Below are 72089 nucleotides of genomic sequence, written 5' to 3'. Positions count from 1 at the left end.
AAATGTAACGGATAGAAATTATTTCAAACATCTTTTCTGACCACAACCATATGTAAATAGAAATCAACCACAGGAAAAAAATGAGAAAAAAAAAATGATTACATGGAGACTAAACAACGTGATACTAAAAACCAATGGGTCAAAATGAAATGAAAGAGAAAATCAGAAAATACCTGGAGTTTATATATATAAACTTGGACCCCAAGCCCATTTCTACCACTACAATCTTTTTTTAGATACTTTTCTCATGTAGGTCATTACAGAGTATTTGAGTAGAGTTCCCTGTGCTATACAGTAGTCCTTGTTGGTTATCTATTTTAAATATAGTAGAGTGTATATGTCAATCCCAAAGCACTAATTTATCCCTCCCCCCCTTATCCCCTGGTAACCATAAGTTTGTTTTCTACATCTGTGACTCTACTTCTGTTTTATAAATAAGTTCATTTATACCCTTTTTTTTAGATTCCACATATAAGCAATATGGCATGATATTTGTCTTTCCGTGTCTGACTTACCTCACTCAGTATGACAGTCTCTACGTCCATCCATGTTGCTGCAAATGGCATTATCTTGTTCTTTTTTATGGCTGAGTAATATTCCATTGTATATATGCACCACATCTTCTTTATCCATTCCTTTGTTGATGGCCATTAAATAAAATGTTTCAAATAATGTACGGATCCACTTAAGCAAAGGCTGTGGAGAAAGGTATAAAAATAAATACAAAATTTTCTCATAATTACACAATACATAAATAACTTTTTTATGCTAACTCCTTATTATGCTTCTTTTTACTTCCTTTTATGAATTTATTTTTTATTTTAATATAAATGGCATCATACTGTACACAGTTTTGTATTCTAAATATTTCCCTTTAAATAAAAGTATCTTTTCATTATAAGTAGGATTTTAAAACAAGAATTTTGTAAGGTACATACTATGTCATTATATAGATGTAACCTGTTTATTCAAACATTTCTTAATGTTGGATTTAGGGTATTTTTTATTTCACTATTATGACTTTTTGTAGTGATAACTTCTGTAGTACATGAATTATTGACTTAATTTTGTTCATTGCTTTAGTATAAAAATTTTTTAATGTGATGGAATTCAAAAGATGTGAACATCCTTCAGTCTCTTGACTCAGATTACTATTTTGTTTTCCAGACCGGTTGCTACAAATTACACTACCAACAGCAATGTATAACCAATGTGAAATATCCATTAATTTATATAAATTATTATTACTATGATTAATTATCACATTTATGAAATGTGATCTTTAGGGTATGATTTTTATTTTGGGTATTTGTAGTTCTTTTGATTACAAAGCAGACAAAATTGTATGTGTATGTGTGTTGGCTCCTTTTATTTTCTGCTCTGTAAATTTTTCATTCTTTACCTAGTTTTCTTCTATGGTTGTTTATTTTTTTCCATTCTATTTTCAAAGAATATTGAAAAATTTGAGAACATGAAAAAAAATTTTGAGAACATGTTTCAAAAAGTCACATGAAACATGTATGTAAAACATAATGATAACCAATTAACATAATAATATGTATAAGAAAAATATTTTGAATTATTCACTATTTGTGTTATAGAATTACTAATTATCTAGACTTCAACACAAAAAATACCTGAGGTACGTAGATTAATTCTATAATCTGGGAATAATTATAGATTAATTTCATTAAATTTTCTGTCACTTCACAAATTTCTTGTGTTGCCATTTAACATGCCACTATCCAAAATACCCTTAAGTTTTCCTTTCATTGGGAGATTCCCCCCCCCCCCCCACAGGCAGAAATGAGTTTATTGCATTAGAAAAAATACCAAAGAAAAATAGCAAACACCTCCGTGCTAGACACAATTATTAGTTTGACTTCAAGGGCGAAAAGGAATCTCAAAGGTACAAATTTTATTTCTGGGAGGGGGTCGCGGTCTCATCCCTCCCCTTCCTTCTCTGTCCCTTTAAACCAATGGACCTCTATGGAGGTGTCCACCTATGGGATACAATCACGCACATCTTCCTTCTCGCTCCGCTTGCCTGCGCACGCCCGTGTGGAGCTAGCGGGTCACAGCGAGCAGGCTCCTGAGGCTCTGGGATAGACAGAGAACCGTGAGGATGGGGTTGGGGGCGGTTCCTAGCCTGAGACCAGGTTTTCAGTTAGTGGGGCTGGATGGTGGGGCTAGGGTGGGAGAGGGAGGGCTTGCCTTCCTGCAGAGCTGAGAAGACAGCTTATTGATCCCTCCTTCTCCCCCCACAAACCCTAAGGCACAGGCATTGGCACAAATGGCTGTTGCACATGAAGGGTGGCTTTCAATGGACCAAGTGACTCAAAGTCTCTCAGGGGAGCTACTCAGGCTAACTTCGTGGTACAGCCCTGGGTCTGGAGGTGACTAGTGGAAGGAGAGAAATCAGCTGAGCCTGGATGTGGGAGGAGAGAGAAGAGAAGGAGCTTGTGATGCACTGTCCAAAATACCCTGGAGTTTTCCTTTCATTGGGAGATTTTGCATATCTTTTTATTTTCTGTAATATTTTCTATTCAGGATAAATTTTTTTTTTTTAATTTTTACTTTTTGTCTCACCACACAGCACATGGGATCTTAGCTCCAACAGGGATCGAACCCACGCCCCCTGCAGTGGAAGCATGGAGTCTTAACCACTGCACTGCTAGGGAAGTCCTTATTCAGGACAAATTTTAGAGAGAATCATAGTAACATTCCATTTTTTATTATAGGTTTAGGTATCTTTTTTCTCTTTTCTCTCTCTTCAATATAAACTGTAGAATTGTTCAACTATTTGGAAAACTATTATCTGGTGAATAATAGACAATTTTTGGAAAGAGTTTTTATCTTTAGTTTTGTTATTGTTGTAGAGGTAAAAGGTTTTTCTGCTAATGTACCTGAAAAGTATTGAAAATGAGCTAGCATTTATTAGTCCATTATAATTTTAATAGCAATGTAACTTTATTTTTCATTTTTGCAAACCTCAGAATTTTTTTATATCTTCAAATTGAAGAAGGACCAGGTTGCAATTAAGAGGCAAGTCCAACTGATGTTTAACTGTATTTCAAGAAACAGTAAAACTGCAATAATTTACCTATCTATCTAATCTTTCTATCTATAATTCTTATGTGTTAAGGTTATTTGGGTAAAATTATGTTCATTTTCTAAACTTGAACTAAAACAAATAATAAATACCAAGTCCAGAGAGGTAGGACTGGTTAGGAGATGATGCAATTGAAATTCTCAAGCACCAAGTGGCTTTTAATCCCTCTGAACTGCATGCTGAACCTCTGCCTCATTCTAAGTCTGGTTATACTCATAATTGTATTACGGTTATAACAGTTCTAGGTATCACAGCCTGCACAGCAATAGCCAAAGGAAAAAAGAGACCAATTTTTTTCTCTCTCTCTATTTTTTTAAAGTAAGGGATTCTTTCCTAGAAGCCACCCTTCAGACTACCTTTATGTCTCATTGGTAAAAATTGTCTCATTCTAAATTTTAAACCAAATCACTGGCAAGATGAAATGGATGCTCATGATTGACTTAGGCTAATATCTGGAACAGAATAAATGTTGGAGAATCAATCAATATGAAAACTGAAGTACTTTAATCTATTTAGATGTGAGAAAAGACTATAATTTTTCCTAGATAGGTAAGCAAAGTTCCCAGCTCCATTATTGAATGATCCTTCCTTTTAGCCTCTGAATTGTATGACAAATTTATACCTTTTTAGAACAACTACATGTACCATTTAGTTAATTATAGAATATAGTTTATACATATCATGTATTATTCTAGATATACTAAGTAGTTAAAAGAAGAAGTTGAATCAGAAAGCAAAAATACAAAAATCTTACTACAATATGGTGTATTTTACTCACTAAAGATCAACTTTACTGATCATCATTTATCTCCATCTTGGTTTTGCTTTTGTATTATACTAACATAGAATTTTAGACTCAAAAATTAAACTTGAGATGGTCTCTTCTAACCTCTCATTATTTGTATGAGGAAATTGGAATAGTTATTTTCTTAAGGTAGTAGAATTAATTTGTGGCATGACAAGGATTATAACTGTCCCCTCGATTCAAGTTCAAAGTTCTTTTAGAGAATCTTGAACTCACTTGTTTTATGGGATTCTAAACGTTAAAAGATTATGAGTCTTAGACTATTCATACCTTCCTAAAGTAGCTTGAACCTTTACTGTTCCCCTGAAGTTTCAGGGCAGATTTGGCTCCACATTCTTGGAATATCCATCCATACCTTGCTGGAGAGAACATATTTGTCTCTGTCCTAACCTCTGCTGAGTGAAATGAGAAAGAAAAATCTTGTATTTATTCAGAATCTTTTTCTTCTTTAAATTTATTTATTTATTTTCATGGAGAAGACAGAGGTTATTTTATATTATTGTGGAAGTGTAGATGAGGGATTATATTTTTGATGATACATATATATGTACATATATATGTGGATTTTGACTAAAGACTGTCACTTATTAGTTGTTTGATCTTGGGAACCTTATTTACATTATTTGAGGCTCAATTTCTCTCATTCATAAATTGAAAAATAATCACTGTGTAGGGTTGTTATTAGAATCACAAATAATCTCTTTCCTTGAATCTCATGGTTACCGCGTTTTTCTCAAAATCTAAGGTACAAGTCACAAACTCCAGTGACAAGAAGGTTAAAGGGACAAGATAAATGAATGATAGGATCTGATATAATACAATATGGCAGTTTGGGGAATTGGCCAAATTAGAGTGTGTGTGTGTGTTTGTGTGTGTGTTCTTCTCAAAAAGGGTTATTGTATTTGCTGTCCCAATATGTTTGCCATTTGAGTCTAATACAGGTACTAAGTGATGAGACATATTTTTTTTCAAGAGAAGATATTAATCTGGATTTTTGTATGAGTGTAAAATATATCAATTTCTAAAATTAGGCAACTAATTGAATTGTTTTTTAAACAGTCTGAAAGCTTAAATAACATATTCATAAGTTATCATGGACCATTACTTAACCATGTAGAAATTGTGTTCTAAAAGTACCAGAAAGAGAAATTTTAAAAATCATTTTTTCTCATATTTCCAAAGAAATGGTTATTTTATTTTTCCAGATCATCTTGGTTATTATTCATTTAGCACTCTCTATTAATTCATGATGAATATGTTGCCATTTTTCAGTTGACTTAATTATGCCTTATGAAACATAGTAAAGGATTCTTAGTGTGTTCTTTGCTTATAGCCTTCAAAAATGAGTGAGAAGAGAGTGTCATACATGAACCAGAAATTCCCCTATTCAAAGAAGGATAAAAGGTATTCAGCTGACAAAAAGAGAGGTAAATACTTTTTTTCTGTATATTTAGTTGTTTACTGAAAACAATGTCAAGTAAGAAAAAATGAAATCGTAACAATCGTGTCCATATATTTGTTACCTCTTATGTCTGGCTTTTGATATATTAAGGGGTGTATTTAAATGCAATATTCAATGAAATTTATGATCAACTAAATAGTGATATTAATCTGAAACTTTTGAATAATTTCGATTTTGCTCTAATTCTGAAGGCTTTGCTCATTATATATTTTGCCTTTTGATTTTGTACAGAATTTCCATAGCATATTGTTGCAGGAATCCTGGGATTAATATGTTTTTTCCTCCTGCTGGCAACCAGAGGCTCAGGATATATATGTGAGTATCAGGTACACATATTGATTATGAAAGCAATGAGCCAGGATTAAAAATGAGATACTATAACTGCTGAACTGTTGTTTAACTTTGTAAACTATAAAGTTCTGTAGAAATGTTAGATTCATGATGGTATTGACCATGATATTGATGATGATGTTATTATTTTGTTATCATACAGTTCTTATGCCACACAAAATAGCTGAGATTACACAAAAATTTTACTAAATAAAGTGTCCTTTACATATCTATTTGAAATTATTTTTCACGTAAATTGTGATTTGCCATATGGCCCAAGAACTGGAGAATTTTATTTAACTATTACACTCCTTATCTTACTGCAATACTTCATTACAAAGAAGAATAAATTTGATATCTTTTTTATATGATTAAAATTTAAACCATGGAAGCAACCTAAGTGTCCATCGACAGATGAATGGATAAAGAAGATGTGGGGGGTTTCCCTGGTGGCGCAGTGGTTGAGAATCTGCCTGCCAATGCAGGGGACACGGGTTCGAGCCCTGGTCTGGGAAGATCTCACATGCCGTGGAGCAACTAGGCCCATGAGCCACAGTTACTGAGCCTGCGCGTCTGGAGCCTGTGCTACGCAACAAGAGAGGCCGCGATAGTGAGAGGCCCGCGCACCGCGATGAAGAGTGGCCCCCACTTGCCGCAACTAGAGAAAGCCCTCGCACAGAAATGAAGACCCAACACAGCCTTAAATAAATAAATAAATAAATCCCATTAAAAAAAAAAAAAGAAAATGTGGCACATATATACAATGGAATATTACTCAGCCATAAAAAGAAATGAAATTGAGTTATTTGTAGTAAGGTGGATGGACCTAGAGTCCGTCATACAGAGTGAAGTAAGTCAGAAAGAGAAAAACAAATACCGTATGCTAACACATATATATGGAATCTAAAAAAAAAAAAAAAGGTCATGAAGAACCTAAGTGCAGGACGGGAATAAAGACGCAGACCTACTAGAGAATGGACTTGAGGACACGGGGAGGGGGAGGGGTGAGATGTGACAGGGTGAGAGAGTGTCATGGACATATATACACTAGCAAACGTAAAATAGATTGCTAGTGGGAAGCAGCCGCATAGCACAGGGAGATCAGCTCGGTGCTTTGTGACGACCTAGAGGGGTGGGATAGGGAGGATGGGAGGGAGGGAGATGCAAGAGGGAAGAGATATGGGAACATATGTATATGTATAACTGATTCACTTTGCTATAAAGCAGAAACTAACACACAATTGTAAAGCAATTATACTCCAATAAAGATGTTTAAAAAAAACAAACAAACAAAAAAGTGTTTGCTAACTCTATTTAATAAATTAATATTAATATGAGCTCTCATAGGGAGAATACTCACTCCCAAGGAATCTGTGAGTGGTGAATTTTCCTCACTTCGAATATATTTAAAAGTTGAAAATTTAACTAAAGTATTGTGAGTGCAGTAAAAAAAAATAAAATAAAATAAAAAACTTTAGAAATAATTTATAAAATTTTATAAAGGCAACAGAATATTTTGTACTTTTTAAATTAATTAGGATTCAGTAACAACATGTATTAGGAAAACAGCTGCTATATATTAAACTCACAGACGTAACTTTTCCCAGATGAACAGTTACGAGCACAAACATAATTTCCTTCAATATATGGACAACCATGGTTCTCCATTTGCAAGAATCTGTAAAAAAAATTGTAAAGCAAGGTGTGATATCTGCAAATGCCAATTTTATCTCAAGCTTAAAATTAGAAAGAACAAACAAAATGAGAAACAATAAAAGAACAAACTACACAAATCAAAACAAGAATTAAACCCTGAAGATTGACAGTCTTTAATTACAAAATATTAAGTTTAACACAAAATACTGAACAGTATCTAATCCTATCCTGTTTATTTAAGTAGAATTATAAGCCAATATGATAGAAGATTATGGATATATCAGCTTGCCTAAAACTATGCATAAATTTCTCCTAAGAGTCCAGTAAAGTTAAAAAAGTAAAGGCCCTAAAGGTGAGATTATTTAGAAAGAACTGGAAATTTTCCCCCAGTTAAATCCCACAGACTGATCCTCAAAATCCATAATGATTTCCTTTTTCTTGGTTGCTCTTTCTGTGCCCTACACACATAACACACACACACATACACACACATACACACGAATTGCCATATACTCTCAGAAAAGTTCAGTTATCAAAACACTATAAGTTCAAGCTTTCAATTACTGTGGTGCCATCTTCCCTTAACCAGGATTTACTGGTTTCATTGATTTTGAGACCTATCCATCCTTTCATTTCAAGCATGGATAAAATTTCCAATTTGGAAAAGAAATCATAAACCAGAAATGTGTGCATATTATAATCCACTCCTTTCTGGCTCAAATGTTATTGGTTAAAGTTCTCCCAAGGGCTTGCACACATCCACTTAGTATTAATAAGATTTTTTCTCAAGATATCTCATTTGTTAAAGTGGTTTTCTTCTAGCATTAAGTGTTCAAAAAGTGGAGTTTCTCCCTAAGAAAATTGAGTCAAAGTAAGAAAATACCATACACTTTTGAGAACCTTCAGTTTTCCCAAATTATGGTGTCAATCACTAATGCTTTGAAACCAGATATAGTTATAGTATAACAAAAAAACCGGAAGTGTCTGCCCTACCAGCTCTTCCTTGATGTCGATCTTTAGAAGGTGGGAATTCAGCTCGGTACAGGGAGCGTGGCTCTCCGCCCAGGTTTTGGGTTGATTGGAAAGATGATAAGAGCTATTTCCAAATCCAATCCAGTGGGTTGAACAAAGATCACAGGAACATTCTAGAAAATATAAACATATTTAATGTGTACTCTGTACTATGAATAACTACTACTAACACAATTGCTATATCTTTGTGTTTGTTTTACAGATGGATATTAGATAGAAAGCAAAACTTAAGCAATTTTTGTAACATTTCTGGGCAAGTTTTACACAAACCATAGTGAACAATAATTAATGTTTAGCTCATGTTTTGAACTTTTCTACTTAAAATTTGTTATAAAATTTTACCCACAAGGAAAATGCATTCCAGATAATATTATACAATTGTTTGATGTGATTACAATTATATATGCATATTTAAAAGGCTAAAAAATATATAATCATATGAACACAAAAAGCAATTAATGAACTATTGCACTTTTGTCAGAAATTTTTATTATTAATTATTTTAAATATATGGAATAAAATTCAGTAACTAATTTCAAAAAAACTTATACTTCAACTGTTTAATAAGCATATGCAATTTGCATATTTTAATAATCTTTTTTATAATCATCAAAAACATACAGTTAGGGAGGGGGATCAAGGCAGTGGAGTAAGAGAATGTGGAACTCATCTCCCCCCACAAACACATCAAAAATACATCTACATGTGGAACAATTCTCATGGAAAACTAACTGGAAACTAGCAGAACTACACAACCAAAGTTGCAAGAAACCTATAACCGGGTAGGATAGGAAAAAAAGACATTGGCTCGGGACCTGCACCCCTGGGAGGGATCTGAAAAAAAAAAAAGGACTCTCAACCTGAGGAGCGAGCAGGGTGAGTCACAATCTGGGCATCCTAGTCCTGGGTCCTGCACAAAGGAGACAAGCCCTCTTGCCTGCTGGGAAAACTGCTGGGACAGACAGAAGGGTTGGAGAAGCCTAGATGCTACTCGTAAGGAGTGTTCACATGTTGGTTTGCCAACAGTCAGGTGGAGAGAGCCTTGCCCTGGTGGCCGCCTCATCACCACACTTCTCAATCCGAAGGGGCAAACACCCCGGCCCTGCTCACTCCACACCACAGCGTGGTGTGATATCTGGGCCAACCCAGATATCTGTCTGGCTATGCAGAGACAGACCAAGAGGCCAGGGGAGTGATCTGGGTGGGGGAGTGGCTGTCATGGTCAGTGCACACAGAGGGTAATGGATGGGGCGGGCGGTGATCATTGTCAGCACACCTGCAGGGCAGCACGGCAGGAGTGCGCAGCAGCTTAATGCTGAATCTCAGGCAGACAGGTACTGGGAGAGGACTTGATCTAGCTACACAGGCACAGCCTGGAGGGGTCTGAGGTGTGTTTCGGGTGGGGCAGCGGCAGCCCTTGTCAGCACGCACAGGAGTATGCAGAGGTTTCTCTCCCAATGAGATCCCCCCAGCTGCACCCACTCCATAGTGCAGCTTAGAGCTTGACTTGGGGCAGACAAGTCCTGGGAGAAGAATGCCACAGAGGCAGCCCAGATCTCTGGCAGCAGCACAGCCAACTCACTTCCTGCAGTCACAATGCCCCGACCCCTAGCCCCAGCCTACTCTACACTACAGCCCTGCATAGATCTGGGATGAACACAACGGAGGAAGGGATGCCAGCCTGTGCTGCTTCTGAGCAGAGATGTGGACACCTGCATGGGTGGTGCATAGGTCTTCAGTGAGTATGCGGGCCGCACTTGCTTCAGCAATCACCCCCTCTGGGGCAGGGCACACATGCTCTCAAGGGCAATGGAGCCTGGTCAAGCCTGACCCTCAGGGTTTTTACCACAACAGCTGGGGAGCAGATCCAGCACCTGGCAGGGGAATGATGGCCACTGAACAGAGAGGAGGTCCCTCCTCACACCCTGCACGAGCATTTGATCCTCCAATGCCAATGACCGTCTCTATCAAGGTGATCGTGGCTAGCACACCCTGAGGAAAGAAGTGGCTGGCAGCCCTCACACCAAAGACACTGAATACACACAGCCTCCACGGGAATGCTCCCACATAAAAAACACGCCTTCAAGACCACAATAGACAACTGTTTCCCCTAAATTCATAGAGTCAGAGAAATTTAAGTGAAATGTAAGGGCAGAGGAACTACTCCCAACTAAAAGAACAGGAGAAGTCCCCTGAAAGAACAAAAACAAAAGAGAGCTCACCAGCCTACCAGACCCCAAGTTCAAGAAGATGGTAATAAAAACGCCAACTGAATTAAGAAAGATTGTCAATAGAAATGCAGATCACTGTAACAAGGAACTAGAAACTACAAAGAAGAGCCAATCAAAGATAGATAACTCAATAACTGGATAAAAAGCAATCTCGAAGCAATGAATAGCCAACTAAATGACACAGAAGAATGAATAAGTGATCTAGAAGATAGAAAAATGGAAATCACCCAATCAGAACAGCAGACAGAAAGACAAGTAAAGAAAAACAAAAGCAACGTATGAGATCTATGGGACAATATAAAGCATGCCAACGTACACATAATAGGGGTTCCAGAAGGAGAAGAGAGAGAGAAGGGGATGAAAAGTGTATTTGAAGAAATTATGGCTGAAAACTTCCCAAACCTAAAGAAGGAAACAGATATCCAGGTACAGGAAGCACACAGGGTCTCAGCCATAAAAAGAAGGAAATCTTGCCATTTGCAACAAAATGGATGGACCTTGAGGGCATTCTACTAAGTGAAATAAGTCAGACAAATGCAGTATGACTTTACTTATATGGAATCTGAATAAAAAGTCATAGAAACAGAACACAGATTTGTGGTTGTCAGAGGTGAGGTGTGGTGGTGAGGGAAGTAGGTGAAACTGGTCGAAATGTACAAACTTCCAGTTGTAAAATAAATAAATTCTGGGGAGGTAAAGTGTGGTGACTATAGGTAATAATACCATGTTGTATATTTGAAAGTTGCTAAGAGAGTAGATCTTAAAAGTCCTCATCAGGACTTCCCTGGTGGTGCAGTGGTTAAGAATCCACCTGCCAATGCAGGGGACACGGGTTCGAGCCCTGGCCCGGGAAGATCGCACATGCCGCGGAGCAACTAAGCCCGTGCACCACAGCTGCTGAGCCTGCACTCTAGAGCCCGTGCGCCACAACTACTGAAGCCCGAATGCCTAGAGCCCGTGCTCTGCAACAAGAAAAGCCACCACATTGAGAAGTCCACGCACCGCAACAAACAGTAGCCCCTGCTTGCCGCACCTAGAGAAAGCCTGCGCGCAGCAACAAAGATCCAACACAGCCAAAAATAAATAAATAAAATTTTAAAATAAAGTAGTCCTCTTATTAAAAAAAAAAAGTCCTCATCAAAAGAAAAAAAAATTGTAACAATATATAGTGATGGATTTTAACTAGACTTATTTTGATGATCATTTCAGAATATATACAAATGTCAAATCATTATATTGTACCCCTGAAACTAATATAATGTTGCATGTCAATTATAGCTCAAAAAATTCTCTTTGAGGTAAATAGTGAAGAGTATAACAGAGAAGGCATATGTTCGCTTTTGCTCATCACAATTTCACCAACAGTGTATGAGTCTTCCTTTAATCTGCTCATTTTTCTAACTTTTTAAAATTTTCATATTTTAAAAAATCTATACTAATCTTTGAAATTTGAAATAATGTACCATTATTTAATTACAATTTTTTCTAATTGCCCGTGAAAGTGAGCATCTTTTCATATATTAATTATACTTTAAATTTCTTCTTTAAGATTTTCTCTCATTCATATCTTTGCTTCCGCCCTCAGCCTACAAATTGTTATTTTTTTCTCTTTTTCTTTCTTTCTCCCATTAATTATTCAACTGCATGGGTTCCTTTTACAATCATTCAAAAACAATTTAGTGTGCAGAACAGAAACATACTTCTGAGCAATTTGCTGTGACATTTTGCTGCTCATTATGAAATAATAACCAGAATCATAACATATTATTTTTTTACTTCGGTTTTTATTTTCCCACTCTTTACGCACCCTCAGTGACCTGATTTTTTCTCTCCCAAATAAAACTTTATTACTTTATTCCTTGCCTGAGGCTCTGTTTTTTAAAACATCCAGGAAAAGACTAAGTTTGTGTTTGGTCCTTTTGTACTTTCCATATCAGTTTTTGTGTCTTTAATTCCACTTTTCATGGCTTTACATATTTGAAAGACATCTAATTTTCATTCTGTATCTGATACTTCAATTACCTGGATGTATTAGCATCTAATTTCTTTGTTATCTCAGCTAAGTACTGTTATGACTTTTTCCCCATGCAATTTGGTATTTTAAATTAATTTTTATATATGACAATCATCTGGACCTGAGCTAGTGTCCTTTTCTTAGATGGATGATCTGCATGTACTTTCTCTGTGATGATTTGGGGTCCTACCAACCCAGGATCACACAGGGAATGTAACCTTAAATTCTAAGTGAGTCTGCCTAAGAAATTACAGAAAGGTCTTTATAGTCAACTAGAACTTGGGCTAATATAGAAAAAACTGTTTTAATATCCTCAAGCTTTACACGAGAAACTAATTTTTAACTCTTTTGCTCAAGCTAAGTGAAAGCCTCATTCTCTATCTCTCTTGTAGCGGTTCAATCCAGACTGTACAGTTATTAAAATTGGAAATAACCCCAGATAGTGGTAACTTCAGAGTCAGAATACTTCTCTCATTTCAAGCTTTCTCTCCATTTTTGGCCCTTGATGATTTCCTCTGTTTTATCAGAAACCTAGATGTAAAACTAAAATTTAAATTTAAAAAAATTGTACCCATCTAGACATCTGGATCTAATGAGGAGAAAAACGGAAGCTGAGCTTCACTAATACATGAACTTAGATGCCTGAGCTGTTAAGCACCATCCCTTAGGTAGAAATTAGAGCAGCAACTCTGGTTCCCTGCCGCCTGACGACAGTAACCTTGAACCTCTTCCTTCCTACGAGAAAAGTAGAGCTGGAGTTGCATCTCTTGACTTTTTTATTTTTTTTAACATCTTTATTGGAGTATAATTGCTTTACAATGGTGTGTTAGTTTCTGATTTATAACAAAGTGAATCAGTTCTACATATACATATGTTCCCATATCTCTTCCGTCTTGCATCTCCCTCCCTCTCACCCTTCCTATCCCACCCCTCTATGTGGTCACAGAGCACCGAGCTGATCTCTCTGTGCTATGCGGCTGCTTCCCACTAGCTAGCTATTTTACATTTGGTAGCTAGAAATTCAACTAAAGTAGTAGTAAAGGAATAAGAAGTAAAAATAAAAAAGAAAGAGGACTACGGAAAGACTAAGAAAACATTAGTAGAAAACAAAGCTATGTGAGCATTTACCTCTGAGGAATAGGACTAAAGAGAGGAAGAAGAGTTAGCTTCATTGCTTTTAATTATGTCTTCCTGTGCTATTTTTAAATCCACTTGGTTGAGTTATAATTTACACACAATAAATTACACTGTTTTGAAGTACACACTTTGATGAGTTTTGATGAATGAATATACCTTTGTAACTTCCTCCCCATTTAAAATTTAGAATATTTCCATCACCTCAAAAGTTAACTCATGTCACTTCCCAACTAATGCCCCACACCTGCTTCACCCAAGCAACCACAAATCTGATTTACATCACTGTAAATTATTTTTTACTTTTGTATGCAATTCGTATAAACACAATCCTTCAATATCAACTCGTTTGCATCTGACGTCACTCAACATAATGTTTTTGAGTTTTATTCAGGTTGTGTGTATAGGGATTTCATTCCTTTTCATTGCTGAGTAGTCCATCATATGACTAACCCACAATTTGTAATCCATTCATCTGGTGATTTACTTTTGGTTTGCTTATAATTTTTAGTTTTATAAATAAAGTGTCTATAAACATTTTTGCACATGTCTTATGTGGACATATCTCTTCATGTCTCTTTTTTAAATGTCTAAGAGTGAAATTGTTGGGGATTTGCACCAGCACAGTTAACTCCATGCCCTTGTTACTGTCAGTCCTTTCAAATTTTAACCATTTTGGATGGTTGTGTAGTGGTAACTCATTGGGGTCATAATTTGCATTTCCTTAATTATTTACTGTTTGATTGCTTTTTATTTTCAGATTAGGTGAATGGAAGAAAAACAAAAACAGAAGCAATATGAACAGCTAATATTTGGCATTAATATTTTTTTTTCTGAGAGACATCAAGAAGTTTCGAAAAGCAATCACTAATTTAAATAAAAAATTAACAGCTGCTGGGTTTCATCTCCTGTTTATTGCATCTACTGAGATTTTCCCTTTTTTATTCAAAGAATTTATTTTTAATAAGACTTTCAATTAGTTCTTTCCATATTTTTACTCCATTATTTTCACTTCCTTTCCTTTTCTTTCTTTTTTTTTTTTTTCATTTGCTTATAGGGAATGCTCATCAGGAATACTCATGAGGAATGCCTTTAGTCTCAATGACAAAGGAACCCTACACTTTTGGTTTTTGTGTGTGGAAGAGATATTTTTCTTGGCAAATGCATCCGTGTTGAGAATCTTACACTGTTCATGAAAAAGCAAAGATTTCTCTGAAAGGACGACAGAGGGGAACCATCCCGACTTACTGAAAAAACAGACTCAATTAGGAAAGTTTTCTCTTTCCCTATCCCCCTCTTCCCCCCCCCCCCACCGTGCTCCACCCCTGCTGTTTTATAAGTGCTGAATTTACTGATAGGGATTTGAATAAACCCGCAATAGGTGAAAAAAAGAGAATTGAAAACAAAAACAGCTTTCTATATTATGGCTATTGTATCTGGATGTATAAAAAAAATTAATGTAAAATTTATATGCTTGTAATTTCTTAAATGTTAGAGGAATCACATCCATCAGAGAAAGCTAGAAAGAAAAAAGTGTTAATGAGACACAACTCCCTTGCTTTCCATTTGTTTTCTTTTTGCCTTTTTGACCCCCTTCACACATTTCTCTCGTCCCCCACCTTAATATAGTTTAAATCCCATTTTTCTCCTAATAGTAATCAAGTCACAAACAATAATTATCTTTTATAGATAATTCTTTGGGTCTTTTCACATTCTCCTATGTCTTCTTTCTTATTTTGCCCAATATTAATATTTCCTTGATAAAACATTGAACATACCATAACATAGCATTTTTCTATCATGATTCACAAAGTTTTGTGGAGGTCAGGATGACAAACCCTTTAGTCCCAATAATCAATATTAGAAGTGGATTGAACAGAGAGAATACTCACCACCATTTTTAGAAGATAGAGTGGGAACAGGTGATATTTTTCGGTTTTGTTCTTCTCTGCTAGAAAATACTGTGGCAAAAATTATGGTAGTAATTAGTTCTGTATAGGATAAAATAATTAAGACAACGTAAAAATCAGTCTTGAAAGCAAATCATTGAAATGTATTATGTTACTGATTTTTAAAAAAACAGATTATTTTCTTAATTACTTACAGTTTGCAAGCAAGGCACCCACTGTTGTCATCAAGACCACACACAAGATCCCTAGACTCCGAGTCACCACTTGCCATGCTGTAGATCGGTGGTGTAACACTAAAGAAAACAGAAACAATGATGAAGTTTCGTCATTTCCCAGAAGTCATTAAATGTAAAATTTAAGACCACTGTGTTTCACCCTTAGAGGGCAACCGTTCATTTTCTAATTCTTTAATGAGTTCATCCTGAATAAAACTATTTCTCAACCACATTGAGAACCCTAGTTCTTTGATACCCAAATTTCCTCCCTATTAGCTTCTTCTTGACTTCAGTTCTTTCTTATCCTAATTGAGGCCCAGGGTATGTCACCTGAACCATCTTCACCAGCGTATTTGAGCATCCTTTGCCTAGTATTCTACAAATTATTAACTCTGAGCACTCCGAAAATATACTCTCTGCTAGTAAACTTAGAAATGAAATATACCTAGAGAAAATAACGTTGTCATGCAAAAAATATATTAATTTCTAAATTCCATGTAAACATTAATATTCATTTATTAGCCAATGAATCAGTCAATGTATTAGTCAAGGGGGAAATAACAAAATGCATTTTTTAAATTTTTGTTGAGATAAGAAATAATTATAAATTTTTCAAAGAAATATGAGTATGTTCACCAAGTTTTAACCTAGACACATGAGGATAGGAAATGCCTTTATCAAAAAAAGACATTGTACTAAAAGTTGGAGGAAAGTAAGAGTTAGTTATTTCTTGAAATAATAGAGGCATGGGGGAGGTCTTCCACTTGGAGAGACAGCATCTATAAATGTTCTGAGGTGACCAGAAGCTTGGTGCATTCGTGGAACCGAAATTATAGTCTGACTGGAACTCAGAGAGCAAAAGAGGGAGTGGAGGTAGAGAGATAGCCTGTAGGACTATAGGATTTTCTTTTTAACTTTAAGAACAATAGGAAATCTTTGCAGGAACTTGTTTTAAAAAGTCATGATCATTTTGCTTGAAACATAAGGAAAGGATTGAAAAGTGCATAGAGTGGAAGATGAGAGACTTTTGGGGAGTCTGTCTCAGTAATCTTGGTGAAAACAAGTAAACCTCAACCCAAGAGAGAAGCAGGTTGGTTTGAACACATGGTGCTTCATGATTACTTGAATGTGTTACAGATGAAAGAGTGTGAGTAGTCAAACTTGCAAGTTTTGAGATTAAACAATGCGGTGGATAAATATCAACATGTCCAATCTTCTTAGTTTTGGTCAACTTCTGCCCAAAGTCCCTTTGATTACAAAAAAAAAAAAAAAAAATTCAAGCCTCTCTAAGACTCTAATTCAAACACCAAGAAACTTCTCTTATTTTACCAAGGAAGTTGAGGCCATGAATTTCCTTAACTTGCCCACCCCAGTTCCTGTATATATATATATGAATATTCATATATTCATACCATATTGTCATTGTCTTCTTTTCATTTCAGAGGATGAGCAATTTCTCTATGGTTCAAGTCAAAATCTATCATATGTCCTGTTTACTCCATGCCACCCATTCTCCTTTAGAACATTTATTTTCTAAGAGGAAGTTTCTCTTTTTTGCCAGTTTCTTTATCATCTCTTTCTATAAATTTTGTCAGATTAGTCTATGCATGGGCTCAAATCTCTCCAAATCTAATATAATCCCTTGTTACTGGTTCAGGTCTTTCACTTTTTTATCACCATTTCTCTTATGTTGCTGGGTTTTTTTTTTCAGTGAAAATTGTAAAAATGCTTTCTGGACTCATTTTATTCCTATACTAAATTTCTTTCAACCCCTTAACTCTTAGTTGTAGCTTCTATGCTTTTCTTCATAATCAAACAAAAACCCCAATTACTAAATCTAAGGAAATAATTTTCCACTTTACCTTACTAGACATAGTTTATTTTCTCCTTCTCTCTGGACATGCATTTCGTATGTACCTTTCTTGAGTCTTCCTCTACTCAAGCCTTATATGTTGCTTTTCTCTATGATAGACTTTTCACCCACATCATCTCTATTTGCAACCTTACCTACTAAGTCTTTCCCACCCATTTCCATCCTCTTCTGGAAGATCCAGCCTTTTAAAACTTATTTCATTATGGACGTTGTCCTCTGAAGTGATCAAGAGACAATTCAAATGCCATATATGATCCGACTTTTACTGGATTAAACATTATTTTTCTTAATGGTGGGTAAGATGACTAACTACTTCGTCACTTAAGCTAGGAACCTTGTTATCTTATTCTACTCATTTCTCACCTTACCTCCAATATTCAGTTAATCATGAAGTCTTATAAGCTCTACCTCCAAAATATTTTTTTTCTCTATAATCTGTCTTTCCCCTAACAAATTCTGTTAGTTCCTTGAAGCTAAGTGGTTATTGCTTCTTCATCTTTGTAGGTAGCCTAAGTCCAGAGCAGGCCCACAGAACAAATTCAAAAATAGTTGTGGGACTGAGTTATATTGAACTGAATTGAAGATTATTATCAAGAATTATTTTTAAATAATTTTAAAATAACACGAAAAAAGCAGTAGAATTTACACAGTAGTTCTTACAAGTAATGCAATTCTGTAGGAATTTGAATCAATGCTATTTTAGAGGAAATGAACATAGTGAAGGACTATTTAAGAGACAAACAATTCCATGGTAATATCCTAAAATAATTAAGGAGAGTGTTGAAGATAGATAATTAGTTTAATGAGGCAATTTTATAATGGTTTTGAGAGAAGTAATCTTCTAAACCCAAGAATCAAGATCTAGCAAATAACAAAATATATATAATATTGTACCTTTTCTTTTTTTTCCTAAAAGACCGTTTTCTGTGCTGTAGGTGAGAAGACCTTAGAAACTTCAGTTCCATGTAGTTTACTTGCTGTTCACTTGATTCGACATTTCTCTGGTTTGTCTTGGGTATTTTTTGCTTCTGTTGAGATATGGAAAATTTTGGTGTTGTGTAGGTTACCTCTTGCTTGTTTACAATACCCTTGTTTTGCTTACTCTTAAACATTTTTTTTTGGAAAGACTTAGATTGCTTCAGCTCAATCTTGGTATCTTTCTGTGTCTCTCTTTAATATCTATGCAATAGAGAAATGTGAGGAAAAGAGTTACGTGGTGATTGTATCAGCTCAGACAGTGAAAATTGCCTTCATTCTGATGTACAAGTAAACATTTAGGTATAACATTAAAAGGGTAGGGGTCTGGGCAACATGGCGGAAGAGTGAGACGCGGAGATCACCTTCCTTCCCACAGATACAGTAGAAATACATCTACACGTGGAACTGCTCCTACAGAACACCCACTGAACGCTGGCAGAAAACGTCAGACCTCCAAAAAGGCAAGAAACTCCCCACGTACTTGGGTAGGGCAAAAGAAAAAAGAAACAACAGAGACAAAAGAATAGGGATGGGACCTGCACCAGTGGGAGGGAGCTGTGAAGGAGGAAAGGTTTCCACACACTAGGAGCCCCTTCACGGGTGGAGACTGCGGGTGGTGGAGGGGGGAAGCTTCGGAGCCAGGGAGGAGAGCGCAGCCACAGGGGTGCGGAGGGCAAAGCGGAGAGATTCCCGCACGGAGGCTCGGCGCCGAGCAGCACTCTCCAGCCCGAGAGGCTTGTCTGCTCCCCCGCCGGGGCGGGCGGGGCTGGGTGCTGAGGCTTCGGTTGGATCGCAGGGAGAAGACTGGGGTTGGCGGCGTGAACACAGCCTGAAGGGGTTAGTGTGCCACAGCTAGGCGGGAGGGAGTCCGGGAAAAGGTCTGCAGCTGCTGAACAGGCAAGAGACTTTTTCTTGCCTCTTTGTTTCACGGCGTGCAAGGAGAGGGGATTCAGAGCGCTGCCTAAACGAACTCCAGAGACGGGCGCGAGCCGCGGCTAACAGCGCGGACCCCAGAGACGGGCATGAGACGCTAAGGCTGCTGCTGCCGCCACCAAGAAGCCTGTGAGCGAGCACAGGTCACTCTCCACACCGCCCCTCCTGGGAGCCAGTGCAGCTCGCCACTGCCAGGCTCCCGTGATCCAGGGACAACTTCCCCGGGAGAACGCACGGCGCGCCTCAGGCTGGTGCAACGTCACGACGCCTCTGCCGCCGCAGGCGCGCCCCGCCTCCTCCGTACCGCTCCCTCCCCCGGCCTGAGTGAGCCAGAGCCGCCGAAGCAGCTGCTCCTTTAACCCCGTTCTGTCTGGGCGGGGAACAGACGCCCTCAGGCGACCTACACGCAGAGGCGGGTTCAAATCCAAAGCTGAACCCCGGGAGCTGTGCGAACAAAGAAGAGAAAGGGAAATCTCTCCCAGCAGCCTCAGAAGCAGCGGATTAAAGCTCCACAAACAACTTGATGTACCTGCATCTGTTGAATACCTGAATAGACAACGAATCATCCCAATTCAGGAGGTGGACTTTGGGAGGAGGATATATTAATTTTTCCCCTTTTCCTTTTTTTGTGAGTGTATATGTGTATGCTTCTGGGTGAGATTTTGTCTGTATAGCTTTGCTTTCACCATTAGTGCTAGGGTTAGGTTCATCCGTTTTTGTTTTTGTTTTTTTTCTTTTTACTTAAAAAAATTTTTTTCCTAATAAATGTTTTCTTAATAATTTTTTCCTTATTTTCTATTTTTAGAAATTAAAAAAAATTTTAATAAGTTTTTTCATATTTTTTATTTTAAAAAATTAAAAATTTTTCTCTTAATAAATTTTTTCTTAATAATTTTCTTCTTATTTTTTATTATAAAAAATTAATAAATCTATTTCTAAAATTAAAAAGAAAAATTTCTTAATAAATTTATTCTTAATAATTTTTTTCTTATTTTTTATTAAAATAGCTTTATTTTATTTTTTTTTATCCTCTTTCTTTCTTTCTTTCTATTTTTTTCTCCCTTTTATTCTGAGCCGTGTGGATGAAAGGCTCTTGGTGCTCCAGCCAGGCATCAGGGCTGTGCTTCTGAGGTGGGAGAGCCAACTTCAGGACACTGGTCCACAAGAGACCTCCCAGCTCCACGTAATACCAAACGGCGAAGATCTCTCAGAGATCTCCATCTCAACATCAAGACCCAGCTTCACTCAACGACCAGCAAGCTACAGTGCTGGACACCCTATGCCAAACAACTAACAAGACAGGAACACAGCCCCTTCCATTAGCAGAGAGGCTGCCTAAAACCATAATAAGGCCACAGACACCCCAAAACACACCACCAGACGTGGACGTGCCCACCAGAAAGACAAGATCCAGCCTCATCCACCAGAACACAGGCACTAGTTCCCTCCACCAGGAAGCCTACACAACCCACTGAACGAACCTTAGGCACTGGGGACAGATACCAAAAACAACCGGAACTACGAACCTGCAGCCTGTGAAAAGGAGACCCCAAACACAGTAAGATAAGCAAAATGAGATGACAGAAAAACACACAGCAGATGAAGAAGCAGGGTCAAAACACACCAGACCTAACAAATGAAGAGGAAATAGGCAGTCTACCTGGAAAAGAATTCAGAATAATGATAGTAAAGATGATCCAAAATCTTGGAAATAGAATAGACAAAATGCAAGAAACATTTAACAAGGACGTAGAAGAACTAAAGAGGAACCAAGCAACGATGAAAAACACAATAAATGAAATTAAAAATACTCTAGATGGGATCAATAGCAGAATAACTGAGGCAGAAGAACGGATAAGTGACCTGGAAGATAAAATGGTGGAAATAACTACTGCAGAGCAGGATAAAGAAAAAAGAATGAAAAGAACTGAGGACAGTCTCAGAGACCTCTGGGACAACATTAAACGCACCAACATTCGAATTATAGGGGTCCCAGAAGAAGAAGAGAAAAAGAAAGGGACTGAGAAAATATTTGAAGAGATTATAGTTGAAAACTTCCCTAATATGGGAAAGGAAAGAGTCAGTCAAGTCCAGGAAATGCAGAGAGTCCCATACAGGATAAATCCAAGTAGAAACACGCCAAGACACATATTAATCAAACTATCAAAAATTAAATATAAAGAAAACATATTAAAAGCAGCAAGGGAAAAACAACAAATAACACACAAGGGAATTCCCATAAGGTTAACAGCTGATCTTTTGGCAGAAACTCTGCAAGCCAGAAGGGAGTGGCAGGATATACTTAAAGTGATGAAGGAGAAAAACCTACAACCAAGATTAATCTACCCAGCAAGGATCTCATTCAGATTTGATGGAGAAATTAAAACCTTTACAGACAAGCAAAAGCTGAGAGAGTTCAGCACCACCAAACCAGCTTTACAACAAATGCTAAAGGAACTTCTCTAGGCAAGAAACACAAGAGAAGGAAAACACCTACAATAACAAACCCAAAATATTTAAGAAAATGGGAATAGGAACATACATATCGATAATTACCTTGAATGTAAACGGATTAAATGCTCCTACCAAAAGACACAGACTGGCTGAATGGATACAAAAACAAGACCCATATATATGCTGTCTACCAGAGACCCACTTCAGACCTAGAGACACATACAGACTGAAAGTGAGGGGATGGAAAAAGATATTCCATGCAAATGGAAATCAAAAGAAAGCTGGAGTAGCAATTCTCATATCAGACAAAATAGACTTTAAAATAAAGACTATTACAAGGGACAAAGAAGGACACTATATAATGATCAAGGGATCGATCCAAGAGGAAGGTATAACAATTGTAAATATTTATGCACCCAACATAGGAGCACCTCAATACATAAGGCAAATACTAACAGCCATAAAAGGGGAAATCGACAGCAACACAATCATAGTAGGGGACTTTAACACCCCACTTTCACCAATGGACAGATCATCCAAAATGAAAATAAATAAGGAAACACAAGCTTTAAATGATACATTAAACAAGGTGGACTTAATTGATATTTATAGGACATTCCACCCAAAAACAACAGAATACACATTTTTCTCAAGTGCTCATGGAACATTCTCCAGGATAGATCATATCTTGGGTCACAAATCAAGCCTTGGTAAATTTAAGAAAATTGAAATCATATCAAGTATCTTTTCTGACCACAATGCTATGAGACTAGATATCAATTACAGGAAAAGATCTGTAAAAAATACAAACACACGGAGGCTACACAATACACTACTTAATAACGAAGTGATCACTGAAGAAATCAAAGGGGAAATCAAAAAATACCTAGAAACAAATGACAATGGAGACACGACGACCCAAAACCTATGGGATGCAGCAAAAGCAGTTCTAAGAGGGAAGTTTATATCATTACAAACCTACATCAAGAAACAGGAAACATCTCGAATAAACAACCTAACCTTGCACCTAAAGCAATTAGAGAAAGAAGAGCAAAAAAACCCCATAGCTAGCAGAAGGAAAGAAATCATAAAGATCAGATCAGAAATAAATGAAAAAGAAATGAAGGAAACAATAGCAAAAATCAATGAAACTAAAAGCTGGTTCTTCGAGAAGATAAACAAAATTGATAAACCATTAGCCAGACTCATCAAGAGAAAAAGGGAGAAGACTGAAATCAATAGAATTAGAAATGAAAAAGGAGAAGTAACCACTGACACTGCAGAAATACAAACGATCATGAGAGATTACTACAAGCAACTCTATGCCAATAAAATGGACAACCTGGAAGAAATGGACAGATTCTTAGAAATGCACAACCTGCCGAGACTGAACCAGGAAGAAATAGAAAATATGAACAGACCAATCACAAGCACTGAAATTGAAACTGTGATTAAAAACCTTCCAACAAACAAAAGCCCAGGACCAGATGGCTTCACAGGCGAATTCTATCAAACATTTAGAGAAGAGCTAACACCTGTCCTTCTCAAACTCTTCCAAAATATAGCAGTGGGAGGAAGACTCCCCAACTCATTCTACAAGGCCACCATCACCCTGATACCAAAACCAGACAAAGATGTCACAAAGAAAGAAAACTACAGGCCAGTATCACTGATGAACATAGATGCAAAAATCCTCAACAAAATACTAGCAAACAGAATCCAACAGCACATTAAAAGGATCATACACCATGATCAAGTGGGGTTTATTCCAGGAATGCAAGGATTCTTCAATATACGCAAATCAATCAACGTGATACATCATATTAACAAATTGAAGGAGTAAAACCATATGATCATCTCGATAGATGCAGAGAAAGCTTTCGACAAAATTCAACACCCATTTATGATAAAAGCCCTGCAGAAAGTAGGCATAGAGGGAACTTTCCTCAACATCATAAAGGCCATATATGACAAACCCACAGCCAACATTGTCCTCAATGGTGAAAAACTGAAACCATTTCCACTAAGATCAGGAGCAAGACAAGGTTGCCCACTCTCACCACTATTATTCAACATAGTTTTGGAAGTGTTAGCCACAGCAATCAGAGAAGACAAAGAAATAAAAGGAATCCAAATTGGAAAAGAAGAAGTAAAGCTGTCACTGTTTGCAGATGACATGATACTATACATAGAGAATCCTAAAGATGCTACCAGAAAACTACTAGAGCTAATCAATGAATTTGGTAAAGTAGCAGGATACAAAATTAATGCACAGAAATCTCTTGCATTCCTATATACTAATGATGAAAAATCTGAAAGTGAAATTAAGAAAACACTTCCGTTTACCATTGCAACAAAAAGAATAAAATATCTAGGAATAAACCTACCTAAGGAGACAAAAGACCTGTATGCAGAAAATTATAGGACACTGATGAAAGAAATTAAAGATCATACAAATAGATGGAGAGATATACCATGTTCTTGGATAGGAAGAATCAACATTGTGAAAATGACTCTACTACCCAAAGCAATCTACAGATTCAGTGCAATCCCTATCAAACTACCACTGGCATTTTTCACAGAACTAGAACAAAAAATTTCACAATTTGTATGGAGACACAAAAGACCCCGAATAGCCAAAGCAATCTTGAGAACGAAAAATGGAGCTGGAGGAATCAGGCTCCCTGACTTCAGACTATATTACAAAGCTACAGTAATCAAGACAGTTTGGTACTGGCACAAAAACAGAAATATAGAACAATGGAACAGGATAGAAAGCCCAGAGATAAACCCACACACATATGGTCACCTTATCTTCGATATAGGAGACAAGTATATACAGTGGAGAAAAGACAGCCTCTTCAATAAGTGGTGCTGGGAAAATTGGACAGGTACATGTAAAAGTATGAAATTAGAACACTCCGTAACACCATACACAAAAATAAACTCAAAATGGATTAAAGACCTAAGTGTAAGGCCAGACACTATCAAACTCTTAGAGGAAAACATAGGCAGAACACTCTATGACAGAAATCACAGCAAGATCCTTTTTGACCCACCTCCTAGAGAAATGGAAATAAAAACAAAAATAAACAAATGGGACCTAATGAAACTTAAAAGCTTTTGCACAGCAAAGGAAACCATAAACAAGACGAAAAGACAATGCTCAGAATGGGAGAAAATATTTGCAAATGAAGCAACTGACAAAAGATTAATCTCCAAGATTTACAAGCAGCTCATGTAGCTCAATAACAAAAAAACAAACAATCCAATCCAAAAATGGGCAGAAGACCTAAATAGACGTTTCTCCAAAGAAGATATACAGTTGGCCAACAGACACATGAAAGAATGCTCAACATCAATAATCATTAGAGAAATGCAAATCAAAACTACAATGAGGTATCATCTCACACCGGTCAGAATGGCCATCATCAAAAAATCTAGAAACAATAAATGCTGGAGAGGGTGTGGAGGAAAGGGAACACTCTTGCACTGTTGGTGAGAATGTAAATTGATACAGCCACTATGGAGAACAGTATGGAGGTTCCTTAAAAAACTACAAATAGAACTACCATATGACCCAGCAATCCCACTACTGGGCATATACCCTGAGAAAACCATAATTCAAAGAGTCATGTACCAAAATGTTCATTGCAGCTCTGTTTACAATAGCCAGGACATGGAAGCAACCTAAGTGTCCATCATCGGATGAATGGATAAAGAAGATGTGGCACATATATACAATGGAATATTACTCAGCCATAAAAAGAAATGAAATGGAGGTATTTGTAATGAGGTGGATGGAGTTAGAGTCTGTCATACAGAGTGAAGTAAGTCAGAAAGAGAAAAACAAATACAGTATGCTAACACATATATATGGAATCTAAGGGGAAAAAAAAAAGGGTCATGAAGAACCTAGTGGCAAGACGGGAATAAAGACACAGACCTACTAGAGAATGGACTTGAGGATATGGGGAGGGGGAGGGGTGAGATGTGACAGGGTGAGAGAGTGTCATGGACATATATACAGTACCAAATATAAAATAGATAGCTAGTGGGAAGCAGCCGCATAGCACAGGGAGATCAGCTCGGTGCTTTGTGACCACCTAGAGGGGTGGGGTAGGGAGGGTGGGAGGGAGGGAGATGCAAGAGGGAAGAGACATGGGAGCATATGTATATGTATAACTGATTCACTTTGTTATAAAGCAGAAACTAACACACCATTGTATAGCAATTATACTCCAATAAAGATGTTTAAAAAGAAAAAAAAAAACATTAAAAGGGTAAAAAAGAAGGAAATGAGAGACTAAATCTCTCTCCCAACTTTGCAGTCCTTATTCAGAAGAATAATTTTATTCCCCTTTAATGAGATTATACATTTCATTTTCTCTTTGAGTCAAGTTTTGAAAGGAGTAGATTAAGGAGTAGATATGTTTTTCCCTCTCAACATTCTCTGTATAATGCATCATGTTGACAATGTGTAGACTATGGTTAAAACACAACTACATTAACAAAGTGTTGATTATTTAAATTTAATATTAAAGTTTTTATTTCAAATTAGGTTGACATAAAGTTTATTGTATCACTGAAATAACCCATTACTCAGAAGATTCTTTACTAATAGAGGAAAAACCTATCTCTTTCAAGAACTGGGTAAGTTCTACATTTGTACAATAACCATGTATCTCTCAATCTGCCAGCCTAACATCCTTTTTCTACTTAACTAGATTATATTTACCTACAGGCACACACTCACACACAGAGGCAGACACACAGACCATCTAAATTAAAGAGACAATGCCAATGAATCACCAAAAGTGAACAAAAGAAATTAAAAAGTAATGTATAAAATTTTTTAAATTTATTCAATCTCATTAATAAATAAAGAAAGCAAATGAAAAGAATAGAACAACTTTCACCTGTGAGAACACTAAATTAACTGTTATTTTTCTGAACTGGCAATGATTGTGAGTATAAAATTGTCAATAGTTATTAAAACATAAAATATACAGGCTTTTTACCAGCAATTCTATTTTAAGTAATTTATCTTACAAAATATTTTTAAAATATTCAAAGTTATGTAGCACCTGTTTTTTGGTTTTATTTACTAAGAGCTAAAATGGAAAACCAAAAAAACAAAGAACAAAAAGTTGTCAAGGGAAGGGTTCACAACTAAGAGAGTTGTTAAAGTTATGAGACATTTATACCCTAGTATACCATTGTTTAATGTAACAAATATTATTGATGTGTAAAGCAAAATAATAGATTTGTAACGTGCAATGTCTTTAGTGGTTACTTGTAGGTAGAGTTTTGGCAGGTTTGCACTGCTCTCAATTTTATTGAAAATTAAAGAACATATGTTAAAATCTATTTAAAGGTGAAATTTTGAGTATTTAAAAATATTGAATAACAAATAATTTTATACATAGGGCCTTTTCTATATTTACTTTTCTATAAATTTACTGAGTAAATTCAAAACAACTGGGATAAAGTTATTTTCAAATTAAGAAGTTTTTACACTTCCTCAAATTGTTTTCTGAAAGTTTTGACCAATTCATTTAGCACCAGAAAAAATGATATTTAAGAATAATTGGTATTGTAAGAACGTTGCTGTTTAAATATTTAGGACAATTAAACTATTTTTTGTACCAGAAAAGGAAGAAAAATGACTATTGTTTTTGAAAATAAATAATTGAATAAGCTGATCTAGAAAATGTTAAAAGCAATAGAATTAGGTGGAATATTGGTTCAAATTGAAGCATTACATAGACTTAGATCTCTAATTTCACAACATATAATTGAACAAATTTCAGATAAACTAAAATGTTAAATGTAAACCATGAGATGATAAAACTGATAAAAGATTGAAAGAAAGTATAAGTAAATAGTTATAACTTTCTAGTCACACACAGACAAGAAAGAGAGGTTAAATTATAGAAACATCATTTTTATTGTTAACGTAAAGATTTTTATCAATAATAATCACATTAAAAGACATTTCACCACTAACCAAAGAAATTCAAACTAATATATTAATGATATACGTTTTCACCTACAGAATCAGTAAATATTTATAAGCCAAATGCAACCACACAGAGTTGGACAAAGTGCAGGAAAACAGGCATTCACTTACACGGACTTTTGGTTAATCTAAATCTTTCCCTTCTGGAAAATAATTTGTCAGTATGTAAATATCAAAACCAAATAATGAAAACATCTACTGACCCAACATTTCAAAATAATGTGAAAATGATGGGTTATTTCATAAAAGAGGCTAAATAGTTGGAAAATAAAACAACAGGAAAATTCCAAGACAAAGAAACAAATAAGTGCAAGGAATAGCTGGGTTCATACTCCACACCACTGTTTACAAAATGAGCATGTAACATATTTTTACAAAAATTATTTTTTCCTAAACTATCATTTAATACATTCTGAGTTGATTGTTGAAATTAGTGTTAAAAAGTTACATACATTTTTAACTTCTTGAGAGAAGGAAATAAACAGAAGTAATCATACTCACCGACCTGAAGAATAATTTTAAAAATAAATTTTGTAGGAAAATCATAGATATGAAACAATGTAAAATTGTTGCAGGCTGGAATTAAAGTTATATAGTAGGTAATCTGGTGTAAGAACCTCCAGGGAAGATTCTAGTTTGAAAAATAATCTAATAATGACATAGTCTTTTGTTATTCAAAGCATGCGTGAAAAACTACAAAGGAAGTTTCACGCAACTGCTAATTTGTAGTTTACCTCCTCCACAAAATACATATCAGGAAGTGAAATATAGTGCTTTAGTATGACATGACCTTTGGTATTTTGAAAACTATTTCATAAATTACAGACTTTTCGATTTAAATTGTATAAGAAAAATATTTAATGACTGCTTAATAAGAGTATTCCTATAACAAGTCTGAAGGCCTAAAGGAAAAGAAAAATGAACCAAATTACATATTGTATTAGAGGTTACATTGAACAAAAATAACATAGGATACAGAGAAAAGTATGTAGATTTGTCAGAATAGAAATTATATTTTTGGCTTTACTGGTTAAATTGTAATAGATAATTCTTAATAGTTGGTAACTACTTAGTGGTAGTTGATATCACCACCCATAGCAGGGAGTTTACATTTTGTTTTTATAGCATGTAATATAGTTTAGTACAGTCTGTTGTGTTACAGTAAATAACTATATAGTTTGGAAGACTTCAATGGTCACCAGCTTGTAGGTAAAAAAGAAAATATCTTACTATAAATTTCCAAATTTGTCTCTGTTGTTAGTTTGTACCTGATGACTGAGAACCTTAGTACGGATACCACCTCCCTCAAGCCCCTCCCACTTACTTATGAGTCTAACGTTCATTTTCCCTCTTCTCATCGCTGACCCATCAGTGTCCATGTGCACCATCCTCTTACCTCCCGGCTTACGCAATTGCTCTGCCTCACCATCTCCACGTGACTTCTCCACTCTGCCTCAGACAACCCCTCCCATGGGAACACCTTGGTCCTTGTCATACCTTTAAATGTTTCATCTCAAAAATGTCTTATTAAAACTTCCCACCCTCCACAAACACACTTACTTTTCTAGATTGCTCATTTATCTCTTTCCAACATGAAAATGCTTTGATCTCACTAGCATCTCTAGTCTTTTCTTCAGCTCGACTTTGTTCTAATCTATCAGTCTTCTTCTTACTTCACTTTCCTCCATGTCCACCTTGATTCCATAATATGTTTCTCTTCTGCCAATCACTAACTTCCTTGAACTTTTTTGGGTCCCACTTGTTCAGTAAAGTCATTATCTTATATGATATAAATTATCTCTTTCTCTTTGTCAACGCCTGAGAAGCCAAGTGCTTTTAGAACAGGTCAGATTTACTGCAATATAAATTCATTGTCACCAACATGAAATTGCTTTAACACTGCTGGGAGTCCTGTTACTTTTTTCAGGTCACCATTCTTTCACATTCTCTGAAACCAATTTTATCACACTTTCTCCATTCCTCACAAATCTCTGTCACTTCCACACCCACTCTTGTTCTCAGAATATGACTTATATCACAGAAAAATAAAAACCACCAGATTATCAGACTGAACATCTCTCAGGTTTCTCCCTATATATGCATGCGTCTTATATTCTCTCCTGTTCAACAGAGGTGTTCTTCTTTTTCGGTAAAGCCAATTTCAACTGTATTTGAATCTATCCACTCCTATCACTGGAGAATCATACACTATTTATCACTTTTCTTTCCTTTTGAATAGTCAATGTCTTCTTAGTAGTTTCCTTCTCACCAGCTTAAAATTACATGCAATTTTTAACCTTATTAGACCTCAAATCCCAATATAACTACTATCTTCACTCTCTATCACTCATAAAAAAGAAAAATTCTCAGAGTGCCATTGCATTTCATCTCTATTTCTTATCTTTTATTCTCACTACTCAAGCTATTGCATCCTGGCTCCTGCCCCAATGACTGCTTGGCATCAGCACACCTTTAGATCATAAGTGATCTCTGCTTCACTAAACGGATCCTTTTATTTCCCTTTTAGATGAGCTTTTAATAGCATTCAACACCATTCACCACTCCCTTCTTTTTAAACATTTCTTCTTAATTCTGTATTTTCTTGGTCTCTTCAGCCACAATCATTGTTTCAATGATTTCTTATAACAAGTGTTTATACATGTGTATGTGCTGAAAAGATTTTTCCTTTAGGTTTCAACTCACTTATCTCCTTGTCAATTAACATCTCCTCTTAGTGCCCCAAATATTAACAACTAAAACTCAACACCTCAATAATGAAAATAAAATAAACAAGATCATCATCACAAATGCATTCCTATATTAGTAAAGGTCACCATTTTTTAACTTGTTGAAGGAGTAAGAAATCTGGAGTTCTCCTACTTATTATCTCATTCTCTGTATATCTATGTCAATTACAAGACTTGACCTATTTTAAATAATACATTATTCTCGGACTGTCTGCCTCTGCTCTGCCTTGCCTTTGCAGCTCCATGTGATACTACACTTCTCTCTATCTTTATGCTCTTGTCACATCATTCTTCTTTAACTGAATGGGCCATTCTTCCTAACATCACCAGGTCTTTACACATCCTAATGTCCTTGCCTGAAACACTCTCTCCCTCTTTCCTTTACCTAAGTAACTGTAGGAATTCAATTTGTAAAATACCTATTCCAATCCGCACTCCCTTAGAGATCTTCAGGGAACTCCTACACTAGCTCAGTTACCTCTATGATATTTCTCATAGTACCATGTGGATAATTTACCTTTTTCTAGGCAATAATCAACACTGTAATTTAAAAATAATTTCTGTAGTTATTTGACTGATACATGTTTTCTCCAACAATTCTAATTTCCACAAGGATGTGTCTATTATTGTTTATCATTTTAGGACTTGACATATAGTAGACACCCAAACATGTTACTTAAATGTGTGAATCAGACAATAAATTATAGAACACTCAATAAATTGTGTTTAAACAACTGGATATACTTTTGGGAAAATTAACCTTAACTCCCTATGTCAGGCAAATGAAATACTAAACGTAAGTAATACGTATAAGGGAATGAAACACAGAAAATGTATCTTTAATCTTTGAGTAAGGCCAAGAAAAATAGAAAATAAAGACAAATTTTTTAAAATAATATATTTGGTCAGAAAAAAGAAAAAACAGAACATTTTAATTTATATAACACCCTTTATTTATTAAAATATGAAAACTACATAACCTAGGTATATTATATAACACATATATATAACACGTGATGAAGTCTGATGAAAATATAATCAATTTCTTCTTAGAATGGTTAATTAGGAGTTTCTCCCACCATAGACAACACCAGTTCAGTTTTTAAACAATCAGCTTGCTATTTTTTATATCCAGTTTTCTCAGAAATAGAGCCAAAAAGACATGAAATACTAATCTAAAATAATGAGCACTAGACATGGGGAAGGAAAGCAAGAGCTGAGACTGGGGCTAGGGTGGGGAAGGGAAAAGGTGGGGTAAGGGGGCGAGGGTGTGGTTGCAGACGAAGGAGGGGCCATAGGAGCTGGAGCCTAGGATTAGGAGCTTGGGAGCAGTGATTCCACCCAGCCACTTTTTCTCCTGCTGCAGAATCTACCCTGCCCTCTTCTACTCCTCTTCCTCAGCTGGTCAGTGGGGGCTGAGGCAGGTAGAATCCAGTGGTCAGAGATCTTAAGAGAAAAACCCAAGATAGAAAGGCAGCAGTAAAATTTAAATAAGAAGGGGAGTTCAGTCAAGGCAAATGTTCTAAGAGGATAAACAAATATTGAAATTTAATTTGGGTTCAGAGAGTAGAAGAATTTTGGTGACCTATTAAGAGCAAGTTTATTTGAATGTCAGAAAAGAAAGTTTGAGCAGAGCACTGAATTGGAGAAGAGAAGGCACGGACAGGTGCTGATTTAGATTCAGTACAATCAGGTGCTAAGTTTTTAGGAGATTTTACCTATAAAACATTTTTTCAATTTTTTACCTCTTCTCCATCTTCATGTTATTTTTCTCATCTGAGATATTATTTCCTGGGTCTTCCCATCTCTTTTATTTCAGTTGTTGGTTTAAAATGCATTAAGTACAAGTTCAATCATGCCGCTTTCCAAATTATTCAGTTGGTGATTCCCTGCTTCAATGCCTTTTTGAAGCACATGTATAAAGTTGGATGGGTAATAAATCCTTGATCCTAAATCAGGGCTTGAAAGTTTGAGAGGCAGCCTTTGTGATGTACACTTCGGACACATATCAGAAGCCACCTTTTTTAAAATTTCCATCCTATCCTAATATGTGTGAGGTTCGATAGCGACACTGGTCTCTCCTTTTACCTAAGTTCTGACAGTGACTTCCTGAATCTTTAAGATGCTGCCCATGGCTTGTGATTTATACAGTGTACGTTTTACATTATGTGTATTATATATTAGCGTACATGTTATAATTTATACCAAATTTTTCTTCCCGACCTACAGAAAATCCATCTTGACATTTTCAGGCTGTTTGGTACAAGAAGTAAAAATACTCAAACTTAATTGAATGTATATTGTTTGATACTCATTAATTTCATTCCTTAAACTAATAATTATTAAGAGTGTATAATGTAGCTGTGTCTCTGCTACACACTGAAGACAGATGGTCGCTGGAGTCCGATTTTTTAGTCTATTTGAGAAAAATATAGAAATGATTATAAGTAATTGTGTAAGGAACAGTGAAATGGGTGTGCAGCTTGAAAGAGAACCACAAAATCAAATCCTGACATGGGTTGAAGTAGGGTGGAGGTTTAAAAAAATTTATTTTAAGAAATAGTAACTGATTTGAGTCCTAAAGAGTTACTAAGAGTTAATGATGTAAGTTAGGGGGAAAGCAGACAAAACAAAGAAAACAACATAAACTCATGAACAGAGCAAGCAGTCCTTGTGGCAACACAAAGCATTAAGAGGGTGGTGAGAGGAAATAAGACTGAAAAGATGGCAGGAGTGAGGAACAATTTTGCATCTGTTTCAGCAGCCTTATTGTTATTTCATAGACAGTGGAAGTTTATCATGTTATGTAAGTAATATGACATTGACCGATTTGAGTTTTAAATATGTAACTGGCTGCTGTGCAGAAATGGAATTGGCTTTTAAGAAGAGCAAAGACAATCCTAAGGAGACAGTTATAAGGCAGCAACCCAGTTCAGGAGAAAAATGATAAAGATTTTAATGAAATGTCATCATCAGATGACATGTAGGATGTCGTAAATAATAATGATAATAATTAATAATAAAAATAATAATAAGTTTAAGAGCGATGCCATCAGGGCTTGAAGAATGAATGAAATTCAGGACTAAAAATGAAAGAGGAGAGGGAAAATTAAGGATGATACTGGCATTTTCTTGGGAACTGAGTTGGCACTAGATGTAGAGATGACATAACCTTTGTACATCTTTAGCTTGAGGTGCCCATCCTCAGAGTTTGGGAATTCATTCTACCCAAACCTGGAATTTAAAATATGAAGGAAAAGGCTTCAAATGACTAAAGGGGGCCTTCTCTGCCATATATCAAACAAATAAGTGGTGGAGTCTCTATAAAAACTTTGATTTAGTTCTTTAAGTCTCTAGGTAAAGATATGAAAACGTTTTGAGTCCAATCAGCCTTCTTTTCTGTTCAGAAGATCTGCTTTTAAATATAGAAGACAAATCTGTCTTGCTTCTTGTTTCCTAAGTCTGTCTCAAAACAGAAGTAAAGGTTCTAAGTTAGAACCATCAGTATAAATTAAATTAATTAAATATATCAAAGTTCACATTATTTTCATATACAATTGACCCTCCACATCTGTGGGCTCCACATCCCTATATCCCACCAACCACTGATAGAAAATATTTGAAAAAAAAATTCCAGAAAGTTTCAAAAAAGCAAAACTTGAATGCACTGCCCACTGGCAACTATTTACATAGTGGGGTTTTTTTTCCCTGAATTAAAAACATTTTTTTCTGTCTGATTTTTCTTGGGGTATAGTTGATTTACAATGTTGTGTTAGTTTCTGCTGTACAGCAAAGTGAATCAGTTATACATACATCCACTCTTTTTTAGATTATTTTCCCATACAGGCCATTATCGAGTATTGAGTAGAGTTCCCTGTGCTATACAGTAGGTCCTTATTAGTTATCTATTTTATGTATAGTAGTGTATATGTGTCAATCCCAATCTTCCAATTTATCTTACCCACTCCCAGGTAACCATAAGTTTATTTTCTACATCTGTAACTCTATTTTTGTTTTGTAGATAAGTTGATTTGTAGCCTTTTTTTTAGATTCCACATATAACGTTTACATTGAATTTAAACTATTTTCATAGCATTTCCATTGTATTATAAGTAGTCTAGAGATGACTTAAAGTATACAGGAGGATGAGCAAAGGTTATATACAAGTCCCTTTTCTATAAGGGACTTGTGCATCTGCAGATTTTGGTATACAACGGTAGGGGGGGTGGTCCTAGAACTAATCCCCCATGGATACTGAGGGACAACTGTATACCCAGTTTAAAACTTGTTAAAATCCCTGAAATATTTCCTGAGGACAAATAGCAAACAGAAAAATCCAACAAAAACTACTTGAAATCTGGGCATTTAGATTCATATAATATGTATTTTTAGGTCTATAAGTTCTTCATCCTGTAACAAAATGTATTTCAAGAATTAATGTTTTCTTTTTCAAATGAGCATCATCAAGTAAATTAATTTCCCAGTAGGAAGACTATAGCCAATTGAAATATCAGTACAACTCAAATTGAACATATTTCATGAATTATATCGCCTGCTTTACTAGGTTCTAACACAATAATTCAAAGGTATGCAAAAATTTACTCTTCATTTATGAGAAAATAGGACAGTTTGCAATTTTATTCTGAACTTAAAATGGCATATACCATCCTTTTATATTTTTGTACTTTTTATTGTTAGTCTTTTAAAATTCTAGATTTTTCCATACTTCCCAAGTATACACACACCTAATAATTGAAATGCCAATCTCTACAATCTTGGGTAAGACTTTCTGTAGAATTTAGCTAGATTTTAAACTACATACTTTAAAAAAACTTTGCCAGCCAGAACTTTCAAGAATTTAGTCTTGTTTCATTTTTTTCTTTTATAGGCTGTATAACAATACATCCTGCTGTGTCTCCATTTACCATTATATGTAATTTCAATATTGATGTTACTCAGATTCGGTGCTAGATCTCCTCCGCCAGTCACTGTCCTACTTTACTGATCTTTACTAATAATGGGAAATTGTCAGTTATATTTTGCTGACTTTGTATTTCTGTACTGCATTGTATTTAAATTGTATCATACTTCCGCACCATGTCACCAAAGCAGTTATCAGTTTAGTTGCAAAAACAAATATCCAGGTGTGATCTTGACTTCTGGTCACAGAGAAATGAAAGGGATGTATTGTAGTTAAACTGTCTTTCTTTTGATTTCTAACCAATTAGCAAGTGATTGCTTTTTACTCCTTCTTTCCAAATGTGCAAAACTATGTACATATGAGCAAAATGAGGTCTATATGCTCAGGAAATGTTTGAACCTACTCTCTTCCACTTTGTTGCTGTTTCCTATTTCCAGGAAATTGCTGTTGAATGTTTTTTTAAGGTGATAAGGGGAATAGATTATGATTTTCTTTAATAAAAAGTTTAGTATAACATTGGCTGGGACTGGAGAAAATAAAATGCAGAAGAGAAAATGTCTTTCCCCGCCATCCAAGTGGAGCCTTCAGCCAACTAGCTGTTCGACCATATCACTGGACCATGATTCTAAACACATGATTCAAGTGGATAAAAAAAAAGATCCCCTTTTTATTCCACCTCCTTTTATTCAGGAGTTGTATGGTTACTGAGTATTCCTTTCTATGCAATAGGCAGTGTCTAGGCACCCTAGAATATATCTTGGTTCCTTCCAATTTAATTCATAACTATGTCTCTATTTGCTACCGTGTAACCAACATCTCTCTTTTTTATTACTGTAATATGTTTTTACTAGTCTCACTGCCTTCAGCACTAAGGCTAGTTCATTCATGCCCATGGCACAGTAACTGAGATCTTTCTACAACACAAATTTAATTAAATTATTCTTCTGCTTAAAACACTTGAGTCGATTCCCACTAAGTAAAGTTTAAACTCCTTACCATGACTAAACAGTACAAAGCCGTGAATGGTTCTTAAATGTTTTTTAGTCTTTTCTATATGCTTTTCAGCTGAATTGGATTCTATTTCTTCCTTATGTTCATTTATAGATGTTTTTTTCTCTACAGAAATCTCATTATCCATAACATCAATTTCTGCCTAATTGCAACTCAGTCCTTCAGGTCTGATTTCTTTATTCTGTCATGAGTGCTGTGCTGTGCCCTGATTCCCCCTTCAGGACTACAGTACTAACTCCTACAAATGCTAGGAATGCTGACATGTGACAGCTTTAACATCTCAACCAAGAGACATTGCTCCCAGCTTAAGACGTCTGCCTCACCTAGGATCACCGCCCTCCCTATGGGCCACCTGCCTCCCATATCTGGTTGATACAAGAGATTTAAAGGCCCAGCCCTCACCCTAATTTGGGATTATTCTGAAGGACATTCCCAGCCTCAGAAATCTCCATGCGGTTGGCTGCAGCTGAAGCTAGATTTATCACAGCTCATTCTGTTCAATACTGTTTTCCTTCTTTTCCACTAAGTGTTGATCCCAAGAGCACTTCTGACACAATAACCTCTGTCTCAGATAAAATTTCCCTAAGAACATAACTTCCAAAGGATTCCAAAAAAATTGAGATTTGGGGGATATATCGATATATATTTCTGGATATAAAATCCACTAGGATTCCTCTCCTGATTCATCCTTAAATTTGAGTTGCATCTCTTATCTGTACTCCCCAAAGAACATGTTCTTTATCTATCACTGCAATTCTACGGAAAAACTGCAAAAGCTGTATAGTCTTCTGAGTTCCCCACTATTTTGTATTGAATGTGGAATCATGAAAATTTTTTATTCATGATTTTCTAAGGTTTCCAGCATAATCTCACCTGTTATTAAGTGGTATATTATGCTTTTGCTAGATGCTTCTTTGAGTAAGTATATAAGAAGATATATATATATATATATAGTCATGTGTTTCAGGGCATGGGTTGTGGCATTAAGATGCCTAAGTTCAAATTCTGGCTCCATTACTAACAGAGTCTACAGTCTTGAAAAAGTTAACCATTTCTCTCTTCTATAAAATATTGCAATTTACCTTATAAGGTTATCTTGAGAGTAAAATTGATTAACACTTGTAACAGCACTTGACATGGAGTAAATTTTAAATATGTGTTCCCTATTATTTACTTTTTCTTAGAATCTCTAGACTTTGTCAAGGAATATGTTTGATTTGGGGTAACTTTTGCTTGTACAGGAAAAATTAGTGTGTAATTATAAGGGGCATCCCTGCAATTATCAGCCAGCATACAGCTCTTCTCCTGAGAACTTCCCACCCTCCAATACATACGACTATGGCTAAGGTGACTGTATTTTTAAGGCTTAGTCCTTTCTTTCTTTTCTTTTTTTAACATCTTTATTGGAGTATAATTGCTTTATAATGTTGTGTTACTTTCTGCTTTATAACAAAATGAATTAGCTATACATATACATATATCCCCATATCTCTTCCCTCCTGCGTCTCCCTCCCTCCCACCCTCCCTATCCCACCCCTCTAGGTGGTCACAAAGCACCGAGCTGATCTCCCTGTGCTATGCGGCTCCTTCCCACTAGCTATCTATTTTACATTTGGTAGTGTATATATGTCCGTGCCACTCTCTCACGCTGTCACATCTTACCCCTCCCCCTCCCCATGTCCTCAAGTCCATTCTCTAGTAGGTCTGCATCTTTATTCCCATCCTACACCTAGGTTCTTCATGACCTTCTTTTTTTTTTTTTAATTCCATATATATGTGTTAGCATACAATATTTATTTTTCTCTGACTTACTTCACTCTGTAGGACAGACTCTAGGTCCATCCACCTCACTACAAATAACTCAATTTCGTTTCTTTTTATGGCTGAGTAATATTCCATTGTATATATGTGTTACATCTTCTTTATCCATTCATCTATTGATGGACACTTAGGTTGCTTCCATGTCCTGGCTATTGTAAATAGTGCTGCAATGAACATTGTGGTACATGACTCTTTTTGAATTATGGTTTTCTCAGGGTATATGCCCAGTGTGGGATTGCTGGGTCGTATGGTAGTTCTATTTGTAGTTTTTTAAGGAACCTCCATACTGTTCTCCATAGTGGCTGTATCAATTTACATTCCCACCAACAGTGCAAGAGGGTTCCCTTTTCTCCACACCTTCTCCAGTATTTATTGTTTGTAGATTTCTTGATGATGGCCATTCTGACTGGTGTGAGGTGATACCTCAATGTAGTTTTGATTTGCATTTCTCTAGTGATTAGTGATGTTGAGCATCCTTTCATGTGTTTGTTGGCAATCTGTATATCTTCCTTGGAGAAATGTCTATTTAGGTCTTCTGCCCATTTTTGGACTGGATTGTTTGTTTTTTTTTTGATATTGAGCTGCATGAGCTGCTTGTAAATCTTGGAGATTAATCCTTTGTCAGTTGCTTCATTTGTAAATATTTTCTCCCATTCTGAGGGTTGTCTTTTGGTATTGTTTATGGTTTCCTTTGCTGTGCAAAAGCTTTTAAGTTTCATTAGGTCCCATTTGTTTATTTTTGTTTTTATTTCCATTTCTCTAGGAGGTGGGTCAAAAAGGATCTTGCTGTGATTTATGTCATAGAGTGGTTCTGCCTATGTTTTCCTCTAAGAGTTTGATACTGCCTGGCCTTACACTTAGGTCTTTAATCCATTTTGAGTTTATTTTCGTGTATGGGGTTAGGGAGTGTTCTAATTTCATTCTTTTACATGTAGCTGTCCAGTTTTCCCAGCACCACTTATTGAAGAGGCTGTCTTTTCTCCACTGTATATTCTTGCCTCCTTTATCAAAAATAAGGTGACCATATGTGCGTGGGTTTATCTCTGGGCTTTCTATCCTGTTCCATTGATCTATATTTCTGTTTTTGTGCCAGTAACATACTGTCATGGTTACTGTAGCTTTGTAGTATACTCTGAAGTCAGGGACTGTGATTCCTCCAGCTCCATTTTTCTTTCTCAAGATTGCTTTGGCTATTCGGGGTCTTTTGTGTTTCCATACAAATTGTGCAATTTTTTGTTCTCGTTCTGTGAAAAATGTCATTGGTAGTTTGATAGGGATTGCATTGACTCTGTAGATTACTTTGGATAGTAGAGTTATTTTCACAATGTTGATTCTTCCAATCCAAGAACATGGTGTATCTCTCCATCTGTTTGTATCATTTTTAATTTCTTTCATCAGTGTCTTATAGTATTCTGCATACAGGTCTTTTAACTCCTTAGGTAGGTTTATTCCTAGGTATTTTATTCTTTTTGTTGCAATGGTAAATGGGAGTGTTTCCTTAATTTCTCTTTCAGATTTTTCATCATTAGTGTATAGGAATGCAAGAGATTTCTGTGCAATAATTTTGTATCCTGCTACTTTACCAAATTCATTGATTAGCTCTAGTAGTTTTCTGGTAGCATCTTTAGGATTCTCTATATATAGTATCATGTCATCTGCAAACAGTGACAACTTGAAAGTAATGCATTTTAAATAGAAGTGGTTGCATATATGTGAAAGGGGAATTAATGGCATTAAAACTTGAAACAGCATTGGGGATAGGGGAAAACTGATCTAGATTATATTTTTATTAAAATTTTATTTTATATTAGAGTATAGTTGATCAACAATGTTGTGTTAGTTTCAGGTGTACAGCAGAGTGATTGAGGTACACGTACACATGTAGCTATTCTTTTTCAAATTCTTTTCCCGTTTAGGTTATTACAGAGTATTGAGTAGACTTCCCTGTGCTATACAATAGGTCCTTTTTGGTTATCTGTTTTAAATATAGCAGTGTGTACATGTCAATCCCGAACTCCCAGTCTACCCCTTCCCCCCCCACCTCCCCCTGGTAACCATAAATTCATTCTCTAAGTCTGTGGGTCTGTTTCTCTTTTGTAAATAAGTTCGTTTGCATCATTTTTTTTTAGATTCCACATATAAGCACTAGATTTTGGCAGGAAATTTATCTTTTCTACTATGATGAGAAGCAAGGAATTAAAGATGTGAGTGAAATTGATATATTGAAAATCTGCTAGAAAGACTTCTGCAAGCAACTTGAGAAATAGATGACTACATCAATTTGTTTTAATTTATTTTTAATTTCTGCTTTTTGTTATTATTGATATTTCTTTGCATTTTTTACATTTTTTGTATATTATGTGGTAAACCATTTATCATTTATATTTCCTACTGTATTTGTTCTAAAGGCTTATTTCCACAGGTCCCAATTGTAAATGAGTAAGTAGATTTTGAAATAAAAAAAAAAGACTCCCAAAGACTAAAAGTATTTATGACAAATGATATGTTTATTAATATGTAATTCTCAGAAAATCAAACAGGTTCTGAGTTTCTAAGTTGTCTGTGCTTCTCTATGTTTTCTCCTTTAACTCTAGACTCTGGCTTCTTCTATCATGAAGTCATTTATCAGTTTCTGCCACAAAAAAAAAAGAGTTATGAATAACATGAAGTGCTAATAGAAGAAAGGCAGGCAGGTCTTGAATATGGAATGTTATTGAGATGTGCAAACCTCATCAGTTTTTTTTTAACTTTCTTCTGAGTGTTTAGCACAGACAGGCTTCTCACACACACATGAAGAGGACATGGTGCAGGTATCCATGCCAACAGTGTGCACATTTGCATACACACAATTCCCCTGGAAATCCGTACTTGGCCTTGGTAGACTCCTGAGAAATTTAGAAAACACAAGTCACTGGCCACGCACTGTGTTCAAATTAAGTAGCATTGCTTAAGAACATGCTATGTGAAACCAATTATTCCTGGCGCTGTAGGGAACTCAAGGGAGTAAAGTCACTCTCCCTCTTTTCAAAGAACTCATACATGTATATATACAAAAAGAGATAGGCATATAAGTCATAAATAAGCTTCACAAAATGTGATAGTTATTTATGAGTATTTATAAGTGGGAAAAGGTACACCTGTATAGAGAAGAAGAGAAGGGTCCAGCTGGAAAATTATGGCAATAGCAGGAAAGACAGGACATATGATCTGGGGTACATAATTAAGTTTAAGTACAGATTAGCATGATAGAAACCACATGCATGTACAGCTACCATTGGAGGAGGGATATTTACTTATAAATACATTAGATATAAAAGCTAGCCAAAATTAGTAATGAAATTTAGAATACATATGTATATGTATATATGTGTGTGTGAGTGAGTGTGTGTGTGTGTTTATCCTTGAATAACGTGGATTTGAACTACGCAGTTCTACCTATATGCGGATTTTTTCAATGGTAAATACTATAGTACTACAGGTTGGTTTAACTGTGGTTGGTTTAACATGTCGTTCTGGAACCGCCTATAGAAGGGTAGACTATAAGTTCTAAGCAGATTTTCCACTACATGGAGGGGTCAGTGCCCCTAACACTCTTGCATTATTCAAGGGTTAACTGTATATGTAATATTTCAGGACACTTGCCTCTGCTCTGATAATGTTCATTTTACTTTAATTCACATTTTACTTTAATTTACCACTGATATAAATGCCACAGGGTAGATGTTATCAAATATGCTGATTGAATTTAGTCCTTTACTAAATGTCTAGATTATAAAGAACATTTTAGATCAATGTTAACAACTTTTCAGCAACTCTAGAGCAAAGCTGGTTGTTTAGTACTATCTAAAAAAAAAAAGGCAAAGCTTATTTCCTGATTTATTAAATGCATAGTACATTTCTTTTTAAAATGCCAAAGGAACTAGAAAAAAAATTCTGAACTGTGTTGGGAAAATTAAATCACCAAAATATTTCATATGTTATTTCATTCATTAATTCAACATACCTATTGAATGTTCTATGTTCCAAACATTGTACAAGGTTTGAAGTAGAGGAAAACTTTCAATTCACAAAATTCCAATAATTAAAATGATCAACAATGTAAGTTAGAATAGACTAACAATGCAATAGTGCAGGCAAGGCTGGGAAAATATTCAAGTATATTTACACAAAAAATATTTACACAAACTATGAAATACTTAAGGGACATGTAAAAAGACTAAAATTATTTAAATATTAAATTTTAGCATATGATAAATGACATTAAAATCAGTGATGAAAGTAAAATGAATCATTTAAACAATACTGACAATTGATTACTTAATTGAAATACACATAGACATATAACTATATCTACATTTGAACATACATGTACATGTTTCAGCTTTCTACCTCATGTCTTAAAATAAATTTCAAATGAACAAAGACAATCTCATTATACTTCAATGTTAACCATTTGTTCATATAATAAAAGCAAATAAACTTAAAAGGACAAATTATTAAAGGAAAACACTGGTAAGATATGTGTGCAAGAGAAGTTACAAACTTAATATATAAGGAATCATACCAAGAAATAAAAGGTAAATATTATAAAATGGTCAAAAGTATTATTATAGGTTATAAGAAAAACAGCCTCACTAAACATCAGAATAATATAACCTAAAGGAACAAAATAAAAATAATCAGCTATCAAAATTATCAAAACTTTGAAATATTATCTAAGATTGGCACACAGTGATGAAAGAGCTTGAAAATATTTTTTCTGCCATAGCTGTCTAATGCAATGTTTCTGAATAACAATAGAAAAATATGTACTTAAAACCAAAAAAAAAAAAAAGTCCCAAATTATTTGGCTGAGGAAAGACAATTTTATCTATACTTCTTGCCAATAAAAATACCAGAGAGGTCCCCATATTCATACTAATGATATTCTTCCCCACATTATATTTCTTATCTGAAATTGTAATCATTCAGCTCATCTAATAATAAGGGTATATTTACACTAATTATGAAATATCTAAGTGACCTTATGATTTACAAAATTGCTGACAGTATAATATGAAATAACAAAAACAAGAAATAAAGAGGTCTAAATTCGACCCCTCTTCAAGAAGAGAAATTATCGTCTCTATTTCCTCAAGCTCTTTAGGCCAAAGGATCTTCTCTATTTCCTCAAGCTCTTTAGGCCAAAGACATTGAAAAAGGAGTAAGGAATTGGATTTTATACTAGAAACTTACAGGCTAGGAGAAGGAAGGGAGCCATCTTCCCACTTCCATTGATTGTCCTCTTCTTTATAAGATAGGCCAAGCCAAGTGTGATTTACTGCAAGTAACTTCATGATGTACTACATGGAACCAAAATACACAAAGGTGTTAATACTAAAAGTGCATTGGAGATACAAATAAAGAACTTGTGTCTAAAGAATCATAAAAATAAAAATAATGCAGTCTATATATGCCCACTGATAAATAAAACATTGAAAAAATATTTCAGTTCTTTAGTGTCTGTGCATTTCTTAAACCAGGAATTAAACACCAAGAAGAAAAAAAAAAAAGACAGAGCTAATAGAAAATTTTATTTTATTTTTTTTAGCTCAGTTCTAGTAATGATAAAGGTTTTTATTTCCCCAGTGTATTTTAGAAATATTTAAGTTGTAAAAAGAAAGGGCACAGCATTAACTGTATTGTAATTTCATCCAATTTTTTACACTTACATATATTTTTTAAATCTATCACACAAATGCATGCACTTGGTTTTAGAAGTCAAATGATGCTAAATATTGATATATACAAAATAGCAGTCATTCCCTCCCTCAATGAATGCCATTCTCCAGAGGCAATTAACTGTTCCTAACTCTTTATTAGTTCTATGACTTCCTATTTTATGAAGACAGAATTTTTAGTCTCATGCCCTATCTTCTCACCTCCTATGTCCTTTTGATATAGTTATTTCACAGTTTTTACATGGTTTTTACTAGGTAAAATTTACCATACTTTTACTAGGTAAATATTATTTTTTTCTGAACTGAATAGTAAGTGATGATTATAATAGAAAATTTTATATTTAAGAAGACACCACAGCAAGATATGAATTACTTTCTTATTTTATCATTTATTTAATACTGTGCCTATTTTTAGAGCTTGAGATATATCATTGAACAAAAATGAGAAAGATCCCTGCTTCTGGGGGATGTGGGCCAGATAGAAGTAAAAAACATACATGTAAATGATATGATACGTAAGAAGGTGACAAGTGCTATAAGAACTTAAAGCTGGGTAACAATGCCTAAAAGTACAGAGGAGGGGTCTGGCGGTGGGGTGGGCACTGGTACACAGGTTGTAATTTTAAGTAAGGTTGCCAGGGTAGGTCTCATTAAGAAGGTGACAACTGAATAAATAGTTGAAGGAGGTGAAGTAGCTCGCCATGGTTGCATCTGAGAGAAGAATTCTGCATGCAGAAGGAAGAGCAAACACAGTGTTTCTGCAGTGAATGCATGCATGGTGTGTTAGGAAAGAAAGGTGTGTTGATGTGGAGCACGCCAGGGAAAGATGAGTAGAAAACGAAGAAGGAGAGTGCCCCTTACCCTGGTTTCAGAGCTGCAGGTGAGCCCTTCCTTCTCCTGGTGGCTACTCTACATTTATATCCCAGAAGTAAAGAATGAACTACAATCTCACCATCAATCTACTCCTTTCTGTCTTCAAAAATGTAGCATTCAAAGAGACACAAAGATCCGAACACTCTAACCAAGAAACAATTTCCACGGTTTGGTGGTAGCAGTGGTCTCTGTATTGTACCCAGTGACTCAGAGAAGGTCCACACCTGTCTCCTAGGAAAGAAAATATTTACAACTCAGAGCCCACAGAACCTCACAAACAAGGCCTCATGTCTTCACACGTTCTCCCACTTCAAAGAATGAGGCTGTTACTAAAAATTACTGTCAACTCGGAATTTTCTCACTTCCAAATTACCTTGTTCCACATTTAGTTCTTTTAGAGCCTCAGTGATATACTCATTCTGTTTTTGGAGCTGCAGTAAGATTTCTATATAAGACAACAAGACTTAACATTAGATAGGAATACACATTTCATCTGATTTTTTACTGTGCAAGAGTCATAATAATAATAATGATCAAGTGGCAAAATGTACAAATAATTTTAGTCCAATTCCCTTCCCTACTTAATTAGCTTCATCTCTGGCTGAAGTAATCAGCTGCTTAGAAACCATCCGTTTAAAATGCACAACTTAGTTATTATAGTCAGCAATACTGTATTATAAACACAAAGTTGCTAAGAGATTAAAACTTAATTGTTGTCAACACAAAAAGGAAATGATACTTATGTGACATGATAAAGGTGTTAGCTAACACTATTGTAGTAATCATATTGCAATATATAAATGTATCAAACACACATGTTGTACCCCTCCAAATTACACAAGGTTATACGTCAATCGTATCTCAGTAAAAAAAAAAAAAGAAACTAGTCTTTTAACATGATGAATCACTAATGCACTCTCAGATGGTTCATTTAATTTTTCAATATAGGTTCAATACCTCAAGGGGAAAAAAAAAACCCTAACATTTTAATGCAAGGCCTTTGTAAAATATTTATTTATCACAACATAGACTATTTTTATATTATAATTTAATTAGCATAAAAGCAGCTTTATGATTACTCTATTATTATAAGTGTCTCTCCTTAGGAGGAACTCAGAAACTATGAAAACACCACTGCTTTTCAGATATTTGAGTTCTTCCATTTTCATGCTCCCTGAACATCTTGCACATCTACTGCGCACCTTGAAACTCTGGTTTATTTTTGGTCTATATATTTTCTCTAAGCCTCCCAAGGGCAGGGTTCATATTGTATTTATCCTTGATCACCAGCCAAGTGGCTGGCATCTGGTGTACACTGAATAAATGTGAATGATTAACTGAATGAATGAATTAATTAATTAATACAAGAGGTTATATTTGGTAAATGTGAGACACTCAGTTTCAGAATATCCATGAAGAACTAAGAGGCAAGAAGCCATCAAAACCACCATGCTGCTCTATTAGTTCCTATTGCATTATTCAACCAACCATTTTATGGCTGCAACAAGAAGAACAATCTAGCATTCTAAACTAACTAAAGATAGTTTGTTCTAGCTCTAACATTACCTTTATTTTGGTCAAGAGCTTTTTGGACCTGAAGAAAGTTTTCCTCTTTGTTTTGCAAAGACTCAGTCTGTTGGATAAGGCTCTTCATCTTGCTCTTTGATTCCTGAACACTTTGAAAGTCTGGAACAAGAATTCCAGATGAGTATAAAACACATGCTCAGTTATGAAACAGTAGTGTATTAGATTGTGGAGTTTAATTTCTATAGTAGATCTTTAATAAAATTCCCCATAAATGTTTTCAAAAACTGTAAAACGATATTTGGCTAAGTATGTTTTCATTAATCCACTATTATTTCTAAAGTCTATGCCTAAATCTAAAATATCATCCTAATTCCTTATAAGATTCAATATGTGTTTATATGAACAGGACAGTGGTTCAAATGAATTAAAATAGATGACAACAAAACCACAACAACAACAAAAACCAAGTCTCAAATGAATCTTTTGGCATCATGACTTGACGTAATGTGTAGAATTTCACTTCCTAATCGAATTTTAGAATTCTGAATTTCAAGCTAACTTTATCAATGAGAAACTACTATTTTAAAATAACCAGTTGTGAACAATTTTAATAATAATCCAAACATTCTGTTGATCTAATTTAGGATGCTGCAGGAATGGGCAGTTTGAACAAACTGAAAAATTCCTTTTTATTTTCAACATAAAGACAGTTACAAATTCAACGAGCTTAATATACAGTAACTTCTAATTTTCAAAATACTGATAATAATCATTACACTCAGTAAATTCTGCAGTAATTTCAACAATATAGCGTCCCTGGGAAAATAATGTGGTTACTGAGAACTCACAAGGTTAAATTCATTCATATAGTAAAAAGTTGTGATACTTTCATGTCATTTTTTCCTGTTCTCCATTCAGTATGGCAATAAAACATTTACCAAAAACTATTCTCTGGGAATGGTTTAATGAAATGTGATCATCTGGCAAATAGTCTATTATTTCTTTTCTCCCAATAGTCTATTATTTCTTTTCTCCCAGTAGGTCAGACTTACACTGATAACCAAAGAATCCACACAACAGCAAAAGCAGCAGGCTGAAGACTCCCAGGATCACAGAGATTATTCCACGTAGAGAGAAGGAAAAGCGAGAAGCTAAGAAACAGAGTGCGTGAAAATCAGAGATAATGTAAACTCCTGTTATTTGAAAGATTAATATCATTAGTCTCCTTTTATTATTGTTAAAATGCCCACATTTTCTGAAAAATAATGCCCAATGTGTGAATTACTATGAACTATTAGGCTGAATGAGGTGGGGGGGGGAAACTATTTTGGAGGATGTGCAGAAAAGAATTAAAGTAGCAGACCTGACTTGTTATCCTGAAAGGCCCGCTTACAAGGTTGGCCTTGGCTGGCATCTGGAAACCTACATTTCAGGAGGGTTTCCACAACCATTCATTGATAGGCACGGCTTACCATGTCTCCACTGTTTGTGCAAACAAGATAGCTTGTGCTGAACTGTTGCTTTCCTTCAGGAAGTCTGTAATTTTGTTACATGCCAGCTGGAAGCTGCCTATGTGATTAACCCCCAGTAAATACCCTGAACATTGATTCTCTAATGAGTTTCCCTGGTTGGCAACATGTGACAAATAGTCCCAACTTGTTGCTGGGGAATTCGTGTGACCTGTGTGACTCTGCTGGGAGAGAAGCCTTGCAAGCCTGAGCTTGGCCTCCCCAACACTTCACTCCCTGTGCCTTTTCCCTTTGCTGGTGACGCTTGTTAACCATTCATTGTCGTAAATCTCAGCTAGGAGTACAACTGTATAGAGTCCTGCGAGCTCTCCTAGTGAAACATTAAACCTGAGTATGTCTTTGGGGACTTCCAGCACAGGTGAAAATTTTACATACAGGAATTATTAAATATCCTTAAACCAGGAAAAAATTTCAGTTCAGATTACGTTATCATCATTAATATGATCAGATGCAGAGATGCTTAACAATTTTAAATCTGTGTTATTATTAAGATAGAACTCTTTATTTGAACTTGATGGCTAGTAGTATGTTCCCGTCATAAAGAATTACAGTAAATCTTAGTGAATGTTTTAAAGGGATGATATTTGGTTTTAGGTCAAACAACATCTATAATTTATTCAATTTCACAAAAATAATATGCTACATCCCCACATTCTAGAAACTAAACTTTCAGAAGAAAGTTTTGTTAATAGTCTTTTACTGGGAAGTTTATTTCCCTCCAAAATAAATGTATAAAGTCCAGTGTAAAAAAGATATTTTTTTATATTTTGGAAGAATTGTATTTCTGAAACAAGGTAAAAAATTGCTGTCAAGAGAATGGTTATATTCATGACTAATACCCAAACCATTTCTTTAACTTTCTGAATCATATAACTTGGTTATCAACCAGAGGAAAGTTTGTTCCCCAGGGGACATTAATAAATATCTGGAGACATTCTTGGCATCATAACTGATGGGCGGGTGGAACTGACATCTAGTGCATAGATGCCAAGAATGGTGCTAAACATCCTACAATCACTAAACAGTGTCCCACAGCAAAGGGTTACCTAGCCCAAAATGTCATTAGTGCCGAGGTTGGAAAACCCTGCTCTATTAAAACATGTTAAGTTTAATTATGATCAAAAGGAGGCATCATGTAATAGGGTTCTACCTTTCTTTGTCTTTTTTACAAATTTTCTGAGTTTTAAACCTTGAACAAGCTTAAGTCTCTCAGTTTCATGTGAGAAAACAAGTCTAAATTTGGACCAATGGCTTCTTTCATCTTTAACTACGTTCCTTAATATATGAAAATTTCAAACCTCTCTGTCAGAAAATACACTTTCGTTTTACTTCTATATATGTTTTGAAAATGTTTTAATCTTTGTATTATCTCTAAATTTTAAAATTTCCAAATAGTAACAACTAGAGAAACATAAAATGGAAGATGTATCTAAAGGTAACAAAGAGAGACCGTAAATGAATAAAATCTGGTATATCTACTTTACCATCCACATTGGTGTGCTCAGGAATCGGGTCCCATTCATCCTCAGGTGGAGGAGGAGGAGGAACGGCAAGAGGCTGTTCCACGTCCACAATAGGGATTGTCTCTGTCTGCTCTGTGTTTTCTTTTAGCATAGAAAATATATAATTACTTTATAACCTTGTAAAGCAAGTGAGATTAGAATTTAAGAGATTCATTACTGTTTTCAAAGATCACTAGAAATACAAATATAGTAGTAGTAAAATCAAAGATACTCAAAACACATTTGCACTCAACAGCCCATCCAGCTTTCCTAAAAGTATTTAAACTGGTTGATTACACTTTGGATCAAGCCAGGAAATAGATAATTATTTCTTTTAAATATATTTAAAGGCACTCTTTCAGGTATATGTGGGAAATATTAAAAATACAATGCCCCGGGCTTCCCTGGTGGCGCAGTGGTTGAGAATCTGCCTGCCAATGCAGGGGACACGGGTTCGAGCCCTGGTCTGGGAAGATCCCACATGCCGCGGAGCAACTGGGCCTGTGAGCCACAATTACTGAGCCTGCGCGCCTGGAGCCTGTGCTCCGCAACAAGAGAGGCCGCGATAGTGAGAGGCCCGCGCACCGCGATGAAGAGTGGCTCCCGCTTGCCGCAACTGGAGAAAGCCCTCGCACAGAAACGAAGACCCAACACAGCCATAAATAAATAAATAAAATAAATAAATAATTTAAAAATAATACAATGCCCCAGTAAAATCATAACCAGCAGTTATGACAAAAACAACAAAAATTTTATTTTCATTAAAATGGCACAGGACATTTAGATTTTAAAAAAATACCTGGAGGTTGATCACAGTCTGAAGCATTTGACATTATGGAGACTTTTGGATGATTTCTTTATCCCAAAGGTGAAGAAGAGCTTACAAAGTTGTTGGCGGATGAATGAAGAGGTATTTCTTCCACTATCCTCCTAGAGTTGATGACAAGTCCAGACCTAGCCTCAGGTGGTACAGCTACTTACAGTTGTATGAAACTAACTTAATTTGGTAAAAACCACAGAGGAAATATGAATCTCTAACTGGATATTTTCTAATAGGTATACAAAAAGAAAATCACCCCTACTTAACTAAACTATGTACAACAAGCCTTTAGATACCATCTGGTTTGTACAGGTAATAGTGTATCACTCCAGAAATAAATTAGGAAAAGCCACTGTCATAAATAATATAATTGAGTAGTCTAGAGTGAAAATTTTTATGAGAACTGAGTATGCAGTAAAGGAAGACATAGGTATATGGAAACTAAGGTTCTAGACAACCAGAGGAATTTTAAAAAGGAATTATGCTGGAAATAACATATCTGTTCATCAAAGGTGGATTTAAATGACTGCCTATATAAAAAGGCATTTGAAGAGAGAAATCACATAATAAAACCTATATGTCCAGATAGTGACAGTTTGGCTTGAGGTTTTTTGGTACTACCCCCACCCTGACATTGTTTCAGAGGAAAAACAAGTTCTATTCATATAAATACGGTTGGGTAGCCACCGACAATCTACCTTTTGCTCTTTACTTCTCAAGTGAAAAAAGTTCAATATTTGTAGTGGGAATAAATAGATATTGTACACAAACAAAAATAGACCTAAGACTCTTATCGGGGCTATAACCTCATAGAAACTAATGTATGTGTGAGTCAGGCGAAACCACACAAGATGCCTCAGATACAGGCAGTGGTCATAAGTTTCCCACGGTCCTAAGTCCAGTTCAGATCAAAAGGTCTTACAGGGCTTTCCTGGTGGCGCAGTGGTTGAGAATCTGCCTGCCAATGCAGGGGACGCGGGTTCGAGCCCTGGTCTGGGAAGATTCCACATGCCGCAGAGCAACTAGGCCCGTGAGCCACAACTACTGAGCCTGCGTGTCTGGAGCTTGTGCTCCACAACAAGATAGGCTGCAACAGTGAGAGGCCCGCGCACCGCGATGAAGAGTGGCCCCCACTCGCCGCAACTAGAGAAAGCCCTTGCACAGAAACGAAGACCCAACACAGTCAAAAATAAAAATTAAAAAAAAAAAGGTCTTACAAATAATCCTAAAAATATATCACATCTTATCTTTTAATGTATGAAATACAAGGTTGGTTGACCAAAAACAATATTATAACATTCCTGTTCATTCAAAGATCTCAGTGAAGCCAAGGTTAGAGATAGCAGAGATTTTATAAAAAATATTCTACACTGATTGTCTGCCTATATTGTAATTCATTTTTATTTTGTTTACTTTCTGACTCTAAATTGAAAAATCTGGTGTCACCTTCAAGATGACAGAGGAGTAAGACGTGGAGATCAACTTCCTCCCCACAGATACATCAGAAATACATCTACATGTGGAACAACTCCTACAGAACACCTACTGAACGCTGGCAGAAAACCTCAGACTTCCCAAAAGCCGTGTGGCTGACAGGGTCTTGGTGCTCCAGCTGGGTGTCAGGCCTGTGCCTCTGAGGTGAGAGAGGCGAGTTCAGGACATGGGTCCACCAGAGACCTCCCAGCTCCATGTAATATCAAATGGCAAAAGCTCTCCCAGAGATCTCCATCTCAACACTAACAACCAGCTCCACTCAACAACAGGCAAGCTACAGTGCTGGACACCCTGTGCCAAGCAACTAGCAAGACAGGAACACAACCCCACCCATTAGCAGAGAGGCAGCCTAAAATCATAATAAGGTCACAGACACCCCAAAACACACCACCGGACGCAGTCCTGCCCACCAGAAAGACAAGATCCAGCCTCATCCACCAGACCACAGGCACTAGTCCCCTCCACCAGGAAGCCTGCACAACCCACTGAACAAACCTTAGCCACTAGGGGTAGACACCAAAAACAATGGGAACTACGAACCTGCAGCCTGCAAAAAGGAGACTCTAAATTCAGTAAGTTAAGCAAAATGAGAAGACAGAGAAATATGCAGCAGATGAAGGAGCAAGGTAAAAACTCACCAGACCAAACAAATGAAGAGGAAATAGGTAGTCTACCGGAAAAAGAATTCAGAGTAATGATAGTAAAGATGATCCAAAATCTTGGAAATAGAATGGAGAAAATACAAGAAACGTTTAACAAGGACCCAGAAGAAATAAAGAGCAAACAAACAATGATGAACGACACAATAAATGAAATTAAACATTCTCTAGAAGGGATCAATAGCAGAATAATTGAGGCAGAAGAATGGATAAGTGATCTGGAAGACAAAATAGTGGAAATAACTACTAAAGAGCAGAATACACAAAAAAGAATGAAAAGAATTGAGGACAGTCTCAGAGACCTCTGAGACAACATTAAACGCACCAACATTTGAATTATAGGGGTCCCAGAAGAAGAAGAGAAAAAGAAAGGGACTTAGAAAATATTTGAAAAGATTATAGTTGAAAACTTCCCTAATATGGGAAAGGAAATAGTCAATCAAGTCCAGGAAGAGCAGAGAGTCCCATATAGGATAAATCCAAGGAAAAACACGCCAAGACACATATTAATCAAACTATCAAAAATTAAATACCAAGGAAAAAATATTAAAAGCAGCAAGGGAAAAACAACAAATAACATACAAGGGAATCCCCATAAGGTTAACAGCTGATCTTTCCGCAGAAACTCTGCAAGCCAGAAGGGAGTGGCAAGACATATTTAAAGTGATGAAAGGGAAACACCTACAACCAAGATTACTCTACCCAGCAAAGATCTCATTCAGATTTCATGGAGAAATTAAAACCTTTACAGACGAGAAAAAGCTAAGAGAATTCAGCACCACCAAACCAGCTCTACAACAAATGTTAAAGGAATTTCTCTAAGCAGGAAACACAAGAGAAGGAAAAGACCTACAATAACAAACCCAAAACAATTGAGAAAATGGAAATAGGAACATACATATCGATAATTACCTTAAATGTAAATGGATTAAATGCTGCCACCAAAAGACATAGACTGGCTGAATGGATACAAAAACAAAACCCATATATATGCTGTCTACAAGAGACCCACTTCAGACCTAGGGACACATACAGACTGAAATTGAGGGGATGGAAAAAGATATTCCATGCAAATGGAAATCAAAAGAAAGTTGGAGTAGCAATTCCCATATCACACAAAATAAACTTTAAAATAAAGACTATTACAAGAGACAAAGAAGGATACTACATAATGATCAAGGGATCAATCCAAGAAGAAGATATAACAATTGTAAATATTTATGCACCCAACATAGGAGCACTTCAATACAAAAGGCAAATGCTAACAGCCATAAAAGGGGAAATCAATAGTAACACAATCATAGTAGGGGACTTTAACACCCTACTTTCACCAATGGACAGATCATCCAAAATGAAAAAAAATAAGGAAACACAAGCTTTAAATGACACATTAAACAAGATAGAATTAATTGATATTTATAGGACATTCCATCCAAAAACAACAGAATACACTTTCTTCTCAAGTGCTCAAGGAACATTGTCCAAGATAGATCATATCTTGGGTCACAAACCAAGCCTTCATAAATTTAAGAAAACTGAAATCATATCAAGTATCTTTTCCGACCACAATGCTATGATACTAGATATCAATTACAGGAAAAAAACCTGTAAAAAATACAAACACATGGAGGCTAAACAATATACTACTTATTAACCAAGAAATCACTGAAGGAATCAAAGGGGAAATCAAAAAATACCTAGAAACAAATGACAATGAAAATACGACAACCCAAATCCTACGGGATGCAGCAAAAGCAGTTCTAAGAGGGAAGTTTATAGTATTACAATCCTACCTCAAGAAACAAGAAACATCTCAAATAAACAACCTAACACTACACCTAAAGCAATTAGGGAAAGAAGAACAAAAATCACCCAAAGTTAGCAGAAGGAAAGAAATCGTAAAGATGAGATCAGAAATAAAGGAAAAAGAAATGAAGGAAACAATAGCAAAGATCAATAAAATTAAAAGCTAGTTCTTTGAGAAGATAAACAAAATTGATAAACCATTAGCCAGACTCATCAAGAGAAAAAGGGAGAAGAGTCAAATCAATAGAATTAGAAATGAAAATGGAGAAGTTACAACAGACACTGCAGAAATACAAAGGATCATGAGAGATTACTACAAGCAACTCTATGCCAATAATATGGACAACCTGGGAGAAATGGACAAATTCTTAGAAAAGCACAACCTTCCTAGACTGAACCAGGAAGAAATAGAAATATAAACAGACCATTCATAAGCACTGAAATTCAGACTGTGATTAAAAATCTTCCAACAAACAAAAGCCCAGGACCAGATGGCTTCACACGCGAAGTCTATCAAATATTTAGAGAAGAGCTAACACCTATCCTTCTCAAACTCTTCCACAATATAGCAGAGGGAGGAACACTCCCAAACTCATTCTATGAGGCCACCATCACCCTGATACCAAAACCAGACAAAGATGTCACAAAGAAAGAAAACTACAGGCCAATATCACTGATGAACATAGATGCAAAAATCCTCAACAGAATACTAGCAAACAGAATCCACCAGCACATTAAAAGGACCATACACCATGAACAAGTGGGGTTTTTCCCAGGAATGCAAGGATTCTTCAATATATGCAAATCAATCAATGTGATACACCTTAGAAACAAATTAGAGGAGAAAAACCATACGATCATCTCAATAGATGCAGAAAAAGCTTTCAACAAAATTCAACACTCATTTATGATAAAAACCCTCCTGAAAGTAGGCATAGAGGGAACTTACCTCAAGAAAATAAAGGCCATATATGACAAACCCACAGCCAATATCATTCTCAATAGTGAAAAACTGAAACCATTTCCTCTAAGATCAGGAGCAAGACAATGTTGTCCACTCTCACCACTGTTATTCAACATAGTTTTGAAAGTTTTACCCACAGCAATCAGAGAAGAAAAAGAAATAAAAGGAATCCAAATCGGAAAAGAAGAAGTAAAGCTGTCACTGTTTGCAGATGACGTGATACTATACATAGAGAATCCTAAAGATGCTACCAGAAAACTACTAGAGCTAATCAATGAATTTGGTAAAGTAGCAGGATACAAAATTATTGCACAGAAATCTCTTGCATTCCTATACACTAATGATGAAAAATCTGAAAGAGAAATTAAGGAAACACTCCCATTTACCATTGCAACACAAAGAATAAAATACCTAGGAATAAACCTACCTAAGGAGATAAAAAACCTGTAGGCAGAAAACTATAAGACACTGATGAAAGAAATTAAAGATGATACAAACAGATGGAGAGATATACCATGTTCTTGGATTGGAAGAATCAACATTGTGAAAATAACTCTACTATCCAAAGTAATCTACAGATTCAATGCAATCCCTATCAAACTACCAATGACATTTTTCACAGAACTAGAACAAACAATTGCACAATTTGTATGGAAACACAAAAGACCCCGAATAGCCAAAGCAATCTTGAGAAAGAAAAATGGAGCTGGAGGAATCACGGTCCCTGACTTCAGAGTATACTACAAAGTTACAGTAATGATGACAGTATGTTACTGGCACAAAAACAGAAATATAGATCAATGGAACAGGATAGAAAGCCCAGAGATAAACCCACGCACATATGTCACCTTATTTTTGATAAAGGAGGCAAGAATATACAATGGAGAAAAGACAGCTTCTTCAATAAGTGGTGCTGGGAAAACTGGACAGCTACATGTAAAAGAATGAAATTAGAACACTCCCTAACCCCATACACAAAAATAAACTCAAAGTGGATTAAAGACCTAACTGTAAGGTGAGACACTATAAAACTCTTAGAGGAAAACATAGGCAGAACCACTCTATGACATAAATCACAGCAAGATCCTTTTTGGCCCACCTCCTAGAGAAATGGAAATAAAAACAAAAATTAAAAAATGGGACCTAATGAAATTTAAAAGCTTTTGCACAGCAAAGGAAACCATAAACAAGATGAAAAGACAACCTTCAGAGTGGGAGAAAATATTTGCAAATGAAGCAACTGGCAAAGGATTAATCTCTAAAATTTACAAGCAGCACATGCAGCTCAATATCAAAAAAGCAAACAACCCAATCCAAAAATGGGCAGAAGACCTAAACAGACATTTCTCCAATGAAGATATACAGATTGCCAACAAACACATGAAAGGATGTTCAACAACACTAATCATTAGAGAAATGCAAGTCAAAACTGCAATGAAGTATCACCTCACACCAGTCAGAATGGCCATCATCAAAAAATCTGCAAACAATAAATGCTGAAGAGGGTGTGGAGAAAAGGGAACCCTCTTGCGCTGTTGGTGGGAATGTAAGTTGATACAGCCACTATGGAGAACAGTATGGAGGGTCCTTAAAAAACTAAAAATAGAACTACCATACGACCCAGCAATCACACACTGGGCATATACCCTGAGAAAACCATAATTCAAAAAGAGTCATGGGCTTCCCTGCTGGCACAGTGGTTGAGAATCTGCCTGCCAATGCAGGGGACACAGGTTCGAGCCCTGGTCTCTAGTTGCTCCCTGGCATGTGGGAAGATCCCACATGCCGCGGAGCAACTAGGCCCATGAGCCACAACTACTGAGCCTGTGCGTCTGGAGCTTGTGCTCCGCAACAAGAGAGGCCGCGACAGTGAGAGGCCCGTGCACAGCGATGAAGAGTGGCTCCCACTCGCCACAACTAGAGAAAGCCCTCGCACAGAAACGAAGACCCAACACAGCCAAAATTAATTAATTAATTAATTAATTAATTAATTAATTTAAAAAAAAAGAGTCATGCACCACAATGTTCATTGCAGCGCTATTTACAATATCCAGGACATGGAAGCAACCTAAGTGTCCATCAACAGATGAATGGATAAAGAAGATGTGGCATATATATACAATGGAATATTACTCAGCCATAAAAAGAATCAAAATTGAGTTATTTGTAGTGAGGTGGATGGACCTAGAGTCTGTCATACAGAGTGAAGTAAGTCAGAAGAGAAAAACAAATACCATATGCTAACACATATATATGGAATCTAAAAAAAAAAAAAAATGGTTCTGAAGAAACTAGGGGCAAGAGAGGAATAAAGACACAGATGTAGAGAATGGGCTTGAGGACACGGGGAGGGGGAAGGGTAAGCTGGGACGAAGTGAGAGAGTGGCATGGGCTTATATATACTAACAAATGTAAAAAAATAGCTAGTGGGAAGCAGTCGCATAGCACAGGGAGATCAGCTCTGTGCTTTGTGACCACCTAGAGGGATGGGATAGGGAGTGTTGGAGGGAGACACAAGAGGGAGGAGATACGGGGATATATGTATGTGTATAGCTGATTCACTTTGTTACAAAGCAGAAACTAACACACCACTATAAAGCAATTATACTCCAATAAAGACGTTAAAAAAAAAAAAGCAAAATACTGAATACTAATAGGTGTGACCTGTTAGCTCATATTATTAAAATACTAAGGCCGAAAGTAAAATAAATTTCCAATGTGTTTAGTATATAAAGGAAGTCAGAAAATGCATATTGATTTTTAATTGTTATAATCAGTGAAATAGAGCATAAATAAAATTTTGAAAAATGTGATATCACCAAGATTATTTTTAAGTAGTATACATCATAGATGATAAATATTGTGTTCCCATTGCTAACATTTTCTTAACATCCTCCTCTTTTCCACATTTTGAAATTTTGAGTTCTTTAAGTTTGTTTCTTTTTTTTCTCTTGGTGCTAACTGAAAGCTGAGCTTACATGAAATCACAGGCTCTGCAAGGTACTGTGAGTTTTGGATGTTTTTGTGTTTATCTACATATGTGTGTTACTGAAATTAAAACAGAAGGAAAAGCCAACAAGAAGTTAACAATGCCTACTATGTTGTATTATCACCTAATAATAAAAAATATAATATGTATTTTTTATAAATTTCAAATTATTTCAGGATTAAATGAGATAATACCTGCAAAGCGCTTAGCACAGTGCTGTAAAAGATTCAGTAATCTGGGTAAAGTCATTTTTTAGAATTGGAGAAGGTAATTTGTAAGGTGAAGCATAATCGTAGTAAAGACTAAGAGAACTATTTTGAATTTGAAAGATTAAAGAATTAGTGAACTATTTAGAAATAATGGGGCATACATGTTTCATGATGAAAATAATTATTACAGTATATCATTGGTTTAAAAAGAAAAATTGCTGTAAAGAGGTATAATATTGTAAAGAAAAATGATAAAGAAGTAGATCAGAGAATTGACTTTTTGGTTAAGTGCAGAAAGTTAGTGATTAGGAAGAAATGGAAATGTTTAATGGACTTCCATATGTGAGAAGCTAAGGCCTAAGCAAATGTTTTCAGGTTCTAATATTCCAATTACAGTGGTGTTGAGTGTTGAGCTTACCAGATGGTTGTTTTAGATGAAGTCTATAGCAGTTTGAGAGAGCAAGACATGAATAAGAAGGGACTATAGCAAAGCCAGAAAGAACATATAGCCAGAACATAAATAATATTCCTCTTTCTCAGGCTACATAGGGTTATTTTTTTATTACACTCATTCTGTTTGAAAATTTCCGTAACAACTTGTTTTTACATCAAAGTAGGTTTTTCTTTTGTCATCATTTCTCCATACTAGAACTCAATGGAAAACTCTTGCAAATGTACCACTCCAAAATGGTTTTTTTTTGAAGGAATGAAATCCACAATTGAAATACATTTCTTTATTGTGTTTTTTATCTTTATTGAATGGTGAAAACAGATAAAGCTGTCAATCTTTTTCTACTGAGTTGAAACGCATATATTCCAACTGCACTGTCACCGTTTATCCATTACACCATTGGAAATGCCACTTTAGACTACTAAGGGGGAAGCCAATATATTTCTACTCTTTATAATTAGAGTACAGACGGAAGGGGAAGGGAACCAAAAACCTCAAAGCCTGAAGTTTATATAGAGAGAGTATATTTAGAGAATATAGAGCATACTTGTATTGGAATGAATTGAAAAACAGACTGTAAAAAGTTTATGTTCTGAAAAACAGACTGTAAAAAGTTTATGTTCTGAAAAAATGTTTCGAAGAATAAAGCAATTGAATTTAGATATATTTTAAAGGAACCAGGGATTGACTGGCTCTTCATCTAATAAAACTTAATTTTTCAAAATCTCCTTCAGATAACTGTGGAGAATAATGGACTATTAGTATTCATGTATTAATATTTTCACTTAGCTAACACTAGCATAGTTTAGAAGATGGATTTAAATATCTCATTACATACAGTTTCTATTTAGAGCCCAAACTAGTGTCTGATATAGGGATTATATTTAGAATCATAGTATTTGGTGGTGGTCATAGTGGTGATGGTGGCCTTTTTTGTGCTTTTTTTTTTTTTTTTTAAAGTTCAGTGTTTGAATTCTGTGCAAAATGGGCATGACCCTTTAAATTATATTGCCCATTCATCTCCCCTGCTTAAAAATCGCCTTTCTCCGTAATAGAAGATGCAAATTGTGAAGCCTGAAGTACAAATATGAACTGCTTTCTCACATGTTCATGAAGAGCTGGAAAATACTGAAGCTTCTTTGATAACAAGAGCCAATAACATATAGAGCCCAGAAGAGTCGTCTCGAGCTCCAGCTCACACATCTGTGCCGTTCGCCCACTGGGGTTCACCTCTTCCATTGGGACCAGATTCCAGCAGAAACTACCACACTGACACAGGTATCACCAACTAAACCTATAGCTGTCGCTCTCAGCTTATCTCATCATTACTAGTGCCCCTTGATTGCGTATACGGAGCACAAAGAATAGAGATTTTAAAAAGTAATCCAGTAAATTTCATCTTGTAGAAAAAGAACTAACCCATTCAGGTTTAAAACTCACTTTACAAGGTAAATTACCTCAGATTTTTTCATGGTTTACCACTGAATATAACTGATAGCGTTGTTAACAAATATTTCAAGATATCTCTCAGATTAACTGAGTTAATAAAGCAAATGGTCACATCGATGAAGGCAGGATATGAATAATAAAATAATTATTTAATCAGTAATTAATTGTTCTTGTCTATATAATAGTGTTTCTCTAGTTCACATCCACATCTAGAATTTTCTTATTTATGTGATATAGCTTCCATATTCATGAGATATTACAAACTTGGTAAAGAATTTTTAAAGGCATTATAAATCTATTTCTGCACAATCATGTTTTCTTATAAGAAGTTATCTCGTGGGAAGCTATTAAATGTTATAAGTGAATATTATGAACACACCAAGGCCTATATATTTTAACCATAATATAAAAGACAACAACAGGGCATAATTCTCTGAGGAAATAAAATATATAAAAAGTGTTTTATTTGATGATACGCTGGCAAACTAGTGAACATAAGAATTTTAAAACTTTTTATGTTATCAAAATTCTATTCTATATAAATTGCTTTGATTATAAAAATGATATTTGAAATACTTGAAATAAATTAATTAACTTTTCAAAAAATTTGCAGGTAAAGTTAATATTTCAAGGAGAATTTGTTGCTTTTAGCCTATGCCTTCAAATATTATGGGCACAATGCTACACACCCCACAAGAGTACAACTAAACTAATTTGCGTCCCAATTGTAGGGCTTTCATTTTTAACAACTTGTTGGAAGAGATTCTTTAGGAGATTATGGGAAGTAAACTATCTTTAATCATTAAAAAGAGTGAAGATAAATAGAAGAAAAATCAGGAGAATTCCTGAAAGAGAAATTTTAGAATAACCTATTATGTGACACTATTTATCTTTACAATACAAAATGACTCATAAAAATTATCTTTTTATTTTTCTGGATAGGGACAGTTTTAAAGTGTAGTATAAACATTTCATAGATCATAGCACTGTTACCCTTTTAAAGTTAAATACCACATTTGGAGAACTCCAGGTAACAGGTGAAATGACATCTAAAGAGATGCTGGTAACTGATAATTTTACGAATGGGAAAGAAAATAATCTGAGGCAAAAATCTTTCTTGGAAGAAAACTGCAGAAGTAAAATCATGCATCAGTATTTAAATGGCATGAAATATTGATTTCAATAATACACAGAGAACTCAGAAAGATAGAACCTGAAAACTTAGTTTCAAAAAAAACTGTTGATTTCTGCGTCTTAGAATTGTATCTCAAAAATTTTTAGAGATGAATGAAAAACATCCAGAATATGCAGAGTTGAAACACATTCCTACCAAGAAGCAAATGCAAAAAGAAAGTGAGTATTTTCTTCTCCCAGTCCCTACTGAACTCTGATATTATTTTCTTTTCCTTGTTAAATAATTTATCAAAAGAATTTCATTATAATTTAGCATATGACACATTATGTCTAACTCTTTCTCAAGATTTTGTTACTTAAAAGATTTACCTGATGGACTTCACATGGTAAGAAGAAAACAAGTATATAGACCTCCTTGATTTGGAAAAAATCCTATTCTGTCAACTCCCTTCACACATACTGATAACCTACATGCTTTCTAAGAAATAGTGTGACTATGGGGTGGTAACCACGTCTCTCTTTTAATCTCCAGAGACAAAAGAGCAGCTAATTTACGCAGAAGCGAAAATATGCACTTCAAAGTCCAATCGGACAAAGATAACAAGAACTGAATCACCTGAAGAAAAAGGTAAAGTTTATGTAGAGGACCTTGCTTACCTGTCCTCCAATTGCTCAGCTTACCACGGTCGTTAACTATAACTAAGTTATAGTTAACTATAACTTAGTTAACTATAACTAAGTTAGCGTGCCCAGTTTCATGAGGTTGCTTAAACTATATCTTATAATCTAAACAAAAAATGGCATTGAAAGTGAAATGTCCATATTTAGTATATTCCAGATAATTAATGTAGTTTGAGTGCTACATAACCGCTGCATAAATTTATGTAGTTTGGGTTATACATAAATTCATAACTGAGCAAATCAAGTAGGAAAATTACTGCTTTTCAATTTGGAAACAATTGTGAATCTCCTGATGTCACTATCCACTCATTTTATGAAGTTTCAAGAAACAATATTTGATTAACATTATTTGATACATGTTTGGAATTATAATTTCTTCTACTGTTGAAGAACTGTAGTGAGGCTCCAATGAGAAAATGTTGGATATTTATATATATATGCAAGCATATGATATTTACAGAATAATAAATATCTTCTGATTATGGGTCAATAAAATTGACTATACAGATATGTTTTATTTAGAAGTATGTTTGCATCTCAAAAACCAAGTCCACATATCTAGTATTCACTTTGTATTCATAAATCATGGAGATGAATCAGAGGATTATTTTGGTAAAGTTAGAATAAGTGACTTCCCTAAGAGGTATATAGTAGCAGAATAGGGAGTAGAACCCAGGCATCTAACTCTCAGTCCATTGATGTTTCAAATTGTACAGTATCCCTTTCACTTTATCATTTCAAGTTTGAAGACATTCAAGAGTTAGGGTCTTGAATTTATGGAACGTCTCCCTCTAAACCCTGTAATTCAATCTTTCCTCTGCTGATCTCCTCAGCTTCTTTTTTTCTCTCTGGGCAGGGTCTTCAGTTCCATCTGCCTGGTTGCCCACTATAGTGATTCTTGGAATCTTCTGTTTCTTTCTCCTTTTAACAACAGGAGTCTTGGGATTCATGGGTAAGTTAAAAAAGATCTGTGACCTGCACCAAATGTCTCCTCCCTTAACAATTAATATTTTTACCAGTCTTCCTTTCCTGGTAGTTCCATAGCTATGATCTCCAGTTTGCTACCCTTCCACCTTCACCACTAACGTAATCACTTGCCCATTTACCAAGTTCCTCAAAAGCTTCTGATTTTTTCTTTACTTACATAGCCTGGATCATATTCAGGATATTTCCAGGAAAGACTATATTTCAGGTTTTGTTGATGATGGATCATACTGTGTGAACATTAATTTTCTCTGTACTCTGTGACACCTTTCAGTAAACAGTCAAGCCCTCTTGCAATCTCCATTCTGCAGCTCAAATCTACTTATTTTTAATTGTTTATTCTCACAAACACCTAATACAACCCAACAATACTTTTCTCCTGTACTATTACTGTCGCCTAATTTATCCTGAAGTCAACAGACTTTCAAAATCCTATTGCAATTGCCAAATAAACTTCTCCAAATATATCTATGATCATGTCATCAAAATGCCAAGAAACCGTTAACAGTTTTTCATCCTCTACTGAATTATGTTAAAATTCCCTTATTTATATTTGCTTTCGTGAATCACAATTTTATTTCAACCAAATGATTTTAAGCTTTACTCCCTACGTCCAAATTGGCTTCAAATAATTCTAGATCATTTGCTGTTCCCCGCATGTTCTCCTAAGTTTCTCCACCCCAGCACATTTGTCTATGCTGTTCCCTTTATCTGGGCAGCCTTCCTCATGTAGCCTATCTCTGCCTATGGAAATTTTATGCATCCCTCAAGACCCATCTCACAGGACATGGATGCCTTTTCTAAATCATCTGTGATGTATTTTCTAATTCCCTAACCAGATGTCAGTTCTCTCTGTCTAAAACCCATTTTGTGACCTTTTATTATTTTTATCTTGCAATTTTCTCCCTAGATCAGGGTTTCTAAACCTCATCACGATTGACATTTTGGTGGAATGATTGTTACGGATGCTGTCCTGTGCTTCATAAACTGTTTAGCAGCGTCACTGTCATCTACTCACTAGATGATAGTAATTACAACCAAAATGTCTCTAGATAGTGTCAACATTCCTCAGAGGGTAAAATCACCCCCAGTTAAGAACCATTGCTCTAGATCATTTCCTTTTCATATTAGACACTGCAGGTGGTTCAAAAATAAATTAGTAACTAGCAAGTCTTGCATTAAAGGAAGTTACAGTCACTTGCAGTCAGTTGAGTCTCTACAGTTCTCGGTGTATATTTTTTAAAGAACATCATGCTGTTTAGTGACATAGCTGAGCCTTGGCTTCAGGCTTCCTGGTTTGCAAACGAAGCTCTCTGAATTGTGTGTGTGTATATCTATAGTTGTGTATATAATAGATTATATATTACTTTTATTGAGGTACAACTATCCTACCATAAATTCCCCCTTTTACAATGTAAAATTCAATGGCTTCTAGTATATTCAAAGTTGTACAAACGTAATTATAATCAATATTAGAATATTTTCATTACTCCAAAAAGAAACCCCATACCCATTAGCAGTTGTTTCTCATTTCCCTCCAAATTTGCCAGCCTGAAGCAACCACTAATCTATTTTATGTCTCTGTAGATTTTCCTATTCTCAACATTTCATAAAAATGCAATCATATAATACGTGGTCTTTTGTGACTGTCTTCTTTCACTTAATATGATGTTTCCAAGGTTCATTCATGATGGAAAGTATCAATATGGCATTCCCTCTTATTGCCAAAAAATATTCCACTGTATGGATATAATTAATCTATATATTAATCTCTTATGAGATATACAATTTGCAAATATTTTCTCCCATCGTTTGTGTTACTTTTTACTCTCTTGTAGTCACTTTTAACGCATAAATTTTTTTAATTTTGATGAAGTCCAATTTATCTATTTTTGCTTTGGTCACTTGTGCTTTTGGTATCATACCTAAGAAACCATTGCCTAAGATAGGATCACAAAAATTTGCACCTATGTTATCTTCTAAGAATTTTATAGCTTTAACTCATATTTGTGTGTTTGATCCATTTTGAGTTAATTTTCATATGTGATATAAGGTGAATATGGGATATCTTTCCATTTATTTAGGTCTTTAATTTTTTAACAAATTTTATTTAGTTTTTAAAGGATATGTCTTACACTTCTTTTGTTAAATTTATTCCTGAATATTTTATTATTTTTGATGCTACTATAAACAGAATTGTTTTCTTAATTTTATTTTCAGATTGTTCATTGCTAGTGTATAGAAATACAGTTGATTTTTGCATGTTGCTCTTATATGATGCAATCTTGCAGAATTTGTTCATTAGTTCTAATACATTTTCAGTGGGTTCCTTCAGATGTCCTATATACAATATTATGACATATAGAAAGGGATAATTTTGCTTTTTTTTTCCTTCAAATCTGGATAATTTTATGTCATATTCTTGAATACTGTAACTAACTAGAACCTCATGTACAATGTTGAATAGATGAAGTGAAAGTGCACAGTCTTATCTTGTTCCTGATCTTAGGGGGAAAGCGTTCAGTCTTTCATCAGAAGATGCGTCCCTGAACATGTGCACAGTCACCCAGAGATAGCAATGATTTCATCAGGGCTTTCTTTGACTCTCTCTTTCCCTGGTCTTTGTTAAGGTATCTGCCTCTGTTGCTGTCACACCCGTCTGTTAGACTTGACTAATTGCTGGCTGATTGCTCTTTTATTTTTGACAATGCCCAGGGAATAAAACTGTTCCACAGTTTAATCCAATTTGATTTGGGTCCTTTTTCAGGGGTAGTTTTTGAGGCCAGTCTTTGACATTTGTACTGATCCCAAGAAGGCTTTTCTTAGCTATCTCTTTCCTTGATTCTCTCTGATAAACTAAGCACCTATGTTTAAGATCATTACTTTCACAGAGCTACAGCCCGCCTCTTAACTGTTTAACACTCCCATTCCAAATCGCCATCATTTTCAAGAGCATCCCTAAGCTTGAACTTTCCTGATCAGATAAAGTCCATTCCTTTGGGGAAAGATTTGGAGCTCTCTGTTCTTATGACATTACTTTTTCCCTGGGCAAAATCTCTGTGACACTTCCCTGGAGCTGTGAGCAGGGCCAGTGGCACATTGCTCGTAGTAACACCCTTGAGCTGGTCCTGGGAGAAGGGAAGAGTAACCTCTGGTATTCTTGGCCTGCCTCTCCTGGGTAAGCTCCTCCTCCCTACTAGTGAGCTGGGATGGGAGCACTCCGTGCTCCAATATTTTGGCTTGCTCCAGCTGGGGGAGTGCCCCTACTCTGCAAGTATGAGGTGGGTGAAAGAAAGGGGTGCCAACCTTATAACTGCAACTGCCTGGACTTTAGCCTTTCCAATGTGGAGCTGGAAGGAATTAGAAATGTTGGTGGCCTTCCCTTCCTTTAGAGATAACCTAGTCTTAGACTATATATCTATGTAGAGATACCATGAGCTGGGAACTTGGGGAGAAGGAGCGTATTCTTCTTGGCCACATGCACTTACAGTGAATCATCCACGACGCTGAGCTCAGGTAGGGAGAGGGAGCAGCTCAAGTGCTACAGACGCTCACTGTTCTTATCAAGCTTTAGTAGATTTTCTTGAATAAATATTTCTTAATTTAACCTATACCCTTAAGACAAGTTCTAAAATTTTTAAATGGTGGGGTTTTTTAAATAACGGTTGTTTTCATCAGTTGTGGTTGTTTTGCTGAGAAGTAGTTCTTTTTTTTTTTTAATAAATTTATTTATTTATTTTTGGCTGCGTTGGGTCTTTGCTGCTGTGCACAGGCTTTCTCTAGTTGCAGTGAGCAGGGGCTACTCTTCGTTGCGATGCGTGGGCTTCGCATTGTGGTGGCTTCTCTTGTTGCGGAGCACGGGCTCTAGGCACGCAGCCTTCCGTAGTTGTGGCACACGGGCTTCCGTAGTTGTGGCACATGGGCTTCAGTAGTTGTGGTGTGCGGGCTCAGTAGTTGTGGTGCATGGACTCAGTAGTTGTGGCTTGCGGGCTCTAGAGTGCAGGCTCAGTAGTTCCGGTGCATGGGCCCAGCTGCTCCGCGGCATGTGGGATCTTCCCGGACCAGGGCTGGAACCCATGTCCCCTGCATTGGCAGGCGGATTCTTAACCACTGCGCCACCAGGGAAGCCCCAGGAGTAGTTCTACTGAGCTTATCCTGCCACCATTCTGGAGGGAGACTCTTCTGTATTGATTGTGAATATGCTCTTTAGAAGTTAAAATGTCTGTATCCCTTTGCCACGGCACTTTTCATGATACCTTACACACCATGGAAGACTATTTAGTATTTTCTAGATTGAAATATGTTTTATCTCTCTCAATCCTGCATCTAACATATTATAGCAACACTGAGACAAGTAATTCTGCAGTTTTTGTGTGAGATTCATACGGTTCTTACCTCAAAGAGAGAGGAAGGCAAGGAACAGCCTTAGGATGAATCAGGTTGTATAGTAATCAAAGTACCTCAAGACAGTGTTGTAATTCCACCCTAAGATTCCCTATAATTAATGCATACATAGAATTTTGAAGTAATATATTTTTCACTTTTTTTCTCTTCCAGCTCTATGAGGATGAGCTTCCTGCCAAATTTTGTTTTATTTTCAATTTTTTTTTACCAATGCAATTTAATAAATAGATAAGAATTCAATCCTTTTTTTAAAATGTGGTACATTCATCCTTAACTTGAATAGTATTACCTTTAAGTTGAAAAATAGTTGACATAAAATATTGCACAAATAATCATATGGATTGAGTGCAGACATAGCCAAAATTGTCTCCTGGCACATAAATGACTAGAGTTTAAAAGCAGTGATTAATAAAAGTTTAAAGTTTTAAAAGAACATTTTTTAATTTAATAATAATTTATATACTTATCAAAAAATATTTATTCCCTCTTAAAAATAAGTTATATATTACATATAGCCATCAACCATTCTCTTTATAGGAAACATTCTGATAAGTGTGAGATTAATTTAAAGATATAAGCAGTCATCATCAATATTTTAAAAGACTCTAATACAAAAATTACCTTTTTATATTGTGGAAAAATGGAAGACAGCTAACCAAAAGAAAAAATTATTGAACAAAATTAACAAATTAAGGTATTTTTATCATGTATCTAGGACCAACATTTTATGTTGTCATAAATATTAAATAAATTAAGAATTCATATATTAAAGTATTAAGAACAATTTGTGTCACATTGTAACCACTCAAATATTGCTCTTATCATTTTATAATCAAAACACAAAAGCCATAAGAACTAAACCATCTAACCATTTAAGGAAGATCTTATCATAGACTTTCCATAGAAAGACAGTAAGGGCCTCCCATCGATAGATTCAGAAATGGACTATTAAGAAAATGTTTATCAGACAAAGAGTAAGACTTTTTTTTTAGCAAGCTATTCTACCTACAACTCCTCTACCTTCAGTTATTAGTAACAATCACTCTTCAAGATTCTTGAAATAGTGATAATGCTGGACATGTACATGACTATCTTTTTTTAATTTATTCACCTAAAGAAGAATTATAAATGGATAAGGGGGAAGAAATGCAGATATTTATAGAGGAATAAACATTTGGGGTAGATTTCATAACTGATTAGCTGTGGGAGGTAAAGGAGAACAATAAATTCAGTTTTAAATCCACATTTTGGGATCCCCTTAGGCGGATGGTGTTGGCTTAAATGAGAAGAAATAGAAGAATATAATGAGTATTATACTGTTTTGTAAGAAGACATTGAGCTGTGTAAGATCTTTTGAGTCGACTAACTGACAAGTATATAGCCAGTAATGTTACAACTGTAGGATTGCAGCATAAAATATTCAGGAGGGGAATCCTGCCTCTGTATTATTCTTCATGATTCCAGTATCTTTACACTTCTATTCATCCTTTGCCTAGCAATGAAGTGATGTTTCAAAATCCAACCATTTGGCTTTACTGTTGAGTAGTTTTCAGAAGCTAAACAGCCACCATATCAATGATTGTGAAGGAGTAACACAAGTTCTGGGGTAGTGAGGCGGACTTTTTAATGATTAAGGCCATTAGAATCACTAGCAGAATGTTGAACATTATTGATATTTCTCAAATGCATTGGCATAGAAATTTGAAATGTTGAAATCATGGGCCTTACCTTAAAAATCCAAATAACTTAGCATCCATAAAAGGTTTTATTATGATGTAATTTCTGTCTTCCTTTATAGTCCTTTACAGATCCTTTATAGATCTCCCTAAGATCCCTTATATACAGCCTATCTTTTGGAGTACTGACTAACTTTGGAGTACCTTAATATGTCATTTTCTCCCCCTTCCTCTACTTTGGGAAAATGACTGCAGCAATCTAGAATTTTATTGTCCATCCTTTTCACTTTTCCACCTCTTTCTCATACATAGCCAGAAAACAAATTTAAAATTAACTCTAATATGTGAAGTCTTGCTGACCTGTCACACTATTCTAGAACCTACATTTAGTCAGTCAACCCTCTTCTGAGTTCTAATAACAACTCGTGATTACCTTTGCTACATCAATGAACATGTAGTCCTCTAATTGCATACTCTCCCGACTACAATGAGTGAGTTTCTTGAGGACAGAAGCTTTGTATTTTTCATCACTCTATCATCAAGATCTAGTAAGATGTTTTATCATTAATGTATTTTCAACAAATGAGATGTAAGTGTATAAATCATATGCAGAGAAGAGGTGCCTAAAAAGCACAGGAATAAAACTCCTGAACATTAACTGACATATTAAAATTTAAATTGTGCCTTTTATTCTACCCCATGTTATGTTTTCCTTGAGCTAATAATGTACAGTAAAGTTTTCCAGGGCCAATTACTGAAGCCTTCATCAGACAACGTAACACAAGAAGACAATTCAGCACTTAAGAACATGACTTTCAAAGAGAAACCACTTAACAGAGGTATGCAGTTATGAATTGAAGACTGAGACCAACAAGTTTCTTCTCTGTTTCTCTCAATCACTTGATAACCTGCTCAAATTGGATTTTCTTTTAGACTCAGCCAGTTGTGGAATCCAACTTTCATTTTCTTTAATTGGAAAAAAAAAACTCAGTCTTTCCCAGAGGTTAGATTCTTCTGTATACATGATAATATATTCTTTTAAATCACCATTTCTCAAAATAATACTTTTTCTACAAAAAAATCCTATCTCTCCTTCAGCGTATTCTCTAATCATTATTATACATTCTGATATGGGTATGTTGATCAGGTACTAAGTTAATGTACTAGTTAAGATCAGCTCTGTACCTATAGATTTTACTCAGTCTAGAGAATATAAAGAAGCTATTTTCTATTGTGAAGTCTTCTCCATAGAGGTTGTGAGGGAAAATACCAATTTTCTAAGAAATGTGCCCTAGAGAATTTTAATAATATTATGTATATTGGACATATATACACTACCAAACATAAAATAGATAGCTAGTGGGAAGCAGCCGCATAGCACAGGGAGATCAGCTCGGTGAGCTGTGACCACCTAGAGGGGTGGGATAGGGAGGGTGGGAGGGAGGGAGATGCAAGAGGGAAGAGATATGGGGACATATGTATATGTATTACTGATTCACTTTGTTATAAAGCAGAAACTGACACACCATTGTAAAGCAATTATACTCTAATAAAGATGTTAAAAAATAAAATAAAATAAAATAAAAAATAATATTACGCATAGATTTGGAGGGATATGTCATCTCCCCAAGGCGAGGGCTCCTTTCAGAAAACAGAAATGAAGTCCATCCATCTCATGAAATAAATGTTTTTACAAGGACAAGAAAGGATTCCTCAATCTCTGAGCTCCAGAGCATTCCTTTCAAGATACATACTGAATGGTCTTCGGGGAATATCTTTTGTTTTCAAGGAAGGGAAAGCAGCACATGTAAAACTAAATGGTCATGTTGTGGAGAGAAATGTTATTATTTTTCGGATGAATTGAAGAACTTTGAAGAGAGCAAAAAAATCTGCAAGGGAATGAAGTCCACACTTCTTAAGATAGAAGATGAGAAAGAACTGGTGATGTATATTTTCTATTTTCCCTCTCACACTGTATTTGTCTAGCCATTAACTGTTGGCTAAATCTCAATGCTTGATAATATTTGAGTGTCCAGCATAGTTTACAGTTGTAAGTTGATTCAGATTGAGACAGTTCTCATGTTGAAGTCAGAAATACAAGTAGAAATGAAATTAGAATTTCATTTAATTCATCTAACTCATCCACAATTAGAATTTTTACAGTATAGCAAACATAAAGGCGAACATGAAGCAATTAGAAAAAAAATTTTATCCTTAAAATATATCATTTTATCAGAGATAGTTGTATTTCTATATTGATATTTTCATGGAAATTTAGCTTTAGCCTCTCTGAAAAAAATATCATTTTACCTCTAACAAAATCAAGAAATACAGCGTTCACTGAGCTTGAGGTAAAAGGAAAAGCTCAATATGAATTTAAAGTTGAAGATCAATTAATTCCAACTCATATTAAATTTTAACTCATACTAGTTTCCAAGAAAACTGAAGTAAATATTTCATAATCCTTATCATTATGTCTTGCTTTGAATGTAGAAATAATTTACACTTATTCTTTCAAAAAATATATATTCTTACATTCCAGGTTAATATCCTCTCA

General features: G+C 35.5%; 4 protein-coding genes across 5 annotated transcripts in view; all 4 read right to left on the bottom strand.

The window, feature by feature from the left end:
- Nucleotides 1-2591, bottom strand: part of LOC309640894 (NKG2-A/NKG2-B type II integral membrane protein-like) — a 14000-nt gene extending 11409 nt beyond the window's left edge. The window contains exon 1 of the mRNA XM_082420372.1: nucleotides 1-2591. This exon is cut by the window's left edge and continues 3473 nt beyond it. The gene's annotated coding sequence lies outside the window, so the exon portion shown is untranslated.
- Nucleotides 1-19967, bottom strand: part of CLEC12A (C-type lectin domain family 12 member A) — a 340991-nt gene extending 321024 nt beyond the window's left edge. Inside the window, exon 1 of the mRNA XM_082420358.1 lies at nucleotides 19643-19967. The gene's annotated coding sequence lies outside the window, so the exon portion shown is untranslated. The remainder of the gene's footprint in view (nucleotides 1-19642) is intronic.
- Nucleotides 7287-18623, bottom strand: LOC309641880 (killer cell lectin-like receptor subfamily I member 1). Its single transcript, XM_082422508.1, has 4 exons — nucleotides 15881-18623; nucleotides 15669-15737; nucleotides 8359-8510; nucleotides 7287-7387 (listed from the first exon to the last, which is right to left on the bottom strand). The coding sequence occupies exons 1-4, from the start codon at nucleotides 15909-15911 to the stop codon at nucleotides 7349-7351; spliced, it is 291 nt and encodes a 96-aa protein (XP_082278634.1). The 5' UTR covers nucleotides 15912-18623; the 3' UTR covers nucleotides 7287-7348.
- Nucleotides 19968-29527: 9560 nt separating the features above from the next.
- LOC309640880 (natural killer cells antigen CD94-like) lies at nucleotides 29528-52564 on the bottom strand. 2 transcript variants are annotated; one of them, XM_082420340.1, is made up of 8 exons: nucleotides 50612-52564; nucleotides 49795-49914; nucleotides 47834-47932; nucleotides 46821-46940; nucleotides 45628-45699; nucleotides 45334-45485; nucleotides 43897-44003; nucleotides 29528-41293 (listed from the first exon to the last, which is right to left on the bottom strand). In XM_082420340.1, exons 1-8 carry the CDS (start codon nucleotides 50643-50645, stop codon nucleotides 41287-41289), a joined length of 711 nt encoding a protein of 236 aa, XP_082276466.1. In that variant the 5' UTR covers nucleotides 50646-52564; the 3' UTR covers nucleotides 29528-41286. The 2 variants fall into 2 exon arrangements, with proteins under 2 accessions (XP_082276466.1, XP_082276465.1); XM_082420339.1 differs by lacking the exon at nucleotides 47834-47932 and having other exon boundaries at nucleotides 29528-41546.
- Nucleotides 52565-72089: the final 19525 nt, after the last annotated feature.

Source organism: Balaenoptera physalus (assembly GCF_965194825.1).
Source record: "Balaenoptera physalus genome assembly, chromosome: 13".
NCBI classification, from domain to species: domain Eukaryota; kingdom Metazoa; phylum Chordata; class Mammalia; order Artiodactyla; family Balaenopteridae; genus Balaenoptera; species Balaenoptera physalus.
This window is presented reverse-complemented; position numbering and strand designations above follow the sequence as displayed.

Coding starts and splice junctions, on each gene's coding strand:
- LOC309640880 (XM_082420339.1), bottom strand. CDS start 50,645: ATGTCAAATGCTTCAGACTGTGATCAACCTCCAG. Junction 49,915..50,611: donor AGACTGTGATCAACCTCCAG/GTATTTTTTTAA, acceptor CTATGCTAAAAG/AAAACACAGAGCAGACAGAG. Junction 44,004..45,333: donor CAGAAAGGAGTAGATTGATG/GTGAGATTGTAG, acceptor GGTTCCATGTAG/TACATCATGAAGTTACTTGC.
- LOC309641880 (XM_082422508.1), bottom strand. CDS start 15,911: ATGACAACAGTGGGTGCCTTGCTTGCAAACT. Junction 15,738..15,880: donor GGGTGCCTTGCTTGCAAACT/GTAAGTAATTAA, acceptor TTTTTGCCACAG/TATTTTCTAGCAGAGAAGAA. Junction 7,388..8,358: donor TCGACATCAAGGAAGAGCTG/GTAGGGCAGACA, acceptor TTTTTTTTACAG/ATTCTTGCAAATGGAGAACC.